This window comes from Vidua macroura, chromosome 13 (genome assembly GCF_024509145.1).
Source record: "Vidua macroura isolate BioBank_ID:100142 chromosome 13, ASM2450914v1, whole genome shotgun sequence".
Classification (NCBI taxonomy): Eukaryota; Metazoa; Chordata; class Aves; order Passeriformes; family Viduidae; genus Vidua; species Vidua macroura.
In genome coordinates, this window is record NC_071583.1 from 20,617,281 (window position 1) to 20,667,958 (window position 50,678).

A 50,678-nucleotide genomic window follows, 5' to 3' on the forward strand; every position below is an offset into this window, starting at 1 on the left:
CTGGGAGAGCTGCCAGCTCAGAGCCCAAAGCTCGGCCAGGGGGGCATCGCTGCAGGTGCCAGGACAGAACCACGCACGTGTGTGCCCTCGCCCTGCACCATCCCCTCAGCGCTCCTGCGGCTCAGTGCTGCTCGTGCAGATCTGCAGAGATGACAGAAGCTCCTGTGGCTTTTGGGTTACAGGTGTGTCTGCAGGGAGGACTTCTCCAGCTCCTGGGCTGGATGCTGCGCACCAACAGACCTCCCGTCGCAGGGGTGAGTAGTGTGCCCCTGCTGACCCCACAGGCTGTGCACTGGTTTTGTGGGATCCATTCCTGGGAAATGGAACAACTCTCTCTCTTTCTCTTAAGGTCCTCCAAAAGGAAAGACCCAAGATACTGCAGCCACAAAGTCTCATGAGTCAAACGAATTCCTGAGACAATCACAGAAGGAAGCACAGGGAGGACAAGGTGGGTACATTCCCCTCAGCCTTCTCTGGGACTCAGCAGCTGGGGGATTTCCTTGCACATCTGGACACGCCGTGCCCGGCACAGTGGGAAGAGATCCATGGCAGCCTGGCTGTCCCGCTACTGCTTTCACGGCCTGCAGGGCTGTTTCCCAGCCTGGCCTGGCTGCAGCTTCTCCCCAGCCTCTGCAAGAAGGCATTTGGCAGCAGCTGACAGGGAGCCCAAACTGCACCACGAGTTATGCACACCCTGAGATCCCCTGCAATTTCCCAGTCTCTGAGCAGATGAGGAGATGCAGCTGTTTGCACAAGGGAGTTCTCTGGCCCCCACAGCCTGGGCATTCTCCTGATCTTTACCTGTGACTTTGACAAGCATTGCCTCCAGAAGATGCCACCTCTCCAATGGGGAATGTTTCCATCTGATCCAGCTGTGCCTCTTCCTTTTTCAAGTGATGGACCAAACATCCCTGCAGAAGGAGGCACATCCCGGAGGAAGCAGTGGCTCAGTGGCAAGCTCTGCTGCAGGGAGGAAGGCGATGCCAGGCGCAGGCACAGGCACAGGAGGTAATTGCTGTGCCGGGCTCAGCCGGGCTCAGCCCTCAGCGGGGCTGTGTGGCAGCAGCTCTTCCCCCAGGCCCTGCCCTTGCACGGGCCGGCAGCAGCCAAAGCTGGAGGCGCCTCGGCTTCCAGGCCTCTGGAGCTCGTTCACAGCCCCGGGGAATCGGGACTCGCGCACCAACGCCCTTCCCGCTGCAGCTGCTCCCGGAGCTGGCCCTGAGTGCCCAGAGGCCCAAGGCACGGGAGCAGCCCCGAGAGGGAGCCCTGCTGCGAGCCCAGGGCCAGAGCCAGCCCTGGCTCCTGACTGGGCAGGGGCTGCACTGGCTCCTGACAGGGCCTGACTCTGTCCCCTGGGGCTGGGGGAGCTGTCCCAGGGCAGGGAGGGCCAGGGCTGGCAGGGGCTGCTCAGAGAAGGGTTTGGCCGTATGCACCGTGCTGCCAGCTCAGCAGTGCAGCACAGCGCGGGCTCACGCTCCCCGTTGCTCCCACAGATGCAGCCAGCACCACAGCACCTCTTCCAGATTCCCAGAAGGGCATCGGAAGGGGTTTCTGTCATGGAACAGGCTACTCGCTAGAGTTAATGGCAGGCATGCTTCTTTTGAAGCTTGTCTTCATGTTGTGCTGCTTTAGAATCTGGTATTCCTGGAAGAGAAAATGGTGAGTGCTTTGTTGCTTTTTCCCTCAAACAGCTTATTTTGAAGTCTCTTATAGACAGGAAAGGTTCCCAGAGAGTCTGCAGTGGAGTTGTGGCCAGTCTGTGGTTGTCCAAAAAACTCTGCTGAGGGTTCTGCTGCTGCTCAGTGCTTTCATTGGCCTCTTAATTGCTGGGCCTTGTCCTGGGGGGCCCGCTGGGGCTGCAGCCACTGCTGGCTCCCACTGAGGCTGCCTGGCCAAGAGCAGCCCCAGGGGCACAGGGCAGAGGTGAGGCAAGGTGGGGAGGAGAAAGAGCAGGGATGAGATTGCCCTTGCAAGGCAGTCGCGCTCTGGGGCCCGCTCCTGGCCAGGGAGCCTGCCCAGAGCCGTGCCCTGCTCGCCGGGGCCTTGGGGGGCAGCTGTCCAGCTGGGCCAAGGTGTGCCAGCAGCTCCAGCTGGGCTGGGGAGCCTTGCCAGCTCTGGGCCCTGCTGTGTAGGAGGGTCCCAGTGTGCCACTGGCAGCTGGTGGCCTCAGGCTCTCCTCTCTTTCCATAGTCGCAGCTCTGGACAGGAGATGAAAGCAGTGGCTTCCCCTCACACCCAGACTGCTTGTGGAGCACCTCCAGCAGTAATAAGGGCCTGGTCAGCCCTTTCTGGAGTTCTGAGAAGAGGACAGCAGTAGATCTGTCTACGAGGAAATCTCCAAAGACCCTGTAGATCCCACTGCCACTTCCTCTCCCCATGGGTATCCCCAAGCTGCCTTCACCCGTTTTTGATCTCCCTCTGTCCCGTCCCAGCCCATTCCCCAGTTCTTCTAAAGACCCCGGTACCAGCCCAGCACCCTCCAGCCCCGAGACCAACATGGTCCCTCCTCTGCCCCTAAGCTCCCTGGCCCTGCCCCCTAAACGCTATTGAAGGTAACCCCCCGCCCCTGCCAGGGTAGGTGATGGCCCCCACTTCGGTTGCAATAAAGAGATGGAGCTGTCACCCCCGTGTCCGGGTGGTACCACCAGCAAAGCCCAGCCAGCACCAGCACTGGCTGAGCTCCATGCCCAGGAGCAGCCGTGGATGCCCACGGTGAGGGCAGGCAGGAGCCAGGCAGGGGCTGCTGTGAGCAGCGGCGGGGCCCCGAGGGGCTGGGGGAGCCCATGCTGAGTGTCCCTGGGCTGAGGGCACATTTCCTTCTGTGGGATCATCTGGGCCTGGAGCTCCTCCAGTGGCATGCCCAGGAAAAGAGGGAAGCCATCAAGAACATCTCCAGGGACACAGCCTGACCTGCAATGCCAGCAGGCAAAACAAAGCTCCTCCCTAATTAACACACACTTGATAGGACCTAATTGATGGGCCATCAGCAATCCAGGGTGCTGCACAGGGTCTGCTCCTCTGGGCGGGGGCCAGAAGGGAAGGGAAGGGCTGTGTGGCCTCGGGGCCTGATGGGGCTGATGAACAGCCCCAGAGGCACAGCAAGCCAGCTGCAATCACACTTGATTTCCAGGTCAAAACACTTGGCCTAGCTGGCCTGGGCTTCCCCATAAGGCACGTGGGGGCTTTGGAGTCCCCCAAAGGGTGCACGAGGGACTAGGGTCCCTTGTGAGACACACAGGGATATTTTAGGTTCTCTCTGAGGCATGGAGGACTCTGGGGGTCCACTGTAAGTCATGCAAGGGATTTGGAATCCTGTGTGAGGCACGCAGGGGGCTTGGGATGTCTCCCACGGTGTGCAGGGTGCTGGGGGTCTCTGCTGAGGCCCGTGACGGGGTTTTGGGGTCTCATTTCAGATGTGGAGAGGGCTGCGGACTCTCATAAGCGTGCCGGTGCTTTGCGTCCCTCCTGCTGCAGGCAGTGGGGCTGGAGTCTCTTTTGAGGCACGCAGGGGGCGGAGCCCTCCCGGCTTCCCTGCTTGGCCCTCCCGGGCCCGTCCGGCTCGGGGCTGCCGCGGCCCAGGGGCAGCCGCCCTGCCGGGACGGCTGTGGCGAGGGGGCGAGGCGGAGCTGCCCCGCCGGGTCGCGCTGCACGGGCACGGCACGGGCGGTGCTGAGCTCCGGGCAGGCGGCACCCCGAGCCCAGGGGCCGCAGCCCCGGCCCTGCCTCCAGCGGAGCCGGGCACAGGCAGCCCCGCAGGCAGAGCGGCGGGACCGGGCACCGCTCAGCGCCCGAGGGGACGGAACCGATGCCACAGGAGCCTGGGGAGCCCTGAGCAGGGCCCTGGCGCTGCCCGCCCGGCTCTCCCGGGCCTGTGGCCATCCCGGGCACCAAGGGCTCGCTCTGTGTCGCGCTCTTCCCGCCCAGCGGGGCTCCGGCTGAGCGCCCGGCTCCTGCCACTGCCTTGGGAACGCTGAGGGGCATTCGGGGACGGAACTGAACTTGCCACGGAGAGAATTCATAGGAGACTTGTTTAGGCCTCTTGCAGACTTGTTTAGGCCCTCTTTAAGTTGACAAACAACTTAAAATCCCAGGCTGAATCGTGTGCTTTAACGTGTGGGTGTAATAAAAAGGTCTTTGTTCATCAAAACGAACATTGAAAGAAGATAAGAATTTAAACTGAATAGAGAATTTCAGACTGTGAGAAGAGAAAGAGGAGAAAAAAGGGGGGGGGCTTGATAAACAACAAGTATTCTGCTTAAGAATTGTGCAAATGCAGCTAGCACAGAAGACTGTGTAACTAACTATATACAAGCTAACTTTTAGGCCAAGGACAACCGGCAAAGAAGATAAGGAGCCTTCATCCCCATGACCACCAAGGGCAGAGAGAAAAAGGACCCCCTAGCAACCAATTGCACCGGCGCAGAGTACATCGAGAGAAAATACGTCAACCGAAAAAAAGGGGGGACTATAAAAACAAAAAGGTCAAAGGGGGAAGGTGCGCCGTGGCAGAGTGGAAACACCCCGGCCGCCCAGCGCTGTTTTTTGCTTAATACCGCTTGCTTAATAAATTCTTGTTAATTGATTTATCTATAATTAGCCTCCCCAATTGAATTTGTCCATAACATGGGGATTCCTTGAAGACGCTTTGTAACTCCCCGTGGTGCCGGGCCGGGCCGTGTCCCAGCGAGCACCAACAGCCAGGAGCTCCGATGCATGCAGCATGGCTGGCACCAGGGAAACGAGTCAACATCCCTACAGCTGCCCGCTCTGCCTGCAGGGCTGTCACGCAACAGCAATGTTCCAGCAAGAACAGGCATTTTTACATCCTCAGGACGATGTGCTCTTGTGGTCCTGGTGGTGGGTCAGAGAGAAAAGCCAAATGTGACAGACTGAACTTGACTGTAGGAGAGGGATGGCTCAGCAGAGGACCTGGGGACCTGCGGTGCCAGCCAGTGACCGGGCACTCGGACACAGCAGGAAGACCCCGACTATCCCACTTCAGCTGGGAGGGTATAAAAGCCCAGAGGTTCTTTGTTCAGGGTCCCCCAGAGGCACCAGCTCAAGCTGCCACTGTTCCACCACGATAAAATTGTTCTAGGGATCCAGAGGTCTGACACTCTGCTATGGAGGACATTCCACATTTCCAATCTTTTGGGCATTTAGGAGCTTTTGATTTTGCTCTGCACCCAAGAAAAACAAACCCCCAAATGTGCACAAATAACTCCTTTAGCATTTCCTCCTTTTATTTTCAGCCGATTTTTACATTGCTCTCTGCTATCTTGTCCTTGCGATAAATTAATGCTCCAATTTCTTAATTAAAGAAAAAGTATTAATTGGTCCAAATAAAAATTTAGAGAATAACAATGAAAAGCCACTATCCAAAAAAAGGTCAGGGCCGAGCCCGGGTATCGGCGCTGGGTGAGACACAGGCTTGACCGCTACAGCAGAGGGTCCCCTATGCTTCACGCCGACTGTCCTGCCTGAGCAATTTTTATACGGTTTTTCTTGCCCGAGGCAGAGTCCCTTTTCTTCCTTTTTGGACTGCACATATTCAGGTGGAGTTCTTTCTCTGTGGCAAGTTGAACAAAACACGTCCGGAGAGTGATGAGCACCCATGATCGCGTTCCCGGAATTCGGCATTGAGACGTATCTCCCCGATGGCTCCGGCTATCTCAATCTCAGATATTTATCGCGTATTCTTCGTCCCGGGTGTTCCTCAGACCGCCTTGATGGACGATCCATCTCCGGGCTGGCCACGTTCATTTGATTGTAAATTAAGTTCTCCCTCCCTTGTCCAGGTGGTTTTGACATTGTGTTGCAATCCCTGTCACTGGCATGTGCGTTTTAAAACTTCTTATAAGAGTATATCTTAACAGTACATGGCAATAAAATATACAACAATTTTATTTGCACGAATTATCATATACACATAGAACAATCCCTCCCCTTCTATATAAACATATTAATACGTGCTTTCTCTACCTTCTACACAACTACGTTTACTGGTGCTTTATCTTATCATCTTATTTCTCAAATCTTAGTTACCTCAAGGTTCATTATGCCAGTCTTCCCTCGGAATTCCCTGATACAGTCTGTAGACCTCCCCTTCCCCTTTTATCTGTTCTTCAAATCTGGCCAAAGCATCTGCTGCTCTACGGTGTACGTTTTCCTCTCCCAGTTTCATTATTTTTGATACTTGATTTGTTTTTCCCATCGCACATTCTGGGTCTGTGGGCATGGCTGCTGCTTGCGTGCCCTGTACTACGGAATGTATCAACCTAATAAAGCATGGTATCAGGCAGGGTAGGAGTATGATCCCGGCTATTGAACATAATATAAAGAGTATTACCTTCTTCCACCATGCTCCATCAAACAGATAATCCCACCAGGATGCTTGGAGTATGGAGTTCCATTTTTGTACTGGAACATGTGCTCCCCTTTTAATTTCTGTTGCCAGGCCTCTGATGCTTTCCCCATAGTCATCAATCTCTACACAACATTCCGATTCATTAAATTTTCCACAGACCCCTCCCTCTTCTGCTAATAAATAGTCGAGGGCTTATGCTGTTTTGATATACAAAGGCCCTCATCTGGGAGTGTTGTTTAGATAGCAGCTCGAGGGCGTCCGAGGTGTGGTTACAAACGACCTCCACCACTGCCTGCAGTCTTATCAGCCGGTTTAACAGATAAATCTGGGGCAAGCACATTTCTCTCTCTCTCTCAGGATTTTTCATGGGGGTACACTGAGAGAAAGAAAGAGAAAATAATTTCTGTTTCTGCTCCTTGTTTTTCTGATGTGGAATGTGCTTGGAGAATTGTTTACCTGGGGTGATTGCTTGATTGGATGCTGGTGAGGATTGTTTGGACCTGGTGGCCAATCGGATCCACCTGTGTCTGGACTCTGGCGAACAGGGTCACGAGTTATTAGTTAGTTCGATATGGTAGTTAGAGAAAGTAGCGTGTAGTTTTTAGTAGCCTCCTTTATATAGTATATTAATGTATTATAGCATAAAGAATAAATAAAGAAATCATTCAGCCTTCTGAACTGAGTCGGACATCATCATTCTTCCCATTGGGTTCGCCTGCATTTTACAACAAAATCGGGCTCCTATACCCCCAGCTTCCATCCTGAGCCCATGTTGCAGGACCATAATATTCGATTATCCTTTCTGCGGGCCACTCCTCCTCACCCCAAGTCTGACCCCCACCAAAAACAGGGACCTTCTTTTTTACCTCCCTTCTCTTCCTGCTCAGTGTTTCGTATAAGGGGGGCCCAAGTGAGCTGCGTTCTGACCGAGGTAGGGTAAAGAAAGCAGGTCTGATTAATCCTATTATACGTGATCCTTTCCACTGCTGAGGCAACTCGCTGTATGCTTTCTTCCCACAGATCCAATACAAACCATTCGGGGCTTTCCACCTGACGTTTTTGATTTTGCGTTCGTTCGAGAACCCCCTCAACTCCTCCAAGGATTGGTAAGGGTTAGTTCCAGAGCTTTTGTTCCAGCAAAGTCCAATTTTTTCACTCCATTCACATTTGTCTCTTTTTCCTTGGCTCCAGTACCCTGTAGGGTTCTCAGGTTGCCACACTCTGCTTTTGTTAGAGGAGTTTATTGTCAGAGTGGACACACATGGAGCGTATCCTACCATTTCAATGTATTCCTTTGCCTCCCTGCTAACGCAGAACATCCCAATCACTCTTTTGCCCAAGACCCAACCCTCAGGTCTCTGAATTGTTTTTGAGGTTTTGGCATTATCCCATTTTAGGAGTTGCTCTGGGGCTAGGCTCTCACCTTTCCAAGGCCACTTTTCCGCTGATTTGAGCCCCCCGCAGATCCAGCAATTAGATAAGCCCAATTCCGTTGCGATTTCCTGCATCAGATCCACAAATAGGTTTTGATCTGAGGCAGGTAAACCCCAGCTGGTATACTGCTTTTCCAGCTGATCATACTGCTCGCTTAGGGTTCTCAGCCTTTCCTGCTCCATCCTTCTTTTCCTCATTTCTGCTTCCTGTTTTCTCAGCTCCTGTGATAGCTGTTTCATTTTGCTCCCTGGGTCCACTCCCTCTTTGTTCCTCGAAAAGCAGAACATTCGGTCATATTGCAAGCCAACTCAGTCATCCTGATCCTCTAAAAGGTCCAAGATAACCGGCTCACCTTTGAGGGACGTCTTAGTTTCATACTTTAAGTTCTTCCCCACCCAGTATGTTTTACCACCCATAACATACATTCCCAACTGGTTATTGTCATTGCATAACGGATTGGCCCGAAAGTATGCTACAAACACTGACTCCATTTTTCCCCCGGTCCATACTGTTCGGTTACATTTATCACAGATCGGGACAGGTACCTGTTCAGTATTTCTTTTATGTACCTTGCGCTCTGACCGCCCGTCCTTAGGGGTCACCTTTTGTGTATACCACCTTGTTCTTCCTTTTAGCCTGCTATTCCCCTGCTGAGTGCTGTTCCTGGGGCAGTGCCCCTTTATCTTACCCTTGCTGCAGTTCTTTGGGACTGGGGATGTCGGAGCCTCCGATTCCCCGTGTTCTTTCTGGGCAGTCTGTACGCAGTGCCCGCACCCGTTGCCGGGGCCTTGCACCTCTGTGCTGGGCAAGTTCCTCAAACGCGTACCGGTCTTGAGGCACATTACCAGATTCAGGTAGATCAGGACCCCCACGATTATTATTATTCCTCTGCCTCTGCCTGCGCCCACTGGGGTGCCACCAGTGGCGAAGTAAGCCATCTCCTCGGCAGCAAGAATAGTCTTCTGTGCTGTCATACCTGCACCGAGCTGCACACCTCCGTTTAAAGACACCCCACCTCGACAGTTTAACTGTGTCTGCACTGCAGCGTACTTTATTTAACCTTCAGCACTCGATAGCAAGAATTTGAGCCTTTGATTTCAATTTTTCCCTTATCCCGGTTTGGAACACACAAAACCAAATTTCAGAATCTACGTCGATTATCCCCAGTCTTGTGGCAAGCTCTAAGATACGGCTAGTCAGGCACAGTTCTTCTTCCAGGCACTTATCACACAAACCCCTTGGCCAATACCCCCTTCTACAGCGTATGACCCAAACCTCGTTACAGTAACTCACATTTGAAATGCACAAATGGGTAACATTCACAATCGGGCTTAGTGCACCTTATCGGCTCCCTACCAGTCATTTACTTGGTCGACGCAAAGTGAGCTTTAGGTCCCCAGGTGGAGAGGTGATTTTCCACTCTGCCGTCTCTTCCCGTGGCTCGACCTTCTTTACTCGGGATGCGTGGGTCCAACCCTTTTCTGCTGTTCGTATGGCTGTATCTGTGGTTAAGAGGACAAGAAAAGCGCCTTCCCAGTGAAGTGTTAATGGGACCTCTTCCCATGTTTTTATGAGCACCTTGTCCCCTGGTTGTATTCTGTGTATGGAGAAGCCTAAAGGGGTATTTTGTGTCAGGATTCCCTGTTTCCACAATTCCTGTAGATTTTTACTTATAGATATGAGGTGTGGTTGTATCTGTCCATCTTCTATCCTTGGATGCCCTACTGGCATACCATGTTCATATGGCATCCCATACAGCATTTCAAAAGGTGACAGCCCAGTCTCGGAGTGAGGCATGGTTCGAATATTTAATAAGGCTAAGGGGAGACACTTTAACCAAGACATTTTTGCTTCCAAAATTAATTTTGCCAGTTGAGCCTTTAATGTTTGGTTCATCCTTTCAACTTGTCCAGAGCTCTGGGGATGCCAAGGGGTGTGGTATTCCCGCCGGCTCCCTAGAGAGTCAGCTAGTTGTCTAACAATTTTTGAAGTGCGTGCCTTGATCCGAATCTATGCATTTTATTAACCCATATCGGGGAATGATTTCTTCCAGTAGAAATGTTGATACTGTTTGAGCCGTTGCCCGAGAGCTCGGGAGGGCTTCTACCCAGTGAGTTAGTTTGTCTACTATTACTAAGAAGAATTTGCATCTCCCCACCTTAGGCAGATCAGTAAAATCTACCTGAATCCTTTCAAAAGGTCTGTATGCCAGTGGGCGGCTTCCCAGTGCCACCTTTCGGGTCCTTGCCTGATTAATCCTTTGACAAACCATACATCCCTGTACCTCTTGTTTGGCTAATTCATAAATCCCTTTGCACCCGAAAAATCTCAGGAATTGCTCTGCCAGGGCCTGAGCACCCCAGTGTGTTTGTTGATGCGATCTCCTCAGGATCTTTCTGGTGTAGTCCTTAGACAATAACTCCCTTCCGTTTGGCAATTTCCACTTACCTCCTTCTAGCCGGCCTCCTATCTTCTCGTACCCCTCGATTTCCTTCGGGGAGGGGTGGGGAGGATACTCCTGAACCTCCCCTTCCTCGATTCCCGGGGTACTTGCCTCCATCAAAGCCGTGCTTTTGGCCTCTTTGTCTGCAAAATTGTTCCCTCTGGTGCGGAAGCGCATTCCCGTTTGGTGCCCCTTTACATGGACTACAGCAATTGCCTCTGGCCCCCTTATAGCCTTTAAGATCCGTCTGATTATTTCCTCATGCACCAGCCCTTTTCCCCAGGTATTGAGCAGCCCCCTTTCCTCCCAATTCCTCCAAAACGTGTGTACCACCCCAAATGCCTATTTTGAATCTGTACAAATTGTTCCTTTTCTCCCTTCTAATTTCCACAAGGCCCTCAATACCGCATATAACACACAAGCCTGTGCTGACCACCCAGCATTCAGGGGCCCAGATTCCACCACGTCCCCGGTCCTTCTATCCACCACCGCATAACCCAACTTCCTTTTCCTGACTATGACCCTTGCAGACCCATCCACAAACCATTTCTCACCTTCTTCCAATTCTTCCTCTTCCAAGTCTGGTCTTATTTTAGTTTGTAGTTCCACCACTTCGGCACAGTCGTGGAAAGGCACTCCTGCTGCCTCCCCAAATAGGAATTGTGAGGGGTCTTGGGCCGAGGTAGTCCACAACTCCAAATCCTGGGAGTGGATTAATATAGTATTCTAGGAGCCTGGCATCAGTCAGCCATGTATCAGCCTTTTGCTGCAGAATGCTCCGTATACTATGTGGGGTGTCAACTACCAGTGCTGCCCTGAAGGTTACCGTCTTAGCTTCTTCTACTAATATTGCTACTACTACAACTGCTTGTAAGCAGGTGGACCACCCTCTACGTACAGGGTCTAGAAGCTTTGATACGTATCCCACTGGCTTCCTGGCCCCTGCCCAGTCCTGGGTTAGAACCCCATGGGCAGTGTGATTGCTGACGTCCACAAACAGTTGAAAAGGTTTCCTTACATCAGGAAGGCTCAACACCGGGGCAGCCACAAGAGTGTCCTTTATTTCCTTAAAACCTTCCTCATCCTGCTTTGTTCACTTGAGCTTATCCATGGTAAGCTTTTCGTAAAGAAACCTTACCTTCTCGCTGTATCCCTCGATCCATTGCCGGCAGTATCCTAGAAGCCCCAGCAGCTGCCTGACCTCCCTCTTTGTCTGGGGAGGGGGGTAAGGTGATAATACCAGTTATCCTGTCCGGACCCAGCTTCTTTTTACCCTTTGTTAACCAGTGTCCTAGGTACTTGACCTCGGGCTCTGTGAACTGTAATTTGGATTTTGAGACCTTCAACCCTTTCTCCCCCAGAAAGTTTAATAGTGCTATTGTACCTGCCTGTACCTTCTCCTCCCTGGGTCCGGCTACCAACAGATCATCCACCTATTGTAATAACTTGGTCCCTTTGACTGGCACAAACTCACTTAAGAGTTTCTCAAGGACTTGCCCAAATAGGTTGGGCGAATCTACAAAGCCCTGAGGCAAGGATGTCCACCTTAATTGTTGCTTTCTAGTTGTGTCCAGGTTCTCCCATTGAAATGCGAAATAGTCCTGACTTTCCCAGGCTAGCGGACAAGTCCCAAAGGCATCCTTTAAATCTATTGCACTGTACCAGGTATCTGCCGGGGATACGTTATTCAGTAGTGCGGACGGGTTCGAGACGGTAGGAAACAAGGTTTTTGTCCTTTGATTTACCGCCCGCAAATCTTGCACCAGCCTACAACTACCATCCACCTTTTGTACTGCCAGGATAGGAGTATTATGTCTTGACATACACAGCTCTAATGTGCCCTTCTTGATTAGATCCTCTATTACAGGTTTCAGTCCCCTCCTACCTTCCATGGGAATTGGGTACTCTTTGATCCTGATCGGATCCTCTGGCCTCTCAATCTCAATGTGAATAGGCTCCATATTTAACCTCCCCGCCTCTCCCTGTGTGTGCCACACTTTAGGGTTTATTTTATTCTCATCCTCCACGGTCAGTTTGTATAAAGTTACCGTTAGCTGGGAGTCCTGTGCTATCAGGCTTAGCCCCGGGACTACCATTAAATCCCTCCCCAGCAAGTTATAATCTGCTTCTTCTACCAGCAGTAAGTTCCCCAGGCAAAACTTATTTTCCAATTCCATTTCCACATTTTTCAAAACCGGTACCTTAAATGGTTCTCCTTTGGCCCCGATGACCACCATTGAGTCCTTACTTTTAGTACATCCCGGTGGCAGTCGCTGAACTGTGGTTCTTTCTGCGCCTGAATCCGCCAAAAATACCAATTCTTGTTTCTGGGGTCCAATTTTTAACTTGTATCAAGGGCTCTCCAGGTGTTCTGGACCCCAAATTATAGAGCCCCTGACACCGCTAATCCTCCTGAAAAATTTGTTCATCCTTTATTCTTTTCTTGCACTCCCTCTTGAAGTGCCCTCTCTGTTTACAGTGAAAGCACTCAGGGCCACTTACCTGTTTGTTTGTGCCCTTCTTCTGAGGGGGGTTCAGCTTGCCCCGGGGCCGTTGCGTTGGTGCCGGCTTTCCGGGATTCTGAAGCCGCTCCTGTTTTTGCGCTTCCCGTACCGCCGCCACCAACACCCTTGCTTGAGCCTTTTGTTTTTCGTCGTCCCGCCTCATGTAAACCTTCTGTGCCTCCCTTAGCAATTCTTGGAGGCTTTTCTCTTGCCATATCTCTATTCTTTCTAGCTTTTTCCACATGTCCTCCCACGTTTTAGCAATAAATTGTGTTTTTAACAAAATAGCCCCAAGCAGAAAATTAGGGTCAGTGCCTGAATACATCTGGAGACTTTTTCTTAACCGTTCCAGCCATTTGGTAGGTGTTTCAACCCTCCCCTGGCATTCCCCCAATGCTTTACTGATGTTCTGCCCCTTTGGTACCGCCCCCTCAATTCCCTGTATTACCATGTTCCTCAGCCCTATCATTTTGAGCCGATCCTCCTCCGACTGGGCATTCCATGATGGCCTCTGTTCAGGCCACCTCTCGGCCCCGCTCCCCCCGCCCGGGGATTCCTGTGTTCCCAATCCGTTATTGCAGCCTGCCGTATCATGTCCCCTTCCTCGGTGTCGAACAACGACCTCAGAATGGTGCAGATAGCATCATATGAATAGATACTGTTCCCCAAAAACTCATCCAGCCTCTCCGCTACCCCCAGAGGGTCATCCATTAATTTCCCCGTTTCCCTTCTGAAGGCTCTTACGTCTCCCATATTGATAGGCACATTTACATGCCCAATGTCTCCGGGAGCGGTTGGTACTTCCCTTAGGGGTAGAGACCGGGTCTGTCCCCTTCCCCCTCACTATCGCCATGGTTCTCCCTCTGCGTCTTGCGACGCGTCCTGCTGGCTGGAGGAGAGGCAGTTTCGCCGGCAGGGAGTGTGTGCCCGGGGCCGTCCGCCTGCTGTGGCACAGGCGGGGGCTGAGAGGGACCCGGCGGGTCCGGCACCGCCAGAGCCGGGGGCTGTATATTACACGGCGGTGCCTGTGCCTGTGCGGGTTGAGGCGGGTGATCCACTGGAGCGGGCACTGGGGGCTGGACCTGGTTTAGGTATGGGGGTGGAAGGTTGTCCAAGGGCTCCCAGGTCTCACCCTGATCTATGTTAACACCCTGAGTTCGGACCGGGAATAGCCTGACACCAGCATATTCCCACAATCTGGCATAGTCCAGCTCCTCCCCTTCTGGCCCGCTTTCTTCATATATACCATCGTATAAGGCCTGACACATTCTTGTATCAAATGTGCCAAACATGGGCCAAAACTGCTATTTCCCAATTTCCATGTTCCCCCATACCTCCACACAGTAATGTATCATCTTTTCCTTAGATTTCCTCCGTCTCTGGGGGCAGTGCTCCCAATGCTCCAAAATCCACCCCAATGGGCTTCCCCTTGGGATTTCTGGCAAACAGTCCTGCTGCCCTTTACCAGGTATCCCCTGGGATTTTCCCTGAATTTTACTCTTTTTCTGCCCCATACCTCAACAAGCCTGCTTACCTCAATTCCTTTACCAAAGTCCTTGAATCCGTCCTGGATGATACTGAGGTTTTAGCCTGTCCCGATTGAATGTTACCAGCCTATCACTCACAGCAAACCGCTCTGTGGACCAGCAACTGGTGGTGAGCTCTCTTACCTTTTCCCCGGACTTCCAAAGTCCTGGACCAAAGAGGTTTACTGTTGTAGATGTCGGCGAACCCAATGGGAAGAACGATGATGTCCAACTCCACCTCAGAAGGCCGAACGATTTCTCCACCATAACTATGCTACAACACACCAATATGCTATATAAAAGAGGATACCAAACACTACATGCCACTTTCTCTGACCATCATATCTAACTCCTCACAATTCGTGACCCTGTTCTCCAGAGCCCAGACACAGGTGGATCCAATTGGCTGTCAGGCCCAAACAATCCACCATGATCCAACCAAGCGCTCACTCTGGGTAAACAATTCTCCAAACACATTCCACAAGAGAAAAACAAGGAGCAGAAATAGAAATTGTTTTCTCTTTCATTTCTCTCTGTGCACCTCAATAAAAAATCCTGAGAGAGAGAGAAATGTGCTTGCCACAGTTTACCAGTTCTCAAACACCCGAGAACATACCCTCCCTCATCAATCTGCCTGTGATCGAACCCCTGAACTCCCTGAGTTGCACGCTTTACGCGTAAAATGAGATTTCCCCATTCCGTTTGCTTCCCCCGCAACCGACCACTTTCCTCGTGGAAGAGTGGAACTGCGATCGTCTTGGGGCCTCTCTCACCCCGTGACAATGTCACATCTCACACACATGCTCGATCACCCCTCACTCAACCATGCGATACTTACGGTCCTTTTTCCCGCGTGGATTCTTCATGCATGTAGATTTTTATGAGTGAAAAAAATTAACCGCGGCCTCGGAGATTCTGCTCCGAGTTCCCAAGAGCTCTGGGCCCGTTTTATCCCCCTTTTTTGATAGTGGCTCTGGCTCCGAATTCAAAATCTGTTTGGTTCTACGGGACTCCCCAGTGCCCTCCAGCCGTTGAAATTGGCAGGGCGCCGCCTAGACAAAAAAGGGTTTCCCCAGACCCCCAAATCAGATCACATCAAGGCTCACCAAGATTGTTATAAATGAATGCTCCAATTTATTAATTTAAAAAAATGTATTTATTGGACCAAATAAAAATTTAGAGAATAACAATGAAAAGCCACTATCCAAAAAAAGGCAGTGCTCTGAACCCGGGTATCAGCACTTCGGTGAGACACAGGTTTGACCGCTACAGCAGAGGGTCCCCTATGCTTCACGCCGACTGTCCTGCCCGAGCAATTTTTATATGGTTTTTCTTGCCCGAGGCAGAGTCCCTTTTCTTCCTTTTTGGACTGCACATATTCAGGTGGAGTTCTTTCTCTGTGGCAAGTTGAACAAAACACGTCCGGAGAGTGATGAGCACCCATGATCACGTTCCCGGAATTCGGCATTGAGATGTATCTCCCCGATGGCTCCGGCTATCTCAATCTCAGATATTTATCACGTATTCTTCGTCCCGGGTGTTCCTCAGACCGCCTTGATGGACGATCCATCTCCTGGCTGGCCAAGTTCATTTGATTGTAAATTAAGTTCTCCCTCCCTTGTCCAGGTGGTTTTGACATTGTGTTGCAATCCCTGTCACTGGCATGTGCATTTTAAAACTTCTTATAAGAGTATATCTTAACAGTACATGACAATAAAATATACAACAATCTTCTTTGCACAGATTATCATATACATCTAGAACATCCTCATCTTTCCAAAATTCCTGTGCCTATTTAAGTCCAGCCTGGGATGGTGCCCCCATTTTTAGTTCAGTTCTGTAGCGATTTATCCCCAGCAATCCTGCTGACCACATCCATTTCAATGCTGCAAAAACCTAACTCTGGGCTGCAGTATGTGAATCACGCTCTGGTGTGTGAGGTGGCAGAGCAGCAGAGGAGGCATTCTTCAGAAGGGACATTTGGTAGATTAGTGAAGTGACTGTCAGAACCCGGGCTCGTTCTTAGAACGCCTGCGCCACACCAGGAGTGCGGAACTGCCTCGGCAGGGGGATTTACCAGAGGCAGAACCTTTAGAGCCACTTGCTGGAAGGTGCCAGAAACAAGCCACAACAGGGACCAGGCAGAGGAGAGAGGAGGCAGCTCTCTGTCTTGAGGTTCCACAAGAAAGGGTTTATTTCAGGTGAAAAGAACAGAAACAAAGAGCCCCGGGCACTCCTGTGCAAGATACAAGTCAGGGGGCGCATACAAACAGCTAACCAACAGGGAATCCTCAGGGGAGGAGTGGGGGGATTACACCAAGTGTCTGGAGCCAGTTGGGGTAGGAGGGTGGAGGGGATGGGCCACATGGGCCAGTGGGGCTTCGAGGAATAGGGGAATTCCAAAGGGGTGTTGCAATCAGGGATTGGCCCCATGTGAAAGTGGCAGGGAAGGTTCGGGGACCAAGGGACTGGGTTGCTATGACAGGCAGGGAAAGAGCTGAACAAGAGGCGGGGAATGGCATGAGGGTCAGCTTTGAGGGAGGGTAAAACCCAGGGGCAAGCAAACTCAGGGTGAAAATTGGGGTACAACAGAACAAACCACCTAACAAGGAAACAATAAAATAAATTTGTACCGTAACAATCAAGAGCGTCTCCAGGCACACAGTCTGACCAGCAATGTCAGCAGGCAAAATAAAGGTTTTGCTGAGCAATGGCCCTTGGATGAAGCAAAACATTTACAATCAGAGCAGTCCATTTGTACAGATGGGGGTACACTCTGGGGGTACAGCCAATGCCATGAGGTCACAGCAGGCTCTGGGGTCACAGCAGGCTGAGGTCACAGCAGGCTCTGAGGTCACAGAGGTGCCAGAGCCCCGTGGCTGCACAGCACCACAAGGACCGAGCAGTCAGTCCTTGAGCACAACTGTTGCAGCAGCAGCGGCGGTGGCAGCAGTGGTGCTGACATTGGGACAGCGGTGTCAGGACAGCGGTGGCAGCAAGAGCTGAGGGACTGGCAGAGGGCGAGGCACCATGGCCCTTGCTCTACGCCTCTTCCTCCCGCTCCTCCTGGCCGTGGCCCTGCCTGCCAGGGCTGCCCAGGCTGCTCCGTTGCAAGCGCAGGGAACAGGTGAGCCGGCAGCCTGGCTCCCCTTTCCCGGGAGAGCGCTCCCTGCTTGCCGGGAAGCGCTGGGGGATGGTTTTCCCCTGGGCTTTAGGGAGGGTTTCCGCTGTGGGAGGGAGAGAGTCCCAATGGGCCCTGGGCTGCTCCACCCTCCCTGCCAGGGATGTTGCACAGGGCCTGCAAGGAGGATGGAGAGTGACCAGGAGCCAGCCCAGCGCTCCCCAGGCCCCTGTGCAGCTTTGGCCGTGTCCTTTCACATCTGGCTGCCACGGCCTTACCCAACTGCCTTGCAGTGCCCCGCTCCCAAAGACAGAAGGGGATCCCAGCACACCATTGAAATGGTTCTGATCTGTGCTCCCTTCTAGACTGGGATCATGACTTGGATTATTTGGAAGTCCTGATGAATGACGGCTTGAAGTTCTTGGAGGATGTTGAAGGCAAGTTTTCAGTGTGCCTTTCCTGAGAGAATAACCTGAGTCAATGTGACAAGAGCTCACTCATGAGCCATTTCCCTTAACATCATCTTAAGTTTGAAGGAAACTGGAAGCCTTGCCCTGCTCCCTTCTGGAGCCCAGAGCGATCCCACACGATCGCTGTCAGTGGGAGGAAGGAGCATTTGGCTGTCCATCTTCCTCCCATGTGCAATGCCAGTGTGTCCTTCCGTGTGCTCTGTGCAGCCACAGAGGAGAGCAGAGAGGGAAGGGGCCGGGCTCAGGGCTGCGCCCCCGGGCTGAGCCTTGGGTGCAGCCTGAGGATCTCCTACAGCGCCACGGGAGCTGTTCTGTCCTGCCTTTCTTTGCAGCTGAACCTGTTGCTGAAGGTGGTGCAGCTTCCCAACCCATACCCAGTACTGACCCTCTGGGAGATGCTGAGGGTAGGTCAAGGCCTTTCCCCCTGGGAGAGCTGCCAGCTCAGAGCCCAAAGCTCGGCCAGGGGGGCATTGCTGCAGGTGCCAGGACAGAGCCATGCACGTGTGTGCCCTCGCCCTGCACCATCCCCTCAGCACTTCTGCGGCTCAGTGGTGCCCGTGCAGATCTGCAGAGATGACAGAAGCTCCTGTGGCTGTTGAGTTACAGGTGTGTCGGCAGAGAGGACTTTCCCAGGACCTTTGGTGGAAGTTGCACACAAGCCCAGCTCCCATCACAAGGGTGAGTGGTGTGTCCCTGCTCACCCCACAGGCTGTGCACTGCTTTTGTGCCATCCAGTCCTGGGAAATGGAAATATTTTGCTCTAAGGTCCTCCAACAGAGAAGATCAAAGACACAGCAAACAAGATATCCCTGGAACCATCTGAACTCATGTGGCAAATGCTGAGGGAAATGCTGCAGGGAGGACAAGGTGGGAGCATTTCCCTCAGCCTTCCCCTGGGACTCAGCAGCCGGGGGCGTTCCTTCCACATCTGGACACACCGTGCCTGGCACAGCGGGACGGGATCCATGGCAACCTGGCTGCCCCGCTGCTGCTTTCACGGCCTGCAGGGCTGTTTCCCGGCCTGGCCTGGCTGCAGCTTCTCCCCAGCCGCTGCAGGAAGGCATTTGGCAGCAGCTGACAGGGAGCCCAAACTGCACCGTGGGCCGTGCACACCCTGAGATCCCCTGCAATTTCCCAGTCTTTGGGTAGATCAGGTTTAGGGGCTGTTTGGAGAAGGGACCAGCATCCAACAGTCCCAAAATCCTGAGTGTTTTTCGATCCTTACCCATGCCTTTCACAAGTATCGCCTCCTGAAGCTGTCACTTTCCCCATTCCCAAAAGGGAATGTTTCCATCTGATCCAGCTGTCTCTTTTCCATTCTCCAGAGATGGAAGGAGAGGCTGTGCAGAAGGAAGCATTTCCCAGAGGAAGCAGTGATTCTGTGCCAGCCTCTGCTGCAGGAAGGGAGGCGATGCCAGGCACAGTCACTGGAGGTAATTGCTGTGCCTCTGGGCCTGAGCCCTGCTGAGGCTTGAGCTGCCCTCTCTGCTGCTTGGCAGTGTGGGCACAGCCCGGAAAAGATCGGCACAGCCAAGAGGAATTATCCTGAGCAGGCTCAGGGCACTTGGGTACTGAGCAGTCCTGCTGGGGTCCCTCTGTGGGAGACACATCCCGAAACCTGGGATAGACTGCACAGGGTGACCATGGTGGGGAAAGGGCAGAGGGCGAGAGCAAGGCTCCAGTGTGTCCTGAGAGGGACTGGCTATGGGCCCTCGGGCTGGGGGAGGTGTCCTAGCAGAAGGAGGGCAGGAGGGACAGAGGGAGGGAGGGAGGGAGGGAGGGAGGGAGGGAGGGAGGGAGGGAGGGAGGGAGGGAGGGAGGGAGGGAGGGAGGGAGGGAGGGAGGGAGGGAGGGAGGGAGGGAGGGAGGGAGGGAGGGAGGGAGGGAGGGAGGGAGGGAGGGAGGGAGGGAGGGAGAGTTGTGGCACTGCCTGCTGCAGTCTTCCCCTGGCCTTTAGGGAGGATTTCCTCTGCATGAGAGTGAGAGACTCCCATTGGGCCGTGGGCTGCTCCAGCTGCCCCTCCAGGGATGTTGCACAGGGCAGGGAAAGAGTGTGGAGAGTGACCAGGAGCCAGCCCAGAGTTCCCCAGGCCCCTGTGCAGCTTTGGCCATGTCCATTGACATCTGGCTGCCACGGCCTTACCCAACTGCCTTGCAGTGCCCATTTCTCAGAGGCAGAAGGAGATGCCAGCACACCCTGAAAAATGTTCTCATCTGTGCTCCGTTCTAGATGAGGTTGATGGGAAGGCTCCTCCATTAGCTTGGCTGAATGAAGTTCTGAAGCCCTTGGAGCCTCCTGCAGGTATGTTCCCACTGTCCCACCAAGAAATAATTGCTGACAGCCTGCCAGGACAGGTGACAGAAGCTTCTCTGGCTGTTCAATTACAGCTGTGTCTGCAGGGAGGAATTTTCCTGCCCCTTTGCTGATTGCTCCACGCAAGCCCGGCTCCCTTCGCAGGGGTGAGTAGTGTGTCCCTGCTGACCCCACAGGCTGTGCGCTGGTTTTGTGGCATCCAGTCCTGAGAAATGGAACTACTTTCTGTTAAGGTCGTCTGAGAGGGAAGAACAAACCTAGAGGAGAGAAGGAATCGCTTGAGTCAAACAACATCCTGAAACAAATAGTGGAGAAACTGCACAAAGAGCATGGTGAGAGCATTTCCCTCAGCCTTCCCCTGGGACTCCGCAGCCGGGAGCGTTCCCTGCGCATCTGGACACATCGTGCCTGGCACAGCGGGAAGGGATCTATGGCAGCCTGGCTGCCCCGCTGCTGCTTTCACGGCCTGCAGGGCTGTTTCCCAGCCTGGCCTGGCTGCAGCTTCTCCCCAGCCGCTGCAGGAAGGCATTTGGCAGCAGCTGACAGGGAGCCCAAACTGCACCGTGGGCCGTGCACACCCTGAGATCCCCTGCAATTTCCCAGTCTTTGGGTAGATCAGGTTTAGGGGCTGTTTGGAGAAGGGACCAGCATCCAACAGTCCCAAAATCCTGAGTGTTTTTCGATCCTTACCCATGCCTTTCACAAGTATCGCCTCCTGAAGCTGTCACTTTCCCCATTCCCAAAAGGGAATGTTTCCATCTGATCCAGCTGTCTCTTTTCCATTCTCCAGAGATGGAAGGAGAGGCTGTGCAGAAGGAAGCATTTCCCAGAGGAAGCAGTGATTCTGTGCCAGCCTCTGCTGCAGGAAGGGAGGCGATGCCAGGCACAGTCACTGGAGGTAATTGCTGTGCCTCTGGGCCTGAGCCCTGCTGAGGCTTGAGCTGCCCTCTCTGCTGCTTGGCAGTGCGGGCACAGCCCAGACAAGATCGGCACAGCCAAGAGGAATTATCCTGAGCAGGCTCAGGGCACTCGGGTACTGAGCAGTCCTGCTGGGGTCCCTCTGTGGGAGACACATCCCGAAACCTGGGAGAGACTGCACAGGGTGACCATGGTGGGGAAAGGGCAGAGGGCGAGAGCAAGGCTCCAGTGTGTCCTGAGAGGGACTGGCTATGGGCCCGTGGGCTGGGGGAGGTGTCCTAGCAGAAGGAGGGCAGGAGGGACAGAGGGAGGGAGGGAGGGAGGGAGGGAGGGAGGGAGGGAGGGAGGGAGGGAGGGAGGGAGGGAGGGAGGGAGGGAGGGAGGGAGGGAGGGAGGGAGGGAGGGAGGGACAGTTGTGGCACTGCCTGCTGCAGTCTTCCCCTGGCCTTTAGGGAGGATTTCCTCTGCATGAGAGTGAGAGACTCCCATTGGGCCGTGGGCTGCTCCAGCTGCCCTTCCAGGGATGTTGCACAGGGCAGGGAAAGAGTGTGGAGAGTGACCAGGAGCCAGCCCAGAGTTCCCCAGGCCCCTGTGCAGCTTTGGCCATGTCCATTGACATCTGGCTGCCACGGCCTTACCCAACTGCCTTGCAGTGCCCATTTCTCAGAGGCAGAAGGGGATGCCAGCACACCCTGAAAAATGTTCTCATCTGTGCTCCGTTCTAGATGAGGTTGATGGGAAGGCTCCTCCATTAGCTTGGCTGAATGAAGTTCTGAAGCCCTTGGAGCCTCCTGCAGGTATGTTCCCACTGTCCCACCAAGAAATAATTGCTGACAGCCTGCCAGGACAGGTGACAGAAGCTTCTCTGGCTGTTCAATTACAGCTGTGTCTGCAGGGAGGAATTTTCCTGCCCCTTTGCTGATTGCTCCACGCAAGCCCGGCTCCCTTCGCAGGGGTGAGTAGTGTGTCCTAGCTGACCCCACAGGCTGTGCGCTGGTTTTGTGGCATCCAGTCCTGAGAAATGGAACTACTTTCTGTTAAGGTCGTCTGAGAGGGAAGAACAAACCTAGAGGAGAGAAGGAATCGCTTGAGTCAAACAACATCCTGAAACAAATAGTGGAGAAACTGCACAAAGAGCATGGTGAGAGCATTTCCCTCAGCCTTCCCCTGGGACTCCGCAGCCGGGAGCGTTCCCTGCGCATCTGGACACATCGTGCCTGGCACAGCGGGAAGGGATCTATGGCAGCCTGGCTGCCCCGCTGCTGCTTTCACGGCCTGCAGGGCTGTTTCCCAGCCTGGCCTGGCTGCAGCTTCTCCCCAGCCGCTGCAGGAAGGCATTTGGCAGCAGCTGACAGGGAGCCCAAACTGCACCGTGGGCCGTGCACACCCTGAGATCCCCTGCAATTTCCCAGTCTTTGGGTAGATCAGGTTTAGGGGCTGTTTGGAGAAGGGACCAGCATCCAACAGTCCCAAAATCCTGAGTGTTTTTCGATCCTTACCCATGCCTTTCACAAGTATCGCCTCCTGAAGCTGTCACTTTCCCCATTCCCAAAAGGGAATGTTTCCATCTGATCCAGCTGTCTCTTTTCCATTCTCCAGAGATGGAAGGAGAGGCTGTGCAGAAGGAAGCATTTCCCAGAGGAAGCAGTGATTCTGTGCCAGCCTCTGCTGCAGGAAGGGAGGCGATGCCAGGCACAGTCACTGGAGGTAATTGCTGTGCCTCTGGGCCTGAGCCCTGCTGAGGCTTGAGCTGCCCTCTCTGCTGCTTGGCAGTGTGGGCACAGCCCGGAAAAGATCGGCACAGCCAAGAGGAATTATCCTGAGCAGGCTCAGGGCACTTGGGTACTGAGCAGTCCTGCTGGGGTCCCTCTGTGGGAGACACATCCCGAAACCTGGGATAGACTGCACAGGGTGACCATGGTGGGGAAAGGGCAGAGGGCGAGAGCAAGGCTCCAGTGTGTCCTGAGAGGGACTGGCTATGGGCCCTCGGGCTGGGGGAGGTGTCCTAGCAGAAGGAGGGCAGGAGGGACAGAGAGAGGGAGGGAGGGAGGGAGGGAGGGAGCGAGGGAGGGAGGGAGGGAGGGAGGGAGGGAGGGAGGGAGGGAGGGAGGGAGGGAGGGAGGGAGGGAGGGAGAGTTGTGGCACTGCCTGCTGCAGTCTTCCCCTGGCCTTTAGGGAGGATTTCCTCTGCATGGGAGTGAGAGACTCCCATTGGGCCGTGGGCTGCTCCAGCTGCCCCTCCAGGGATGTTGCACAGGGCAGGGAAAGAGTGTGGAGAGTGACCAGGAGCCAGCCCAGAGTTCCCCAGGCCCCTGTGCAGCTTTGGCCATGTCCATTGACATCTGGCTGCCACGGCCTTACCCAACTGCCTTGCAGTGCCCATTTCTCAGAGGCAGAAGGGGATGCCAGCACACCCTGAAATATGTTCTCATCTGTGCTCCGTTCTAGATGAGATTGATGAGAAGGCTTCTCCATTAGCATGGCTGAATGAAGTTCTGACGCCCTTGGAGCCTCCTGCAGGTATGTTCCCACTGTCCCACTAAGGAATAATTGCTGACAGCCTGCCAGGACAGGTGACAGAAGCTTCTCTGGCTGTTCAATTACAGCTGTGTCTGCAGGGAGGAATTTTCCTGCCCCTTTGCTGATTGCCTCACGCAAGCCCGGCTCCCTTCGCAGGGGTGAGTAGTGTGTCCCAGCTGACCCCACAGGCTGTGCACTGGTTTTGTGGCATCCAGTCCTGGGAAATGGAACTACTTTCTGTTAAGGTCCTCTGAGAGGGAAGAACAAACCTAGAGGAGAGAAGGAATCGCTTGAGTCAAACAACATCCTGAAACAAATAGTGGAGAAACTGCACAAAGAGCATGGTGAGAGCATTTCCCTCAGCCTTCCCCTGGGACTCAGCAGCCGGGGGCTTTCCCTGCACATCTGAACACGCTGTGCGCGGAACAGTGGGAAGGAACCCATGGCAGCCTTGCAGCCCCACTGTTGCTTTCACACCTTGCAGGGCTGTTTCCCAGTCCCCAGCCTCTGCATTTGGCACCAGCTGACAAGGTGGCCAAACTGCATCATGGGCCATGCACATTCTTGGATCCCCTGCAATTTCCCAGTGTCGGAGCAGATCAGGAGGCGCAGCTGATTGCAAGGGTGTGCTACTGACAAGGGAGTGCTCTGGCCCAGTGACAAGAGCTTGGGACGTTTCCTGATCAATATCAATGTCTTTGACAAGCCTTGCCTCCTGAAGATGCCCCATCCCCAATGGGGAACAGCCCCCCTGATCCAGCTGTGCCTCTTCCTTTCTCCAGAGATGGAAGGAGAGGCTGTGCTAAAGGCTGAGTTTCCCGGAGGAACCAGTAGCTCATTGGCAGCCTCCGCTGCAGGAAGGGAGGCGATGCCAGGCACAGTCACTGGAGGTAACTGCTGTGTCTCTGGGCCTGAGCCCTGCTGAGGCTTGAGCTGCCCTCTCTGCTGCTTGGCAGTGCAGGCACAGCCCAGACAAGAGCGGCACAGCCCAGGGGAATTATCCTGAGCAGGCTCAGGGCACTCGGGTACTGAGCAGTCCTGTTGGGGTCCCTCCGTGGGAGACATGTCCCGAAACCTGGGAGAGACTGCACAGGGTGACCATGGTGGGGAAAGGGCAGAGGGCAGGAGCAAGGCTCCAGTGTGTCCTGTGAGGACCTGGCTATGTCCCCTGGGGCTCTGGGAAGTGTCCTAGCAGAAGGAGAGCAGGAGGGACAGAGGGAGGGAGAGACAGTTGTGGCACTGCCTGCTGCAGTCTACCCTTGGGCTTTAGGGAGGATTTCCTCTGTGGGAGGAAGAAAGCCCCCAGCGCCCTGGGCTGCTCCAGCTGCCCCTCCAGGGATGTTGCACGGGCAGGGAAAGAGTGTGGAGAGTGACCAGGAGCCAGCCCAGAGCTCCCCAGGCCCCTGTGCAGCTTTGGTCATATCCATTTGCATCTGGATCCCACAGCCTTACCCAACCCCCTTGCAGTACTCAGTTCCCTGAGGCAGAGGGGGACTCCAGCATACCATAGAAATGGTTCTGGTCTGTGCTCCCTTCTAGACTGGGATCGCAAATTGGATTATTTGGAAGCCCTGCTGGAAAATGGCTTGAAGATCTTGGAGGATGTTGGAGGCAAGTTTTCAGTGTGCCTTTCCTGAGAGAATAACCTGAGTCAATGTGACAAGAGCTCACTCATGAGCCATTTCCCTTAACATCATCTTAAGTTTGAAGGAAACTGGAAGCTTTGCCCTGCTCCCTTCTGGAGCCCAGAGCGATCCCACAGGATCGCTGTCAGTGGGAGGAAGGAGCATTTGGCTGTCCATCTTCCTCCCATGTGCAATGCCAGTGTGTCCTTCCGTGTGCTCTGTGCAGCCACGGAGGAGAGCAGAGAGGGAAGGGGCGGGGCCCAGGGCTGTGCCCCGGGGCTGAGCCTTGGGTGCAGCCTGAGGATCTCCTACAGCGCCACGGGAGCTGTTCTGTCCTGCCTTTCTTTGCAGCTGAACCTGTTGCTGAAGGTGGTGCAGCTTCCCAACCCATACCCAGTACTGACCCTCTGGGAGATGCTGAGGGTAGGTCAAGGCCTTTCCCCCTGGGAGAGCTGCCAGCTCAGAGCCCAAAGCTCGGCCAGGGGGGCATCGCTGCAGGTGCCAGGACAGAACCACGCACGTGTGTGCCCTCGCCCTGCGCCATCCCCTCAGCGCTCCTGCAGCTCAGTGCTGCTCGTGCAGATCTGCAGAGATGACAGAAGCTCCTGTGGCTGTTCAGTTACAGGTTTGTCTGCAGGGAGGACTTCTCCAGCTCCTGGGCTGGATGCTGCGCACCAACAGACCTCCCGTCGCAGGGGTGAGTAGTGTGCCCCTGCTGACCCCACAGGCTGTGCACTGGTTTTGTGGGATCCATTCCTGGGAAATGGAACAACTTTCCCTCTTTCTCTTAAGGTCCTCCAAAAGGAAAGACCCAAGATACTGCAGCCACAAAGTCTCATGAGTCAAACGAATTCCTGAGACAAACACAGAAGGAAGCACAGGGAGGACAAGGTGGGTACATTCCCCTCAGCCTCCTCTGGGACTCAGCAGCCGGGGGATTTCCCTGCACATCTGGACACGCCGTGCCCAGTACAGCGGGAGGAGATCCATGGCAGCCTGGCTGCCCCGCTGCTGCTTTCACGGCCTGCAGGGCTGTTTCCCAGCCTGGCCTGGCTGCAGCTTCTCCCCAGCCACTGCAGGAAGGCATTTGACAGCAGCTGACAGGGAGCCCAAACTGCACCACGAGTTATGCACACCCTGAGATCCCCTGCAATTTCCCAGTCTCTGAGCAGATGAGGAGATGCAGCTGTTTGCACAAGGGAGTTCTCTGACCCCCACAGCCTGGGCATTCTCCTGATCTTTACCTGTGACTTTGACAAGCATTGCCTCCGGAAGATGCCACCTCTCCAATGGGGAATGTTTCCATCTGATCCAGCTGTGCCTCTTCCTTTTTCAAGTGACGGACCAAACATCTCTGCAAAAGGAGGTACATTCCGGAGGAAGCAGTGGCTCAGTGGCAAGCTCTGCTGCAGGAAGGAAGGCAATGCCAGGCACGGGCACAGGCACAGGAGGTAATTGCTGTGCCAGGCTCAGCAGGGCTCAGCCCTCGGCGGGGCTGTGTGGCAGCAGCTCTTCCCCCAGGCCCTGCCCTTGCACGGGCCGGCAGCAGCCAAAGCTGGAGGCGCCTCGGCTTCCAGGCCTCTGGAGCTCGTTCACAGCCCCGGGGAATCGGGACTCGCGCACCAACGCCCTTCCCGCTGCAGCTGCTCCCGGAGCTGGCCCTGAGTGCCCAGAGGCCCAAGGCACGGGAGCAGCCCCGAGAGGGAGCCCTGCTGCGAGCCCAGGGCCAGAGCCAGCCCTGGCTCCTGACTGGGCAGGGGCTGCACTGGCTCCTGACAGGGCCTGACTCTGTCCCCTGGGGCTGGGGGAGCCGTCCCAGGGCAGGGAGGGCCAGGGCTGGCAGGGGCTGCTCAGGGATGGGTTTGGCCCGTGTCCGTCAAAGCAGCGACTGCCCAAGCAGCTGCGCTGGCCCCGGGCTCTCCTCCCGGCCTGCTGGGCTTTGTTGGGTGGCACAGCCTGTGCCAAGGGTCAGCAAGGTGCCTGCAGGCCCCAGCTCTGGGGGAAACAGAGAGCGTCCTGGCCGTATGCACCGTGCTGCCAGCTCAGCAGTGCAGCACAGCGCGGGCTCACACTCCCCGTTGCTCCCACAGATGCAGCCAGCACCACAGCACCTCTTCCAGATTCCCAGAAGGGCATCGGAAGGGGTTTCTGTCATGGAACAGGCTACTGGCTAGGGTTAATGGCAGGCATGCTTCTTTTGGAGCTTGTCTTCATGTTGTGCTGCTTTAGAATCTGGTATTCCTGGAAGAGAAAACGGTGAGTGTTTTGTGGCTTTTCCCCTCAAACAGCTTATTTTGAAAGTCTCTTATAGACAGGAAAGGTTCCCAGAGAGGCTGCAGTGGAGTTGTGGCCAGTCTGTGGTTGTCCAAAGAACTCTGCTGAGGGTTCTGCTGCTGCTCAGTGCTTTCATTGGCCTCTTAATTGCTGGGCCTTGTCCTGGGGGGCCCGCTGGGGCTGCAGCCACTGCTGGCTCCCACTGAGGCTGCCTGGCCAAGAGCAGCCCCAGGGGCACAGGGCAGAGGTGAGGCAAGGTGGGGAGGAGAAAGAGCAGGGACGAGATTGCCCTTGCAAGGCAGTCGCACTCTGGGGCCCGCTCCTGGCCAGGGAGCCTGCCCAGAGCCGTGCCCTGCTCGCCGGGGCCTTGGGGGGCAGCTGTCCAGCTGGGCCAAGGTGTGCCAGCAGCTCCAGCCGGGCTGGGGAGCCTTGCCAGCTCTGGGCCCTGCTGTGTAGCAGGGTCCCAGTGTGCCACTGGCAGCTGGTGGCCTCAGGCTCTCCTCTCTTTCCACAGTCGCAGCTCTGGACAGGAGATGAAAGGCGGGGGCTTCCCCTCACACCCAGACTGCTTGTGGAGCACCTCCAGCAGTAATAAGGGCCTGGTCAGCCCTTTCTGGAGTTCTGAGAAGAGGACACCAGTAGATCTGTCTACGAGGAAATCTCCAAAGACCCTGTAGATCCCACTGCCACTTCCTCTCCCCATGGGTATCCCCAAGCTGCCTTCACCCATTTTTGATCTCCCTCTGTCCCGTCCCAGCCCATTCCCCAGTTCTTCTAAAGACCCTGGTACCAGCCCAGCACCCTCCAGCCCCAACTGAGACCAACATGGTCCCTCCTCTGCCCCTAAGCTCCCTGGCCCTGCCCCCTAAACGCTATTGAAGGTAACCCCCCGCCCCTGCCAGGGTAGGTGATGGCCCCCACTTCGGTTGCAATAAAGAGATGGAGCTGTCACCCCCGTGTCCGGGTGGTACCACCAGCAAAGCCCAGCCAGCACCAGCACTGGCTGAGCTCCATGCCCAGGAGCAGCCGTGGATGCCCACGGTGAGGGCAGGCAGGAGCCAGGCAGGGGCTGCTGTGAGCAGCGGCGGGGCCCCGAGGGGCTGGGGGAGCCCATGCTGAGCGTCCCTGGGCTGAGGGCACATTTCCTTCTGTGGGATCATCTGGGCCTGGAGCTCCTCCAGTGGCATGCCCAGGAAAAGAGGGAAGCCATCAAGAACATCTCCAGGGACACAGCCTGACCTGCAATGCCAGCAGGCAAAACAAAGCTCCTCCCTAATTAACACACACTTGATAGGACCTAATTGATGGGCCATCAGCAATCCAGGGTGCTGCACAGGGTCTGCTCCTCTGGGTGAGGGCCAGAAGGGAAGGGAAGGGCTGTGTGGCCTCGGGGCCTGATGGGGCTGATGAACAGCCCCAGAGGCACAACAAGCCAGCTGCAATCACACTTGATTTCCAGGTCAAAACACTTGGCCTAGCTGGCCTGGGCTTCCCCATAAGGCACGTGGGGGCTTTGGAGTCCCCCAAAGGGTGCACGAGGGACTAGGGTCCCTTGTGAGACACACAGGGATATTTTAGGTTCTCTCTGAGGCATGGAGGACTCTGGGGGTCCACTGTAAGTCATGCAAGGGATTTGGAATCCTGTGTGAGGCACGCAGGGGGCTTGGGATGTCTCCCACGGTGTGCAGGGTGCTGGGGGTCTCTGCTGAGGCCCGTGACGGGGTTTTGGGGTCTCATTTCAGATGTGGAGAGGGCTGCGGACTCTCATAAGCGTGCCGGTGCTTTGCGTCCCTCCTGCTGCCGGCAGTGGGGCTGGAGTCTCTTCTGAGGCACGCAGGGGCCGGAGCCCTCCCGGCTTCCCTGCTTGGCCCTCCCGGGCCCTGCCTCCAGCGGAGCCGGGCACAGGCAGCCCCGCAGGCAGAGCGGCGGGACCGGGCACCGCTCAGCGCCCGAGGGGACGGAACCGATGCCACAGGAGCCTGGGGAGCCCTGAGCAGGGCCCTGGCGCTGCCCGCCCGGCTCTCCTGGGCCTGTGGCCATCCCGGGCACCAAGGGCTCGCTCTGTGTCGCGCTCTTCCCGCCCAGCGGGGCTCCGGCTGAGCGCCCGGCTCCTGCCACTGCCTTGGGAACGCTGAGGGGCATTCGGGGACGGAACTGAACTTGCCACGGAGAGAATTCATAGGAGACTTGTTTAGGCCTCTTGCAGACTTGTTTAGGCCCTCTTTAAGTTGACAAACAACTTAAAATCCCAGGCTGAATCGTGTGCTTTAACGTGTGGGTGTAATAAAAAGGTCTTTGTTCATCAAAACGAACATTGAAAGAAGATAAGAATTTAAACTGAATAGAGAATTTCAGACTGTGAGAAGAGAAAGAGGAGAAAAAAGGCAGGGGGGGGCTTGATAAACAACAAGTATTCTGCTTAAGAATTGTGCAAATGCAGCTAGCACAGAAGACTGTGTAACTAACTATATACAAGCTAACTTTTAGGCCAAGGACAACCGGCAAAGAAGATAAGGAGCCTTCATCCCCATGACCACCAAGGGCAGAGAGAAAAAGGACCCCCTAGCAACCAATTGCACCGGCGCAGAGTACATCGAGAGAAAATACGTCAACCGAAAAAAAGGGGGGACTATAAAAACAAAAAGGTCAAAGGGGGAAGGTGCGCCGTGGCAGAGTGGAAACTCCCCGGCCGCCCAGCGCTGTTTCTTGCTTAATACCGCTTGCTTAATAAATTCTTGTTAATTGATTTATCTATAATTAGCCTCCCCAGTTGAATTTGTCCATAACAAATTTGGTGCCGTGACTCGGATAAGGGCAACCGGGCAGGAATTCCTAATCAGGGAGGCGCCCCGCTGCCTTTTCAGCGGCCCTGGTGCAGGCTTTTCCTTCTCGGGCCCTTAGCGACGAACCTAAATTCGGTATTAAGCAAAAGGGATACTGGTAACCCCGTAATCTTTGTGCATGAAGCCCGGGCGAAGACGCAGGACAGCGTGAGTATAAAAGTGGGATCCGCTCGGTTGGGGTTGGGATCCCAGGACATAACGTACGAGACGTCCTTTTAGGACGAGGCAAGTGTGGACCTCTAAGTAGTGCGGTTTCCAGACCCCGAGAGGGGCTGGGCCACGAACAGGGGGCCGCGAGTGTGTGTGTGTGTGTGAAGGTGTCCTGGAAGATGGGACAGAGGAAAAGCAAGCCCTCTGATTCCATGGGGACGGGGACCCCGGTAAAGTTTCCCCAGATACCACCTGACAGTCCGTTAGGTTTAATAATAAAATCTTGGGATGAATACCCTTCAAGAAAAGGGAAGGATAGGGCAAAAATGATACATTATTGTATGGAAGTATGGGGAGGGAAACAAATCTGTGGTGATAATTTATTTTGGCCAGTGTTTGGAAGATTCGAGGACTGGATTTGCCAGGCATTAAACATTTATGTAAATTCTAAAGAACCTTTTGATATGGAAGAGAGCAAGTACGCTGCTCTCTGGATAGTGGGGGAAACAAGAGCAAAACTTTTTGCCTTAAGCACCCAGGGAGAAAAAAAAAAAAAGAAAAATAAAAAGCCTGAGGAGTTTCCAACTGCACCCCCTCTACCATACATACCTCCCCCTCCTCCACCTCCACCAGCACCACCAGTAGTCTACCCCAATTTAGATCAAGGGGGGGATTTTGAAAACCAGGAAGTAGAAATCCTGGAACCGGTCCCTGAGGAAAATCATCGTGTTACTCGTAGCCTAACAAGGGGGAAAAGCGAGAGGGAAAGGCAAGCTCTATATCCATTAAGGGAAGTAGCTTTGGGAATGATCCCTAATCCTAATGCTGGTCAGCAGGGACAACCAGCCCAAATTCCAGGAATAGGTTATGTGGAGGTACCTCTTAATTCAGGAGATGTGAGGGAGTTCAAGAAAGAAATGGGACATCTATTGGAAGACCCCCTCGGAGTTGCAGAGCGGGTGGATCAGTTTCTGGGGCCCAACGTGTATAAGTGGGACGAAATGCAGTCAATACTGGGGATTTTATTCACATCTGAGGAGCGAGGGATGATCAGGACAGCCGGTATGAGAATTTGGGATAGAGACCATCAGGCAGGACCCCAAGCAGATACTAAATGGCCTTTACAGCGTCCTAATTGGGATAAGCAGGATCCCCTGCATAGGACACATATGGCAGACTTAAGAACAATTCTTATCCAGAGAATCAGAGAATCAGTCCCTAAGGGGCAGAATGTGAATAAAGCTTTTTGTGAGAGTCAAAAGAAAGATGAGGACCCCACGGAATGGTTAGGACGGCTCCAGAGATCTTTTCAGCTGTACTCCGGAGTAAATCCTGACACTCCGGAAGGACAGATGTTGTTAAAGACCCAGTTCGTGGCCAGAGCCTGGCCTGATATTAGGAGAAAATTGGAAAAGATTGAGGATTGGCATGGTAGAGGCCTGGATGAATTGTTGCGGGAAGCTCAGAAAGTGTATGTACGGAGAGAGGAGGAAGGACATAGGAAACAAGCAAGAGTGATGATGGCTGTGGTACGTGAAGGGCAGAGGGGAACGCTTAGTCAGTTCCAGGGAAGTAAGCCGAAGGGCCAGAAGGTAGAAGAAGGGAGAAGAGAAAAGGAGAGTGGACAAGGAAGCTGCTTTTATTGTGGTAAGAGAGGGCATTTTCGGCGGGAATGCAGAAAAAGGTTGGCAGATGAAAAGCAATTCAAGGAAGATTGAGGGGGTCAGGGGCTCTATTTGCTGGGGACCCAGGAAAAAACAGAGCCCCTGGTAAAACTAAAAATTGGTCCCCAGCAGCAAGAATATGAGTTTCTTGTGGACTCAGGAGCTGAGAGATCAACGGTTCAAACCCTTCCCTCAGGGTGTAAATTATCAAGAGAAACAATACAGGTAGTCGGGGCAAAAGGGGAAGCCTTTAAAGTGCCTGTAATCAAAGCCATGATTTTTGAAACCAGCTCCAAAATAGGTATAGGGTCACTGTTGTTAGTTCCAGAGGCTGACTATAACTTACTGGAACGAGATTTGATGATTGAATTAGGAATTGGAATCAACATAAATGACAAGAAGCTAAATATTAAATTATGTCCTCTTCGGGTAGAGGACGAACAGAAAATTAACCCTGAAGTGTGGTATACCCCAGAAAAAGCAGGCCGATTGGACATAAAACCTTTTGAGATAATATTAAGAAATCCTGAAGTCCCAGTTAGAGTTAAGCAGTACCCAATTCCAAATGAAGGAAGGAAAGGGGTCAAACCTGAAATTGAAAGATTAAAAGCACAAGGGTTATTAGAACCCTGCATGTCCCCTTTTAATACTCCCATCCTTCCTGTTAAAAAAAACCCGATGGGAAATACCGTTTGGTACATGATTTACGAGAAATTAACAAAAGGACTGTAGAAAGATTCCCTGTAGTAACTAACCCTCATACTTTATTAAGTCAGTTAGGCCCCGAAAATCAGTGGTATAGTGTCATAGATTTAAAGGATGCATTTTGGGCATGTCCCCTTAAAGAAAGTTGTAGGGACTATTTTGCCTTTGAATGGGAAGACCCAGACACCCACAGGAAACAACAACTCTGTTGGACGGTACTTCCACAAGGGTTTACAGAGTCCCCTAATTTATTTGGCCAGGCACTGGAGCAGCTGCTTACAGATTTTCAGTTGAGAGAAGGGGCTGTCCTGATTCAGTATGTAGATGACTTGTTAGTAGCTGGGAAAGAAGAGGAAATTGTCAGGGAAGAGAGTATAAGATTACTCAATTTTCTAAGCCTGAAAGGACTCAAAGTGTCAAAATCCAAATTACAATTTGTGGAAAAAGAGGTGAAGTATCTCGGACATAGACTGAGTCAAGGAACGAAGAAACTAGACCCAGAAAGGGTTAAGGGAATCTTAGCTATGCCAGGGCCAAGGACAAAGCGGGAGGTTAGACAGCTGTTAGGATTGTTTGGGTACTGTAGACAATGGATAGAGGGATTTAGCAGGAAAGTAAAATTCCTATATGAGAAACTAACAAAAGAAGGCTTGCTTAAGTGGACTCGGGAAGATAGGAAAAACTACAGGACCTCAAGGCAGAATTAGTAAATGCACCGGTTCTCAGTCTTCCTGATTTAAAAAGGCCCTTTTATAATATAAAACCAGGTGATAAGGTGTTAATAAAAAACCTGGAAAGAAACCTTACTAATCCCAAACTGGGAAGGCCCCTATGTTGTTTTACTTACTACAGAAACTGCAGTCAGAACCGCCGAGAAGGGATGGACACATGCGAGCCGAATAAAGGGACCGATTACTGCTGCTGCTGCCGAAGACCCCTGGAGAATAACCAGCCAACCCGGAGATCTTAAGGTCACATTTAAACGGACTTAATGGACTCAGTAAAAATTGTACAAACCAGCTGGTATAGTGAGATATTGGACTATTGATATCCTATAACTGATGATTTTAGAGTCTATTGTACAAATAAGGATTGTGATTGTTACCCTTTTGTATGCTATATTTGTAAAATCTGCCAGGAACGGTGGTGGGTCCATAGTTATAGAGGCACCCCTCCTAGGGGTATTTGTAAAGGGTGTTAGCAATTAGAAAGAGAACTGACAAAGTCAGTCCTAGAGATTAGAGAAGAGAACGGGAGCCTACCAAGGGAATCCCAAGAGTGGTGGGAGGTGTTTACTAAGGGGGCTAGGCCTGAAAATTGTTGTTACCACTCTAATGAATCAATTCTCCTAATTGTTCAAATTATAAAAGGGAATTGCCAGAAGACTTTACCTGGAATTCAGTGTAATTCACCGCAAGTGAAGGATAAGAATTGGGAATCATTCAAAAAGAGGCAGCAAAAACAGAGTAAGGGTCCTCCTGAAGAATATCCTTGCTGCCGAGAAGATGGTACACCTCGCGGCTCGAAGCAACCGGGTCGGCGAGCGAGGCAGAGGGATAAGAAGCAGTGGAGGAAAAAGCCCTCAAACTGGGACAATTCAAAGGTATTTCAAGAACTGCTTCAAGGATACTGATCTCCCAAGGGTAAAGGTGAGCCTGGCAATAACATGTCAAACCAAACAGTGGGAAGGGGGAAATAATGATAATCAAGTTCTGGGGAAGTTTGGACTCCACCCTTGCTGGCAAATTCTGTACATATTAGTTATATGTTGTACCTGGCCTGTACAAGGGGACTATGCACACCAGCCATTTAACTGGACTCTGACCAAAATAGACCAAGGGAAAGATGTTAAGCAAAATGCCACCACTGTAGCTCCTACTTTTTTAGTTACTAATGAGGACTTGGTGAACTCTGTGTGGGGATGGAGTAAACCTGACTTCCACGCTATCTATTGGTGTCCTAGTTCCAATCCTGGGAGGGGATATTGTAATTACCCTGGGGAATATCTGTGTGGATATTGGGGCTGTGAAACCATAGCAACTGCCTGGGCTGTTACCCATCCAGATAAATTTTTACAGGTCTCATGGTATCCTAAAGGATGCAAAGTTCCATGGTATGGCACTCAAGGAGAAATTCTGTATATGGGGAATTGCAGGTCCTGTGATATTGTTGTTACTAGGTTTGACTTTTGGACCTTGCATTTTTAATAAAATCATAGACATTGTAAAAGGAAGACTAGAGGCAGCTCATCTAATGCTTATTAGGGAGAGGTATGAAGCATTGCCCAGGGACTCAGAAGTAGATGAAACCCTGGTCTTAAGCCACCAAGAGTTAAAGCGTTTTAATGAACAAATTGGTAAAGAGAAAGAGGAGGGATTGTAATAAAAAGGTCTTTGTTCATCAAAACGAACATTGAAAGAAGATAAGAATTTAAACTGAATAGAGAATTTCAGACTGTGAGAAGAGAAAGAGGAGAAAAAAGGCGGGGGGGGGCTTGATAAACAACAAGTATTCTGCTTAAGAATTGTGCAAATGCAGCTAGCACAGAAGACTGTGTAACTAACTATATACAAGCTAACTTTTAGGCCAAGGACAACCGGCAAAGAAGATAAGGAGCCTTCATCCCCATGACCACCAAGGGCAGAGAGAAAAAGGACCCCCTAGCAACCAATTGCACCGGCGCAGAGTACATCGAGAGAAAATACGTCAACCGGAAAAAAGGGGGGACTATAAAAACAAAAAGGTCAAAGGGGGAAGGTGCGCCGTGGCAGAGTGGAAACACCCCGGCCGCCCAGCGCTGTTTTTTGCTTAATACCGCTTGCTTAATAAATTCTTGTTAATTGATTTATCTATAATTAGCCTCCCCAATTGAATTTGTCCATAACATGGGGATTCCTTGAAGACGCTTTGTAACTCCCCGTGGTGCCGGGCCGGGCCGTGTCCCAGCGAGCACCAACAGCCAGGAGCTCCGATGCATGCAGCATGGCTGGCACCAGGGAAACGAGTCAACATCCCTACAGCTGCCCGCTCTGCCTGCAGGGCTGTCACGCAACAGCAATGTTCCAGCAAGAACAGGCATTTTTACATCCTCAGGACGATGTGCTCTTGTGGTCCTGGTGGTGGGTCAGAGAGAAAAGCCAAATGTGACAGACTGAACTTGACTGTAGGAGAGGGATGGCTCAGCAGAGGACCTGGGGACCTGCGGTGCCAGCCAGTGACCGGGCACTCGGACACAGCAGGAAGACCCCGACTATCCCACTTCAGCTGGGAGGGTATAAAAGCCCAGAGGTTCTTTGTTCAGGGTCCCCCAGAGGCACCAGCTCAAGCTGCCACTGTTCCACCACGATAAAATTGTTCTAGGGATCCAGAGGTCTGACACTCTGCTATGGAGGACATTCCACATTTCCAATCTTTTGGGCATTTAGGAGCTTTTGATTTTGCTCTGCACCCAAGAAAAACAAACCCCCAAATGTGCACAAATAACTCCTTTAGCATTTCCTCCTTTTATTTTCAGCCGATTTTTACATTGCTCTCTGCTATCTTGTCCTTGCGATAAATTAATGCTCCAATTTCTTAATTAAAGAAAAAGTATTAATTGGTCCAAATAAAAATTTAGAGAATAACAATGAAAAGCCACTATCCAAAAAAAGGTCAGGGCCGAGCCCGGGTATCGGCGCTGGGTGAGACACAGGCTTGACCGCTACAGCAGAGGGTCCCCTATGCTTCACGCCGACTGTCCTGCCTGAGCAATTTTTATACGGTTTTTCTTGCCCGAGGCAGAGTCCCTTTTCTTCCTTTTTGGACTGCACATATTCAGGTGGAGTTCTTTCTCTGTGGCAAGTTGAACAAAACACGTCCGGAGAGTGATGAGCACCCATGATCGCGTTCCCGGAATTCGGCATTGAGACGTATCTCCCCGATGGCTCCGGCTATCTCAATCTCAGATATTTATCGCGTATTCTTCGTCCCGGGTGTTCCTCAGACCGCCTTGATGGACGATCCATCTCCGGGCTGGCCACGTTCATTTGATTGTAAATTAAGTTCTCCCTCCCTTGTCCAGGTGGTTTTGACATTGTGTTGCAATCCCTGTCACTGGCATGTGCGTTTTAAAACTTCTTATAAGAGTATATCTTAACAGTACATGGCAATAAAATATACAACAATTTTATTTGCACGAATTATCATATACACATAGAACAATCCCTCCCCTTCTATATAAACATATTAATACGTGCTTTCTCTACCTTCTACACAACTACGTTTACTGGTGCTTTATCTTATCATCTTATTTCTCAAATCTTAGTTACCTCAAGGTTCATTATGCCAGTCTTCCCTCGGAATTCCCTGATACAGTCTGTAGACCTCCCCTTCCCCTTTTATCTGTTCTTCAAATCTGGCCAAAGCATCTGCTGCTCTACGGTGTACGTTTTCCTCTCCCAGTTTCATTATTTTTGATACTTGATTTGTTTTTCCCATCGCACATTCTGGGTCTGTGGGCATGGCTGCTGCTTGCGTGCCCTGTACTACGGAATGTATCAACCTAATAAAGCATGGTATCAGGCAGGGTAGGAGTATGATCCCGGCTATTGAACATAATATAAAGAGTATTACCTTCTTCCACCATGCTCCATCAAACAGATAATCCCACCAGGATGCTTGGAGTATGGAGTTCCATTTTTGTACTGGAACATGTGCTCCCCTTTTAATTTCTGTTGCCAGGCCTCTGATGCTTTCCCCATAGTCATCAATCTCTACACAACATTCCGATTCATTAAATTTTCCACAGACCCCTCCCTCTTCTGCTAATAAATAGTCGAGGGCTTATGCTGTTTTGATATACAAAGGCCCTCATCTGGGAGTGTTGTTTAGATAGCAGCTCGAGGGCGTCCGAGGTGTGGTTACAAACGACCTCCACCACTGCCTGCAGTCTTATCAGCCGGTTTAACAGATAAATCTGGGGCAAGCACATTTCTCTCTCTCTCTCAGGATTTTTCATGGGGGTACACTGAGAGAAAGAAAGAGAAAATAATTTCTGTTTCTGCTCCTTGTTTTTCTGATGTGGAATGTGCTTGGAGAATTGTTTACCTGGGGTGATTGCTTGATTGGATGCTGGTGAGGATTGTTTGGACCTGGTGGCCAATCGGATCCACCTGTGTCTGGACTCTGGCGAACAGGGTCACGAGTTGTTAGTTAGTTCGATATGGTAGTTAGAGAAAGTAGCGTGTAGTTTTTAGTAGCCTCCTTTATATAGTATATTAATGTATTATAGCATAAAGAATAAATAAAGAAATCATTCAGCCTTCTGAACTGAGTCGGACATCATCATTCTTCCCATTGGGTTCGCCTGCATTTTACAACAAAATCGGGCTCCTATACCCCCAGCTTCCATCCTGAGCCCATGTTGCAGGACCATAATATTCGATTATCCTTTCTGCGGGCCACTCCTCCTCACCCCAAGTCTGACCCCCACCAAAAACAGGGACCTTCTTTTTTACCTCCCTTCTCTTCCTGCTCAGTGTTTCGTATAAGGGGGGCCCAAGTGAGCTGCGTTCTGACCGAGGTAGGGTAAAGAAAGCAGGTCTGATTAATCCTATTATACGTGATCCTTTCCACCGCTGAGGCAACTCGCTGTATGCTTTCTTCCCACAGATCCAATACAAACCATTCGGGGCTTTCCACCTGACGTTTTTGATTTTGCGTTCGTTCGAGAACCCCCTCAACTCCTCCAAGGATTGGTAAGGGTTAGTTCCAGAGCTTTTGTTCCAGCAAAGTCCAATTTTTTCACTCCATTCACATTTGTCTCTTTTTCCTTGGCTCCAGTACCCTGTAGGGTTCTCAGGTTGCCACACTCTGCTTTCGTTAGAGGAGTTTATTGTCAGAGTGGACACACATGGAGCGTATCCTACCATTTCAATGTATTGCTTTGCCTCCCTGCTAACGCAGAACATCCCAATCACTCTTTTGCCCAAGACCCAACCCTCAGGTCTCTGAATTGTTTTTGAGGTTTTGGCATTATCCCATTTTAGGAGTTGCTCTGGGGCTAGGCTCTCACCTTTCCAAGGCCACTTTTCCGCTGATTTGAGCCCCCCGCAGATCCAGCAATTAGATAAGCCCAATTCCGTTGCGATTTCCTGCATCAGATCCACAAATAGGTTTTGATCTGAGGCAGGTAAACCCCAGCTGGTATACTGCTTTTCCAGCTGATCATACTGCTCGCTTAGGGTTCTCAGCCTTTCCTGCTCCATCCTTCTTTTCCTCATTTCTGCTTCCTGTTTTCTCAGCTCCTGTGATAGCTGTTTCATTTTGCTCCCTGGGTCCACTCCCTCTTTGTTCCTCGAAAAGCAGAACATTCGGTCATATTGCAAGCCAACTCAGTCATCCTGATCCTCTAAAAGGTCCAAGATAACCGGCTCACCTTTGAGGGACGTCTTAGTTTCATACTTTAAGTTCTTCCCCACCCAGTATGTTTTACCACCCATAACATACATTCCCAACTGGTTATTGTCATTGCATAACGGATTGGCCTGAAAGTATGCTACAAACACTGACTCCATTTTTCCCCCGGTCCATACTGTTCGGTTACATTTATCACAGATCGGGACAGGTACCTGTTCAGTATTTCTTTTATGTACCTTGCGCTCTGACCGCCCGTCCTTAGGGGTCACCTTTTGTGTATACCACCTTGTTCTTCCTTTTAGCCTGCTATTCCCCTGCTGAGTGCTGTTCCTGGGGCAGTGCCCCTTTATCTTACCCTTGCTGCAGTTCTTTGGGACTGGGGATGTCGGAGCCTCCGATTCCCCGTGTTCTTTCTGGGCAGTCTGTACGCAGTGCCCGCACCCGTTGCCGGGGCCTTGCACCTCTGTGCTGGGCAAGTTCCTCAAACGCGTACCGGTCTTGAGGCACATTACCAGATTCAGGTAGATCAGGACCCCCACGATTATTATTATTCCTCTGCCTCTGCCTGCGCCCACTGGGGTGCCACCAGTGGCGAAGTAAGCCATCTCCTCGGCAGCAAGAATAGTCTTCTGTGCTGTCATACCTGCACCGAGCTGCACACCTCCGTTTAAAGACACCCCACCTCGACAGTTTAACTGTGTCTGCACTGCAGCGTACTTTATTTAACCTTCAGCACTCGATAGCAAGAATTTGAGCCTTTGATTTCAATTTTTCCCTTATCCCGGTTTGGAACACACAAAACCAAATTTCAGAATCTACGTCGATTATCCCCAGTCTTGTGGCAAGCTCTAAGATACGGCTAGTCAGGCACAGTTCTTCTTCCAGGCACTTATCACACAAACCCCTTGGCCAATACCCCCTTCTACAGCGTATGACCCAAACCTCGTTACAGTAACTCACATTTGAAATGCACAAATGGGTAACATTCACAATCGGGCTTAGTGCACCTTATCGGCTCCCTACCAGTCATTTACTTGGTCGACGCAAAGTGAGCTTTAGGTCCCCAGGTGGAGAGGTGATTTTCCACTCTGCCGTCTCTTCCCGTGGCTCGACCTTCTTTACTCGGGATGCGTGGGTCCAACCCTTTTCTGCTGTTCGTATGGCTGTATCTGTGGTTAAGAGGACAAGAAAAGCGCCTTCCCAGTGAAGTGTTAATGGGACCTCTTCCCATGTTTTTATGAGCACCTTGTCCCCTGGTTGTATTCTGTGTATGGAGAAGCCTAAAGGGGTATTTTGTGTCAGGATTCCCTGTTTCCACAATTCCTGTAGATTTTTACTTATAGATATGAGGTGTGGTTGTATCTGTCCATCTTCTATCCTTGGATGCCCTACTGGCATACCATGTTCATATGGCATCCCATACAGCATTTCAAAAGGTGACAGCCCAGTCTCGGAGTGAGGCATGGTTCGAATATTTAATAAGGCTAAGGGGAGACACTTTAACCAAGACATTTTTGCTTCCAAAATTAATTTTGCCAGTTGAGCCTTTAATGTTTGGTTCATCCTTTCAACTTGTCCAGAGCTCTGGGGATGCCAAGGGGTGTGGTATTCCCGCCGGCTCCCTAGAGAGTCAGCTAGTTGTCTAACAATTTTTGAAGTGCGTGCCTTGATCCGAATCTATGCATTTTATTAACCCATATCGGGGAATGATTTCTTCCAGTAGAAATGTTGATACTGTTTGAGCCGTTGCCCGAGAGCTCGGGAGGGCTTCTACCCAGTGAGTTAGTTTGTCTACTATTACTAAGAAGAATTTGCATCTCCCCACCTTAGGCAGATCAGTAAAATCTACCTGAATCCTTTCAAAAGGTCTGTATGCCAGTGGGCGGCTTCCCAGTGCCACCTTTCGGGTCCTTGCCTGATTAATCCTTTGACAAACCATACATCCCTGTACCTCTTGTTTGGCTAATTCATAAATCCCTTTGCACCCAAAAAATCTCAGGAATTGCTCTGCCAGGGCCTGAGCACCCCAGTGTGTTTGTTGATGCAATCTCCTCAGGATCTTTCTGGTGTAGTCCTTAGACAGTAACTCCCTTCCGTCTGGCAATTTCCACTTACCTCCTTCTAGCCGGCCTCCTATCTTCTCGTACCCCTCGATTTCCTTCGGGGAGGGGTGGGGAGGATACTCCTGAACCTCCCCTTCCTCGATTCCCGGGGTACTTGCCTCCATCAAAGCCGCGCTTTTGACCTCTTTGTCTGCAAAATTGTTCCCTCTGGTGCGGAAGCGCATTCCCGTTTGGTGCCCCTTTACATGGACTACAGCAATTGCCTCTGGCCCCCTTATAGCCTTTAAGATCCGTCTGATTATTTCCTCATGCACCAGCCCTTTTCCCCAGGTATTGAGCAGCCCCCTTTCCTCCCAATTCCTCCAAAACGTGTGTACCACCCCAAATGCCTATTTTGAATCTGTACAAATTGTTCCTTTTCTCCCTTCTAATTTCCACAAGGCCCTCAATACCGCATATAACACACAAGCCTGTGCTGACCACCCAGCATTCAGGGGCCCAGATTCCACCACGTCCCCGGTCCTTCTATCCACCACCGCATAACCCAACTTCCTTTTCCTGACTATGACCCTTGCAGACCCATCCACAAACCATTTCTCACCTTCTTCCAATTCTTCCTCTTCCAAGTCTGGTCTTATTTTAGTTTGTAGTTCCACCACTTCGGCACAGTCGTGGAAAGGCACTCCTGCTGCCTCCCCAAATAGGAATTGTGAGGGGTCTTGGGCCGAGGTAGTCCACAACTCCAAATCCTGGGAGTGGATTAATACAGTATTCTAGGAGCCTGGCATCAGTCAGCCATGTATCAGCCTTTTGCTGCAGAATGCTCCGTATACTATGTGGGGTGTCAACTACCAGTGCTGCCCTGAAGGTTACCGTCTTAGCTTCTTCTACTAATATTGCTACTACTACAACTGCTTGTAAGCAGGTGGACCACCCTCTACGTACAGGGTCTAGAAGCTTTGATACGTATCCCACTGGCTTCCTGGCCCCTGCCCAGTCCTGGGTTAGAACCCCATGGGCAGTGTGATTGCTGACGTCCACAAACAGTTGAAAAGGTTTCCTTACATCAGGAAGGCTCAACACCGGGGCAGCCACAAGAGCGTCCTTTATTTCCTTAAAACCTTCCTCATCCTGCTTTGTCCACTTGAGCTTATCCATGGTAAGCTTTTCATAAAGAAACCTTACCTTCTCGCTGTATCCCTCGATCCATTGCCGGCAGTATCCTAGAAGCCCCAGCAGCTGCCTGACCTCCCTCTTTGTCTGGGGAGGGGGTAAGGTGATAATACCAGTTATCCTGTCCGGACCCAGCTTCTTTTTACCCTTTGTTAACCAGTGTCCTAGGTACTTGACCTCGGGCTCTGTGAACTGTAATTTGGATTTTGAGACCTTCAACCCTTTCTCCCCCAGAAAGTTTAATAGTGCTATTGTACCTGCCTGTACCTCCTCCTCCCTGGGTCCGGCTACCAACAGATCATCCACCTATTGTAATAACTTGGTCCCTTTGACTGGCACAAACTCACTTAAGAGTTTCTCAAGGACTTGCCCAAATAGGTTGGGCGAATCTACAAAGCCCTGAGGCAAGGATGTCCACCTTAATTGTTGCTTTCTAGTTGTGTCCAGGTTCTCCCATTGAAATGCGAAATAGTCCTGACTTTCCCAGGCTAGCGGACAAGTCCCAAAGGCATCCTTTAAATCTATTGCACTGTACCAGGTATCTGCCGGGGATACGTTATTCAGTAGTGCGGACGGGTTCGAGACGGTAGGAAACAAGGTTTTTGTCCTTTGATTTACCGCCCGCAAATCTTGCACCAGCCTACAACTACCATCCACCTTTTGTATTGCCAGGATAGGAGTATTATGTCTTGACATACACAGCTCTAATGTGCCCTTCTTGATTAGATCCTCTATTACAGGTTTCAATCCCCTCCTACCTTCCATGGGAATTGGGTACTCTTTGATCCTGATCGGATCCTCTGGCCTCTCAATCTCAATGTGAATAGGCTCCATATTTAACCTCCCCGCCTCTCCCTGTGTGTGCCACACTTTAGGGTTTATTTTATTCTCATCCTCCACGGTCAGTTTGTATAAAGTTACCGTTAGCTGGGAGTCCTGTGCTATCAGGCTTAGCCCCGGGACTACCATTAAATCCCTCCCCAGCAAGTTATAATCTGCTTCTTCTACCAGCAGTAAGTTCCCCAGGCAAAACTTATTTTCCAATTCCATTTCCACATTTTTCAAAACCGGTACCTTAAATGGTTCTCCTTTGGCCCCGATGACCACCATTGAGTCCTTACTTTTAGTACATCCCGGTGGCAGTTGCTGAACTGTGGTTCTTTCTGCGCCTGAATCCGCCAAAAATACCAATTCTTGTTTCTGGGGTCCAATTTTTAACTTGTATCAAGGGCTCTCCAGGTGTTCTGGACCCCAAATTATAGAGCCCCTGACACCGCTAATCCTCCTGAAAAATTTGTTCATCCTTTATTCTTTTCTTGCACTCCCTCTTGAAGTGCCCTCTCTGTTTACAGTGAAAGCACTCAGGGCCACTTACCTGTTTGTTTGTGCCCTTCTTCTGAGGGGGGTTCAGCTTGCCCCGGGGCCGTTGCGTTGGTGCCGGCTTTCCGGGATCCTGAAGCCGCTCCTGTTTTTGCGCTTCCCGTACCGCCGCCACCAACACCCTTGCTTGAGCCTTTTGTTTGTCGTCGTCCCGCCTCATGTAAACCTTCTGTGCCTCCCTTAGCAATTCTTGGAGGCTTTTCTCTTGCCATATCTCTATTCTTTCTAGCTTTTTCCACATGTCCTCCCACGTTTTAGCAATAAATTGTGTTTTTAACAAAATAGCCCCAAGCAGAAAATTAGGGTCAGTGCCTGAATACATCTGGAGACTTTTTCTTAACCGTTCCAGCCATTTGGTAGGTGTTTCAACCCTCCCCTGGCATTCCCCCAATGCTTTACTGATGTTCTGCCCCTTTGGTACCGCCCCCTCAATTCCCTGTGTTACCATGTTCCTCAGCCCTATCATTTTGAGCCGATCCTCCTCCGACTGGGCATTCCATGATGGCCTCTGTTCAGGCCACCTCTCGGCCCCGCTCCCCCCACCCGGGGATTCCTGTGTTCCCAATCCGTTATTGCAGCCTGCCGTATCATGTCCCCTTCCTCGGTGTTGAACAACGACCTCAGAATGGTGCAGATAGCATCATATGAATAGATACCGTTCCCCAAAAACTCATCCAGCCTCTCCGCCACCCCCAGAGGGTCATCCATTAATTTCCCCGTTTCCCTTCTGAAGGCTCTTACGTCTCCCATATTGATAGGCACATTTACATGCCCAATGTCTCCGGGAGCGGTTGGTACTTCCCTTAGGGGTAGAGACCGGGTCTGTCCCCTTCCCCCTCACTATCACCATGGTTCTCCCTCCGCGTCTTGCGACGCGTCCTGCTGGCTGGAGGAGAGGCAGTTTCGCCGGCAGGGAGTGTGTGCCCGGGGCCGTCCGCCTGCTGTGGCACAGGCGGGGGCTGAGAGGGACCCGGCGGGTCCGGCACCGCCAGAGCCGGGGGCTGTATATTACACGGCGGTGCCTGTGCCTGTGCGGGTTGAGGCGGGTGATCCACTGGAGCGGGCACTGGGGGCTGGACCTGGTTTAGGTATGGGGGTGGAAGGTTGTCCAAGGGCTCCCAGGTCTCACGCTGATCTATGTTAACACCCTGAGTTCGGACCGGGAATAGCCTGACACCAGCATATTCCCACAATCTGGCATAGTCCAGCTCCTCCCCTTCTGGCCCGCTTTCTTCATATATACCATCGTATAAGGCCTGACACATTCTTGTATCAAATGTGCCAAACATGGGCCAAAACTGCTATTTCCCAATTTCCATGTTCCCCCATACCTCCACACAGTAATGTATCATCTTTTCCTTAGATTTCCTCCGTCTCTGGGGGCAGTGCTCCCAATGCTCCAAAATCCACCCCAATGGGCTTCCCCTTGGGATTTCTGGCAAACAGTCCTGCTGCCCTTTACCAGGTTTCCCCTGGGATTTTCCCTGAATTTTACTCTTTTTCTGCCCCATACCTCAACAAGCCTGCTTACCTTAATTCCTTTACCAAAGTCCTTGAATCCGTCCTGGATGATACTGAGGTTTTAGCCTGTCCCGATTGAATGTTACCAGCCTATCACTCACAGCAAACCGCTCTGTGGACCAGCAACTGGTGGTGAGCTCTCTTACCTTTTCCCCGGACTTCCAAAGTCCTGGACCAAAGAGGTTTACTGTTGTAGATGTCGGCGAACCCAATGGGAAGAACGATGATGTCCAACTCCACCTCAGAAGGCCGAACGATTTCTCCACCATAACTATGCTACAACACACCAATATGCTATATAAAAGAGGATACCAAACACTACATGCCACTTTCTCTAACCATCATATCTAACTCCTCACAACTCGTGACCCTGTTCTCCAGAGCCCAGACACAGGTGGATCCAATTGGCTGTCAGGCCCAAACAATCCACCATGATCCAACCAAGCGCTCACTCTGGGTAAACAATTCTCCAAACACATTCCACAAGAGAAAAACAAGGAGCAGAAATAGAAATTGTTTTCTCTTTCATTTCTCTCTGTGCATCTCAATAAAAAATCCTGAGAGAGAGAGAAATGTGCTTGCCACATATCACCGTTTTAGTATAAATTTAAAAATAATAAAATAAAAACTGTCTCTGCAATTCTTCTGCAGGGTCCTGCAAAAGAGAACAAACACATCTCAAGAAGTCCCCTCATCAATTTGCTAGTTATCAATCAAAAGCCAAATCAAATGCTGATGTGGAATGTTCAACGAGATCCTTTACCTGCAAACCATCTATCAAATCTCTAAAACAAAACTTACAACATAAAAACCCAAACAACAATTAAAAGAATGCTCAAATTTCAAGTCCAAACAACTGATTCTCGGGAGAAGGTGTCCATTGATTGGAAACGTTGATCTTGACATCCTCAAAAGTCCTTCTCAATGCTGAAACAGAGAACTGCTGAATCCTGAAACAAAACAACTGAAGGAAGTTCAAACAACAATTAAAAACCCATAAACAAAAACCAAATGTGACATCATATAATTATCTAATACCAAAACACTGAATGTCATCCCAGAGACTGCAACAACTGATAAAACCAACTCTGGGCTGATTGTCAACCATGCAAACATACCTTTCTTGTGCAAAAACCATCACCAAATTAAAAAAAACCTGAAAAAATCTCTGAAATGCCATGGCCAAAACTCTTAAATCAACCACTTTTTTTCTTGTTTTTTTGTCTTTGCAACCACCTCGATCTAATTAATCTTAAATCTAATTTTTTTTTTTGTTTTTTGGGTTTTTTTTTTTTTTTTTTTTAATCTCGGAATCAGAATGCCCAGCAAGTAGCAGGCTTTAAGACCCTGCGCAGCTGGCGGCCCCGGTCCATGCGGACGGAGCCAAGATCCCAAACCCGGCCGTGGGGCGCACGGGGCCCTCCGGCCGGGGGGCTGGACCAATCGGTCCCAGCCCGACCGGCGGGGCGGGATCTTCATCTTTACAGCCCGCCCCCACCACGCGGCCAGTGTCACGGCAAGTCTTCCGGCATTGTGTTCATCCCGCACCGCGCCTGGCCGTGGCCGCAGCCACAGCCTCTCAGGACGCGGTTGGCCCCGCTCCTCAAACGAGGGCATGGCACAAGAACTGCCCCAGGGCTCAGCAGAGAAGGTGTTTTTCCCAGAGAAATGTTGATTCTCAGGACCTGCGGCACGGTTGGGCCGGCACGCAGCTCTCTGACCCCTGGCCGCAGCACCCCCACGCTCTCCGGGCACAAGACCAGCGGCAGCATTCCCAGAACTCATCCCCCCCGCCCCCCAAACGTGAGCGGGAGGGGCGAGGGGCCTCGAGCTCCGGCGAGAAGCCCCCACCCAAGCAAGAATTGGACCAAGAAAAACACTGTTCCCCAGAAAGGCACTAAACTTCATAACTTTCACTTTCGCGGCAGCTGCTAGGAGCTGCCGAGGAGCGCCAGCAGCAGAGAACAGGCTGGGAGGGGACCCCGGGCTGATTGGAGACGGCGGGGTCCGCTCCAACGCGGCCCCAGGCTGCTGCTGCTCGCTGCTGTTGCTGTTGGCAGCGCCTGGCGACCCGGCGAAAGCCGCGGGAGGCGGCGGGGCAGCCGGGACCGGCGGGGCCGGCGCGGGGGCCGCTGCGGGCGGCGAGGCGCGCATCACAGCCGATGTCGGCGGCGGAGCCGGCGCGGGGAGGTCCTCGGCCGGCGCCGCAGGCTGGGGGTCTTCTATATCATCACAGCTCGCATCGGGAACAGGCTCCGAGCCGGCGAGCGGAACCACCGGCGCGGCGGAACCGACCGCTGTGGAGGGATCGGCCGCTGGCGCAGGGGGCGCAGCCGCCGCCGCGGGAGCGATGACGGGCAGTGCCGGAGGCGGGGCTGACAACTCCGAGGCAGGGGCCGGCGCGGGAGCCGGCGCAGGCGGCGTCTCCGCCCCTGCCGAGGTGGCTTCAGGCTGGCTCTCAGCGGCGGCTGTGTCTCCCAGCTCCGAATGGGCAGGAGGAGGAGGAGGAGGAGGAGGAGGAGGCACGGCTGCAGGCGGGGAAACCGGCGGGCGCAGCGGCGTCTCCGCCTCCGCCGGGAGCGGCCCCGCACCCTCCGAAGGGACGTGGAGGCGGGGCTCACACGCTGCAGGAGGAGGAGGTGGAGGAGGCTCCCTCTGCGCAAAAGCAGAAGAAAACTTCTGAGCCACGGACAAAGGCACTGCCCCCCCCCTTTTCGCGGGGGGGCACCTGCAGCAAAGGCTGGATTATCGGAAAAGGGGTCCATTTCTGGACTATCGGAAGAAGCTCTAAATAAACTTTCATGTATCGAAACGCCCAGAGATCTCGCATGATGCTTTGCCTGATGAGGAAATACAGGGATCTCCAAGCCTCTGTATTCAGGGAAAAAGCCAGATCCCCGAAAAAAAACACGACTGTCTGCATATTCAAGAAACTCCAAAAAATCATCATCAGGGATAGAAATTCCATTGACCCGAGCCAAATCTCTCCAGAGGGCAAGTATAGGGCCATGTACACAAGACAAACCAATGTCGAAATCTGCAGACATCTCTTCCCAAGGTTAAAGTCCACCCCAGATCAGGGTAGTACTATTATCAGAAAATCAGTACCTTTCAAAGGAAGGCAGAGGCGTCCAGTTACGGCAAACTGCTCGGGGCTGCACCTGGTCCTATAGAAAGGGTTCCCACGGCGTCTTACCTCCCCTATCCCTCCCAGGGACGTCGGACATGCCTTTTCAAGAGGTTTCACCTCCTTTCCTGTGTTAAATCACGGCTGTGGACTGATCCAGGTCCTGGTTCTTCATCCAACGTTCGGGGTCACCACTTGTAGATGTCGGCGAACCCAATGGGAAGAACGATGATGTCCAACTCCACCTCAGAAGGCCGAACGATTTCTCCACCATAACTATGCTACAACACACCAATATGCTATATAAAAGAGGATACCAAACACTACATGCCACTTTCTCTAACCATCATATCTAACTCCTCACAACTCGTGACCCTGTTCTCCAGAGCCCAGACACAGGTGGATCCGATTGGCTGTCAGGCCCAAACAATCCACCATGATCCAACCAAGCGCTCACTCTGGGTAAACAATTCTCCAAACACATTCCACAAGAGAAAAACAAGGAGCAGAAATAGAAATTGTTTTCTCTTTCATTTCTCTCTGTGCACCTCAATAAAAAATCCTGAGAGAGAGAGAAATGTGCTTGCCACAGTTTACCAGTTCTCAAACACCCGAGAACATACCCTCCCTCATCAATCTGCCCGTGATCGAACCCCTGAACTCCCTGAGTTGCACGCTTTACGCGTAAAATGAGATTTCCCCATTCCGTTTGCTTCCCCCGCAACCGACCACTTTCCTCGTGGAAGAGTGGAACTGCGATCGTCTTGGGGCCTCTCTCACCCCGTGACAATGTCACATCTCACACACACGCTCGATCACCCCTCACTCAACCATGCGATACTTACGGTCCTTTTTCCCGCGTGGATTCTTCATGCACGTAGATTTTTATGAGTGAAAAAAATTAACCGTGGCCTCGGAGATTCTGCTCTGAGTTCCCAAGAGCTCTGGGCCCGTTTTATCCCCCTTTTTTGATAGTGGCTCTGGCTCCGAATTCAAAATCTGTTTGGTTCTACGGGACTCCCCAGTGCCCTCCGGCCGTCAAAATTGGCAGGGTGCCGCCCAGAAAAAAAAGGGTTTCCCCAGACCCCCAAATCAGATCACATCAAGGCTCACCAAGATTGTTATAAATGAATGCTCCAATTTATTAATTTTAAAAAATGTATTTATTGGACCAAATAAAAATTTAAAGAATAACAATGAAAAGCCACTATCCAAAAAAAGGCAGTGCTGAACCCGGGTATCAGCACTTCGGTGAGACACAGGTTTGACCGCTACAGCAGAGGGTCCCCTATGCTTCACGCCGACTGTCCTGCCCGAGCAATTTTTATACGGTTTTTCTTGCCCGAGGCAGAGTCCCTTTTCTTCCTTTTTGGACTGCACATATTCAGGTGGAGTTCTTTCTCTGTGGCAAGTTGAACAAAACACGTCCGGAGAGTGATGAGCACCCATGATCGCATTCCCGGAATTCGGCATTGAGATGTATCTCCGCGATGGCTCCAGCTATCTCAATCTCAGATATTTATCGCGTATTCTTCGTCCCAGGTGTTCCTCAGACCGCCTTGATGGACGATCCATCTCTGGGCTGGCCAAGTTCATTTGATTGTAAATTAAGTTCTCCCTCCCTTGTCCAGGTGGTTTTGACATTGTGTTGCAATCTCTGTCACTGGCATGTGCGTTTTAAAACTTCTTATAAGAGTATATCTTAACAGTACATGACAATAAAATATACAACAATCTTCTTTGCACGGATTATCATATACATCTAGAACATCCTCATCTTTCCAAAATTCCTGTGCCTATTTAAGTCCAGCCTGGGATGGTGCCCCCATTTTTAGTTCAGTTCTGTAGCGATTTATCCCCAGCAATCCTGCTGACCACATCCATTTCAATGCTGCAAAAACCTAACTCTGGGCTGCAGTATGTGAATCATGCTCTGGTGTGTGAGGTGGCAGAGCACCAGAGGAGGCATTCTTCAGAAGGGACATTTGGTAGATTAGTGAAGTGACTGTCAGAACCCGGGCTCGTTCTTAGAACGCCTGCGCCACACCAGGAGTGCGGAACTGCCTCGGCAGGGGGATTTACCAGAGGCAGAACCTTTAGAGCCACTTGCTGGAAGGTGCCAGAAACAAGCCACAACAGG

At 52.0% G+C, this 50,678-nt stretch overlaps 5 long non-coding RNA genes across 5 annotated transcripts; all 5 read left to right on the forward strand.

Annotated features, from left to right (window-relative positions):
* The first annotated feature begins 990 nt into the window (after positions 1–990).
* On the forward strand, positions 991–2,482 carry LOC128813739 (uncharacterized). Its single transcript, XR_008439154.1, has 3 exons — positions 991–1,008; positions 1,494–1,659; positions 2,191–2,482. It is a non-coding gene; the product is annotated as an uncharacterized LOC128813739 (long non-coding RNA).
* An 18,491-nt stretch (positions 2,483–20,973) lies between these two features.
* On the forward strand, positions 20,974–22,054 carry LOC128813729 (uncharacterized). The gene is made up of 3 exons (XR_008439145.1): positions 20,974–21,077; positions 21,823–21,894; positions 21,981–22,054. It is a non-coding gene; the product is annotated as an uncharacterized LOC128813729 (long non-coding RNA).
* A 3,816-nt stretch (positions 22,055–25,870) lies between these two features.
* LOC128813728 (uncharacterized) lies at positions 25,871–27,355 on the forward strand. The gene is made up of 4 exons (XR_008439144.1): positions 25,871–25,939; positions 26,035–26,133; positions 26,580–26,693; positions 27,333–27,355. It is a non-coding gene; the product is annotated as an uncharacterized LOC128813728 (long non-coding RNA).
* A 10-nt stretch (positions 27,356–27,365) lies between these two features.
* Positions 27,366–28,467, forward strand: LOC128813733 (uncharacterized). Its single transcript, XR_008439149.1, has 2 exons — positions 27,366–27,498; positions 28,031–28,467. It is a non-coding gene; the product is annotated as an uncharacterized LOC128813733 (long non-coding RNA).
* Positions 28,468–30,468: 2,001 nt separating this feature from the next.
* LOC128813736 (uncharacterized) lies at positions 30,469–33,897 on the forward strand. The gene is made up of 2 exons (XR_008439151.1): positions 30,469–30,506; positions 33,731–33,897. It is a non-coding gene; the product is annotated as an uncharacterized LOC128813736 (long non-coding RNA).
* Positions 33,898–50,678: the final 16,781 nt, after the last annotated feature.